This window comes from Clarias gariepinus, chromosome 11 (genome assembly GCF_024256425.1).
Source record: "Clarias gariepinus isolate MV-2021 ecotype Netherlands chromosome 11, CGAR_prim_01v2, whole genome shotgun sequence".
Taxonomy (NCBI): Eukaryota; Metazoa; Chordata; class Actinopteri; order Siluriformes; family Clariidae; genus Clarias; species Clarias gariepinus.
Genome location: NC_071110.1, coordinates 9,560,952 through 9,623,672, shown reverse-complemented (window position 1 = coordinate 9,623,672; position 62,721 = coordinate 9,560,952). Strand labels below are relative to the sequence as shown.

Below are 62,721 nucleotides of genomic sequence, written 5' to 3'. Positions count from 1 at the left end.
TTCTTAAGTTTTTTACATGTATTAATTTTGCAGATTAAACAGATTTGCACAGGTTTTTGCGCTGGTCCAATTCCAATCCAAAACAAAACAACGATTTACCTCATGTTAGCTAGCTTGCTTCTTCTTAGCTAGCTTACTACTACATTTTTTTCATTAACTTGTACTACTGCATATGAAAGGGTTCCCAATATCAGCTTGACAGTTTATTTTTTTACACAATACAATAGATATATATTAGATAGATATTATTTTAGTTAGCTTGATAACTAGCTGTTATTGCATTTATGTAGTTGCTAGTTGCTTAGCCTTAAGGATACTGTTTTATTGTGTAACTGTTTTGTTGGGTAACTAAACCAGTAAGTTTAATAAGCACTATAGCATTATTGGCGGAGCGAAGGGTCAGGGTTCGATCCCCACCACTGCTGAGGTGCCACTGTTGGGCCCTTGGGCAACAATCTTAACATGATGCCCATATAACTGCTGCACAGGGAAGTGGGAACTGCTGATGTAAAGGAGGATCTGTGAGTTGGTGTCGAGTGAAATGGCAGGTCAAGAACAGGGTGCCAGGAATGCTGATTGTTCAAACCTTTGTCCTCACTCAATGAGAACAGCCTTAAAAAAGGGAAATCATGCCATATAAGTTAAATAAAATAACAAGACCATCAGCAGTGATTAGTTTTTAACTCAAAAGCCCCCTTTCTAACTGAGATACACCTAACTTTAAATAAAATTATGACACAACTTCAGGAAGGCTATATTGTCTAAATCTTAAATGTATTAGTTGCAATCCATATCTGCAATATATACTAGGAATGAGCATTTAAACATACAGTATTCAAGCTGAACACACAAACAAACACACACATGGTAGGAACAGAAACTGAGCCGGTAAAAATGAAAGGCGCTGTTTGCGTGAGTAGCGGTTGGGCCACTAAGCATTTGCAAAGATTCTTCTCAAATTAGACTAAAGAATGTTAATGGACTGGATAGTGGACTATGATAAGATAGGCAGAGGGGTTCACGAAACACGAAGCACAGAGTCTGCACAGACTATACTGATGTGTCCAGATTAACCTTGCAAAATCACTTGGAGTCACAGTATCACTCACTGACTCAATACTCTATCACCATTATTCAGCATATATGTATTCACTTTCCCACATACAGTTCAACTAAAAATTTATAAGTACACCATTCCTTCCTTATGCCACGTATATTTGATCAGAAAAGTCTTAATTGTTGTCCATGATTTTCCTCTTTATTTTTCCACATGAACAAATTATCTTTCTAATTACTCATCCTATATAAAACTCTGCCCTCTGGACCATTTCTCCCTACCTGACTCTGATGCTTGTTTGGAACAACATCAAAGTACTGTATTTGCTGCGGTAAGACGTGATGAACTTTTAAAATTAAGCTACCTTTTTAAATATCTGCTACTATACAGTCTACTACTATATAGGCAGTACTCTATTCTGATGGCTTTGTGATAATTTGCATTTTACTAAACTATTTGGTGGCCATATGGTGAACTATAAGATTATTGACTTTATTATTCTTTTGAAGATAAAGAGCACTGATGCATAACTTTGTTTGTCAGGAATTAGTAATGTTATTATAGGCATTACTTTTAAATGTAAGGTTTTAAGATAAAAAAAATAGATACTTATTATTATTATTATTATTATTATTATTATTATTATTATTCATAAAAAAAATAATAAATAGAGGAGAAAGGCATAAGCCAAAGTGTGCGTAGATATACAGAGAACATTAGAAAGTAAGAGTGGGAGAGAAGGTGGGAGAAAGTGGGATAGTTGATTGACATCTTCTGTTAGCAGGACCATCTGGCTGTGCTGGAGAGACCAGGTGTGAGGTAGAGATCAATAGCAGAAACATTCTTGTCTACGTGGGTCAATAAGACTGTGATTAAAGCCCCTGAATGGATGATGCAGGCTGCAGCTGAACCCTGACACAAGTACTGAGATAATCACCCCTCATCCAGTGCTGTTCAATTAATAACACAGTTCACGCACTTTTTACACCCAGTCTGGTTACAGTATCTTATATTATTCCCTTACAACACCCCGTATCACCCCTCTCTCTTGATCTGCATGTGTCTCTTTGAATGTCTTTTTCATATTGACATTATTTACAAAACTTTTTTTATCTAACTTTATCTGAGATGATTATTATTATTATTATTATTATTATTATTATTATTATTATTATTATTATCCAGGGTCTGGGTTTGATGCCTGCCTTGGGTCTGTGTGCATGGAGTGCATGTTCTCCCTGTGTTTGGTGGGTGTGCTCTGGGTACTCTGGTTTTCTCCACAGTCCAAAGACATGCAGATTAGGTCAATTGGCGTTCCCAAATTGCCCATAGACTGTGAATTCATGTGTGTGTGTGTGTGTGTGTGTGTGTGTGTGTGTGAACGGAGATCCTTCCACGGATATAAATATGGAAATAAATACAATGGTCACCATGGGCCTCCACGGTTGGACTACAGAGATCTCTATATGGGTAGATGGAAAATATGGTACTCAAGAAATTACTCGTAGTGACCGCTAGAGGGGGACATTACATAATTTATGTGCATCAGTCTTTTTTGTACAAAATTAAGCCATTAATAATAATAATAATAATAATAATAATAATAATAAATACAAAGTCTTATTTTTCTTCTGTCCTATAATTCTGTTTCTCATCTTTCACTGTCATTCTCTCTGCCTCCCCCCCCATATTTTACATAAAACTAATTACGTTAGAAGCATATAGCAAGGCTTTGATAGCCGTATATGAAATGATTGTCATCTTTGATGAATGGCTTAGCGTGCACACTCATGAGCACAAGCATCATGTTAATGACCATGTCTGCCTGCTTTTCCTGGTAAATAATCACACACACACACACACACACACATATATATATATTTATTTATTTATTTTTTTTACATGGTACAATAGTACTTGTGTAAATTTAAGAGAAATTTTTTTTTGGGGGGGGGAATTTATAGTTCATAACTTATTAAATAAAATATAATATATGTTGTAGGGTTTAATAATATTAATAATATTATAATGCATATTGTAATATATTTTAGTATAACAGTCACTCTAATGAGGGTTATCTAAATATATTTATAAATGACTAAGTTAAATATATATATATATATAAACTTAGTCATTTCTATATAAACTAATGTACAATTCATGAAGATGAAATAAGTAAATACCTTTGATTATGTTGAATAACTTTTAATCTAAAGGTGCTTACTGGTAAGAAAACTTGCATCAATGTTTATTTTAAAAGATGTTTGGGATTAGTGGCTAAATAATGTAAAAAAAATGAAATAAAAATGTATATATATTTCTCAGTTTGATTGACAGCTGCGTCATCGTGTCTGACCACGCCCCCTCCCCTGTGTGCTCGGAGCGTAACTGAGTGTCCGCGCGCGCTCCGCTCAGTGCAGCGTTCCAACCGGGACAGACGCGATAACACGCACGTATAGAAATATACATATTACACACATACACACACACACACACGCACGCACGCGCGCACGCAGAGAGAGAGAGAGAGAGCGCGCGCGATTTTCTAACAAATAAACAAGAGATAAAACAGACAGAGAGAGAAGAAAGAAGAGAGAGAGAGAAACTGGACCGAGAACAGAAGAGGAGAGTTTTGCACATGGCCGGGATTATTTACTCCCTGACTTCAGTTTTATTTGGGATTTCCGCCGGTATCAGCACCCTGCAACGGACTTACCCTGCAAACGAAGGTAATCAAATAACTCTTGCACAGGAACCTGGGCAGCTACACTACATTACACAGAGTTAACACCTGCTGGGTTTAATTAATTAACATCTGCAACTTCAATTAAATATATAAAGATGTGTGTCCATCCACTTATCTAAAAACTTCTGTAGTCCAACTAGGGACTGAGCCACTGGTGATGACCAGTGTATTTATTCCTATTCTACAAGCATGGTAGGAGCTCCAGTCAAGAGTCACACACTATGGGCAATTTAGGAATTTGCCGAATCTGTATGTCTTTGGACTGTTGGAGGAAATCGGAGTACCCTCTGTGGAAACCCACCAAGCACAGTGAGAACATGCAAACTCCATGCACACAGACCCTAGGTGGGAATCGAACCCGGACCCTGGAGGTGCAAGGCGACAGTGCTAATTGCTACGCCACCATGCCACCAATAATAATAATAATAATAATAATAAATACTCCTAAGAGTTTTAAACTGCATGCATCAGCCAATAAATGCATTCAGCAGTACAGGATACAGTATAGTGTAGCAGCAAAACAGTGCTTATATTCATATTGTAGCTTGCAGGACAGCTCTAACAGTGGGATAAAGTAAAAAAAAAAATTAACTGTATCCCTTCTTCCTTGGAATAAACATGTGTAATCAATATTACTGTATTTTTTTATTATATAAATATTATTTATCCACTTCATTGTGCCAGTTTTGCATGAATGCTGCACTGGTTAATGCCACAGTTATCTGCGGCTGGCATCAGGTTAGTGCACATAATGAATCGCCTAACATGGTCTTACTTAAAAGAAAAAAGTGCTGTTTCAGTCTTTTTTCCTTTCTTTGTAGTAGCAGTAAGAGTGGCAGCCAGATGATATAATCTGTCCTTTCATGTTAAAGTGTTTCCTTTTTTAGGCAATATACAGTATGTAAAGAATATACGTCTTTTATATTAACATAATTGTCATTATGACAAACATCGAACCCTTGTCACTTAATATACTGTTAAGACAGTTCTTTTCACTCTTTTTTAATTGTGGTCACATTTAAAGGCTTTGTGTAACACCCGCCAATATAATATTTTGTGTAACAGCCCACAAACATAATAAACCACTAACATAATGCAATTCTGTGGCTCAATCTGCAGCTTTTTATGTAATAATCCCACAAATGTAATTGTCCTGCAAGTGAAATAGGCATTAAATTTGCAGGGATTTGTTACATTTGTGGAAAGTGTTGAGGGATTTTTTCATTAAAAGCTTCAGATTTGCATTTTGTTTGTGAGCCATTATTACAGTGACGGGTCTTACAGCATGTCAAAACATCCTTGTCGTTTAAATGAAATGCAAGAATTAACTGACTGAGAGATGTGAAAAAAATTCTAAAAAACATGACATGATATATATGATAAACACTAATTGCAAGACTACTGCATGTTGATTTAGGGTTTTTTTGTATAAAATGTTATTACCACTTACTATATTATGAAAAAATATCGTACCAGACACTTAATAGGGGAAATAGTTTTCCCAAAATGTTCTTTTTTTGTTTGTGTTTAATTTGGACCTCGCCAAACCTCACCCGGCACCCTAGCCTTGGTCTTCCGGTACATGAGACAGATCTATTCTCGGTTGTTCTTTCTGTACCCTCAGGCTTCTTACTGTAATACAGAGTCCTTAATACAACATACCAAATTCACGGGTAGATTTCTTCCTGTAATCTGTCTTTTAAGTGTTTTTTTTTTTTGTTTTTGTTTTTTTTAACTTTCTTATCTCAGTTACATTGCTGGATTCAAGATCCGTGCAGGGAGAACTGGCATGGGTGGCGAGTCCGACGGAAGGAGGGGTGAGTACTAAAGAACCAGTTCTCTCTCTGTCTCTCTCTCGTGCTCTCTCTCTCTCTCTCTCTCTCTCTCGCTCTCTTTGTCTGATGGGAATTCAGATAGCTAGGTTACTGCGACAAGCATCAGGTTTCCTAAATAGTGCAAGGAGACAGAAATGGCCTTTGTTGGGAAACTTTATCCCTCAACTTCCAAAAAGGGGGAGACTTGGCAACACTGAAACTGTGAGCGGTTCCGTGTGTGTCTCTGAAAGAACGGGGCTTCAGATCTCGGAGGTCACCGGGTTCTGTCTGATAGAGTATGCTTCCTCAGTCTTACTGCTTTCATGCCCACTTTTTATGCATACCTTCTTCCCGAGCCTTCAATTCCGATGGTGAAAGAAATGGTTGGCGTCTGTGCCAAATATTCTCTTGAGAAATAGCCCTCCTCCAAAGAAGGGCGATCAGACTCAAGGTTAAAATAAACCACAATAAGTTAACCTCTATTGCCATTAATACCGCTGCTAGCCATGGACATGTGATCCAGTTCTTATGGAAATGCTTTGTTGGCTATGCTCTGTGATCACCTGTGTGACTGACAGCTCTTTGGCAGCGATGGTGGGAGGGTATTCAGCTCCAAATACGGCCAATTAGCTTCTTTCTCTTCCTGGACCGCTATCTGTGGACAGGGGCACTTATCAGTAACTCGCTCCATTGGCCCTTAATGCACACAGGACAGGAGAGAGCTGCACACATTGAATTACTCGCTCAGATTGGTTTTCACGACCATTGTCTCTTCATTGCTCAATTTGCAACGTGATTTAGTGCATAATCTGCGGAGATTATTTATCATAGTACAATTTCAGGCTGGACACATGACCTCTGTGCTATATTAGTACAAAACCAGAGTGTAAAGCAGTCTCCTCTACAGTGCCTGGAAATAGCTAATTATCTGCTATGAATAAACCAGTGAAATAACCAAAATAGGCAGCATCTAATCAAACTTTCAAATATGTTAGTCAGGTTACCAAGAAACAAAATAACCCACCAACCAATAAAATAATTAATAGTCTGAACATCAAATAAAATCAAGCGAAAAAAAGCAAAAAACACTGCCATGGACTCCGAGTCCCAGCAAACATGTTCAAACTCACCTGATTACTGATTACAGCCATAGGATAAAAGAAACTTGTGCCACACACTCTCTGTAAAAATCTATAGTCTGTGTCAGTTTCTGGCAGATTGTTACCAAGTCTCATATTCCCTCATAATAAGTTTTTATGGTTTCCTGTCCTTTCCCAGTTCGTGTTGTCCGATCATTGCCTGTTTTCTGTTTCTAATTTAGATTCATGTCTTCGTTTTGTTTGATGTTTTTTAAGGTTTGTACTATCTGTGCTTGTGTCTTCACCTCTGCTGGTGAAAAAAAATCTACAGATAAAATAACCAGTTGAGAACCGAATCAACAGACAAAAACAGACAAAAGAAAGATTTGATCAACAAACTTGTCAACCAAACAAGAAATAAGAAAACCAATCAAAAAGACAACCAAGTCAAACAATCTACACCAATCTACAGATAAAACAACCTGTTGACGACCCATACAATAAACACAAACAGCTTTTTCACAAAACCAGTGAAAACCATTTAACCAGTTAACATAACAATCTAACCAGTTAACTATTGAGACAAACAAGAAACAAAATACCCAACTGACCAACTAACAACATAATCAACCAAAAACAAACTAAATCCAGCAGGTTAACAAAACGGTCAGGTTATCAACCCAAACAAATAAACAAAAAAAAAAAAAACAGGCAACCAGCCAGCAAAATAGTAAACGACAGACCAATAAACAAAACTGTGTGTCCATAAAAAGGATTTAATGATTTTATTATGGCTAAACTAGGTAACTCTCACCTGGAGAATTACAGGGCTGCACAATTAAAAATATAATTAAACTTGTGATTGTTTGAGAGGTATCATGATTGTAAATATAATTTGTTGGTAACAGTGATTATGGTAATTCACATGGGCTCGGTGTGGAAATGCCTGATTGATCAGACTGCATGAACACCTGCGACCTGCCAGAATGCTCACAGCATGCTCGGTTCACTTCCAGAGCCGAATAAAACAAGCCTGGCTTCATGATCAACCAGTAACATAGCAATGCACGTAGTTCACATTTCCTCTTTTTTTTTGTTTATGTAGTCTTGCGTGTAAGGGTTAGGTGGTGGTGCGGAAAATCTTTGTAAATGTCATATTGCTTTTGAAAGATTACAATATATTCTCTTGTCCATCAACTTATTTTTTTATGGGTTTTTTTCTAAAACTGTGATGGTCGACAGTACAGGATTGTTTGTATTAATTGAAATAACTGACCCCATTTTTTTAAAAAAAAACACACACACAAAAAACAAAAACACAAACAGCACCTTATAATAGGCCACAGTGTTACTCCGAGGCCTGTTTCACCTCCGACTGTGTCACACATTTATAAAGTCCCTTAGAAAACCTTGTAGAGGAGCTACTCTCATCTCTTAATTCTAGATAAACACTGCAGTGTGTAGGCATGGCAGGGAGTTGTATAATTTACATATTAGAAGAAAAGCAGATGCAGCAGATCCTGTGGGTTTAAGTAGTACTTTCAAAACGGTCTGTTGCCATTTTTTTTTTTTTATGATGTTTTATTAAAAAAATTAAAAAATCAAGCAATTGGTAAATATAGGATACTGACATAATGGAAAAATTTTACATGACCTACTTTCTGTTATATACTACGGTTGTGTATTGCCACCTACTGTTGTTTACAGGCTGTCTATAACAGGTCTATATCATGATAACTCACTTGTGATACTTTTACATTTTTGCTAAATCTATCAAAAAATCCCCAAATCTAGTGTTCGGTGACTTCTTATTATACATCCTGTATAGGAAAATCACTACTCTATTAAAACAGCTGAAATATATGCCTGCATTTTTGTTTTTGAAGGCTACAAATGAGCAATGTAAGATAGTTTATGTATTTGAAAATATTTTACAGACTAGAGGTTTATGCTTGTTTGCATTTACAAATCCTCACATTGGTTAAGTAAATTTACTGTACGCTTGTACTCTCCACTCAATGAAAGCATTGTCTGTACACTTTTCCGAACTTAAAGTAGAACTTTTATGTATGAGTGGTTACACTGCCAAAACTCGACAACATTAGTAAAGTAAAATATGTAATGTTTCGGGATACTTTTAGTACACACCCAAAGGGCGCACATACTGTAGGGCTGCAGGACGTTTTTAGGACTTGAAGGCTATTAGGGATGTCTTTAGGAACTATTAAAGCCCTAAAAATGTTACCACCCCAGGACAAACTTCCTGAAGCAGTCATACTAAAATGGTCTAAACATCATTTAAGGAGTCCTGGGTTTGAAAGACTTTCTAGAAAAACATATACAAGCCCACTGGACAGCTGTAAAGAGATCTACATACTATCGCACATATACACAAAAAATAATAGCTTGTAAGCCCATTAAATAAATGTATTAATAGTGGTATGAAATATATGTTTGTAACCGACTTGACCACATAATTCTTATTTTAAAATATTATTAAAATTTATAGTAACTCAAAGTAACTCAAAAAAAGAAAAAGAAAAAAAAAAAGTTGTATAAATAGCGTCCCTTCATATTGCAATTCTCTCACTTCTCTTCTTATATGATGCTGTTGCTTCCTCTTACATATTCTCTGTGTGATTCCCAGTGGGAGGAGGTGAGCATCATGGACGAGAAGAACGTCCCGATCCGGACGTACCAGGTGTGTAACGTGCTGGAGTCGAGTCAGAACAACTGGTTGCGCACGCACTGGATCGAGCGCGGCCCGGCTCAGCGCATCTACATAGAGATCAAGTTCACTTTGCGCGACTGCAACAGTCTACCCGGCGTCACGGGCGCATGCAAGGAGACCTTTAACCTGTACTACCTGGAGTCAGAATCAGGTGGAGAACATGGCGTACCGGAGCGGCGCTTTGCTAAGATCGACACCGTGGCGGCGGACGAGAGCTTCACGCAGGTGGACGTGGGGGACCGGGTCATGAAGCTCAACACGGAGGTGCGCACTGTGGGCGCGCTCAGCCGCAGGGGCTTCTATTTGGCCTTCCAGGATGTGGGTGCATGCGTGGCGCTTGTCTCCGTGCGAGTGTTCTATAAGAGATGTCCGCTGGTCATCAGGAACCTGGCAAGCTTCCCCGATACGGTAGCGGGTGCAGACGCTTCAGCGCTGGTGGAGGTGCGTGGGGCATGTGTGGAGCACACAGAGGAGCGACAAGAGCCCAAAATGTACTGCGGTGCCGATGGGGAATGGCTGGTGCCCATCGGGACATGTCTGTGTCAGCCTGGATATGAGGAGCGTGGTGGACAATGTCAAGGTAAGACGATTTGATATTAAAGTCTACTGATATTCAGGCTCTTTACTGTTTCTAGATGTTCATTCACCTTTTGTCATAGTCTCCACACTTGTTTCTTTGGGTAGTTGCCTTGTTTCTAGATTTCCATTCCTAACCTCTTTCCAGATATTTCTTTTCTACGTCCCTATCCTTTTCTAGATGCTCATCTTCTATTCCTCCACTAATATTTGAATATTTTCTGTATTAATCCTTTTATATACAGTGTTATATATCTTTTTGGTCTTTAGATGTTGATTCCTATTTTTGCTCTTCACCCCACAGCAGTCCCTAAATATCATCCCTTCCTCTTCATTATACATCACTTTTTTGTCTCTCCTGTAGCGTGCTCCTGTCTCAAATGATATAGCACTCTTCTTTTTTTTTCTCTAGATTCGTGTTCTGCATTCAGATATTCATCCTTTTTTGTGTCTCAGTATCTAATCAGTGGAGTCTCATTTAAACTCTCTATCATTTCCATCCATTAATTTTTGCTAACATCTACCTCTTGATCTATCCTTCCATCCATCCTTTTTTATTGCCTTAACCCACCCATCTGTCCTGCTCTTATCACTGAGGCAGCACCGTCTGCTGATAAATCTCTTGTCATGGTTATTGCAGTATCAGCCTACACTAAAGACATCATTAAAAACTGCCGTTATTTTATTTCATTTAGCTGTCAGGTTCAGTTTGTATTGATCCGAAGTATTTGTGGTTGCTAATTAACTGAGCACTTTGAGCGTGCTGTGAGCAGGCTGTTTCCTGCAGTAAGGTGTCACACATTCAGCGCTGGATACAGCAGTGGAGCTGTGCGTGTTAGCGTGCGTCGAAATGGGACTAAAAACGAGTAAAGCTTGTTTAGTTGTTCATGTTTTCATCTCCTCCGTGCTGATTGGTTATCTGTGGCATCATCTGCAGGCAGCTCATTGAGAGCGCTCGCTGAGATGTGATGACAAGAAGCACTGAATAGAGACGCACTCAAACGTAGAGAGAGATCGAGAGAGAGAGAATGTACAGTAGAAGGCAATCAGATGTGATACAGCAGACAAGTAAAGACGAGCTTGTGGGGTCTCTTTTTTTTTCCTCTTTTGAAGGTCTGCTATAAAAGTTTTGCTCACAATATAACAATTCCTGAGCACACAGCAATGCTTTAGAAAACAGGGCATACAAAAAACATCATATAACAATATAATGTAGTATAATATGGCAATCCTGTTATAATAGATAAATCAATAATGTAATGGTGCCAAACTTGAATTTTTTTCCACACCATGTCTCGCCGTGTGCTTTTATACTGGAGCAGCAATTATTTATTTATTAAGAAATGTTATCATGCTTTTATCCATTTATAGTTACAGTCAATGTTGTGTAACGTCAGTGAAAAGAGATTATCGCTTATCTTTTTAAGACGAAAATGCAGCTTGTCTTGTTCCAGGGATATTGCCAAGGTCTCCTTCTCAAAAAAACATTAATGGAACATGACGTGTTTGCGTTGAAAACTACCAAACTTTAAAAAGACTAAAAGCTCTAAAATTTCAACAATTCCACATAGTTTTATTCTATTTTACATAGAGCGTTCAGCATTCAAGTCCCTGTGTGTACCGTCAAAACAATAGCGTATCAGAATGAGAACATGTGCCAGAGCTATCACTTTTCCCAACTGACTGATCGAGTTGAAGAATTGAACAGTGCTTTGGTATACTATCCTATCCTGTATTATACGACTCCATACTATACTATACTATACTATACTATACTATACTACACTGTACTGTACCGTACTGTACTGTGATGTACTGGACTACACTGCACTACTCTGTATGATACTGTGATATGCCATACTGATGCACTATGATACTTGGGACTGCTGTTGTGCTGGTATTCAGTGTGTGATGTGATGTGGTCAGCAGAATGAGGGTGCACCCTGAGTACCGAGGGCATCCCATCCGCGCTGATAACCAGCACCGCACCGCAACCTCAAGTGTGATATTGCTTTTATCCGACAGCACCACAAACACAATTTTTTTATCAACAGATTTTGTTTCGTTTTTTTATTTATCTAGTTATTTTACACCGCCAACAGGTATCATACCACATATACTGTAGCAGGACTAATTAACCTCGACTGCTGGAGCTGGCGACTGACTTGGTGAAACAGGGAAGAAAGTAATAGTACAGTAAACCATGAAGGTGGTTAACATTTCTGTAAATCACTTAAGTTTCTCTTTATATTTTCGCTTATTCTGCTTCAGAATGTCAGCTACATTAACTTTCGGGTTCCGGGGTCAAATCCTAAATAACGTTAAAGCACACCAAGTAGTGCGCTTGATTAGGGGCAAAAGTGGGATTCATGACTTGTCCAATGCCTCAGGTCTAATTAGATTGCTTGGTCGGAAATAACGGGTGACATACTATACTTTACTGTACTGTTCTATATTATACTGGACTATTCTCTACTGTACTATGCTCTATCATACTATATAAAGATGCATAACCAGTGGCCGACCTATCAGTCTCAGACATATCTGATTCTGTGCAGAGTAGGCATGGGCTTCCCAGTGGTGCAGCTGAAAAGTGTTGACCCTATCATCTGGAGATCATGAGTTTGAATTTCTGCTGAGTCTAGGGAGAAGATGGGTGGAGTGGCATAGTTGCATTCTCACATCAATTATAGCAACACTGACATAGTCTTAATCATAGGTGTCGGCGAGCTCATGCATAGTTCCTTCCTCACGTTGCCTAATGGTGAGCAGCAGATCGAAAAGATGTGTTTGTCTAGAGTCACATGTCTAAGAGGAAACATGTGATAGTTTAGCTTTCTCTGGGTGGTTGCTGTCGCTTAGTTTTCATTATTCTTATTTCTACAAAAAGGTTCTGTCCAGCAACCTGGATGTTTAAATGTAATATCAGGGTAATGTGGCATAACTACAGAATAATAACATTTTGCATGAACACAACTAATATAATAAAAAATAATCTCTAGTTTAGAAGTAAAGGCATTAAAACTGTCCTGTTTTGCCAACACTTTTTGGGATGTTTCCACATGCTGAATATTTGTGGCTGTTATTTGTGGGGTTTTAACAATATTTTTCTGCCTGGTTTTGGCTTGATCAGGTTTGACGATGAATTCCTTCCTAGACATCAACATTAAAATTGTACAGTATTTATCTTAGAAGATAAAATGCCAAAAGATCAAATTGCCTTTAAGACATTAAATAATGAGTTGAAACTAACTATAGAGGTGCTAATGCAATAAAGCGACTTGGATTCCTTGTCAACATAAGAGACGTCTTTGCCTATTAACCCTAAAATCTAGACTCCTATGGTGAAACAGTCACATTTACACTCACTTTCTTCAGGCTCCAAGGTTTCCATGGCTGTTATTGGGGTTATGGTAGCCACCCTTGACATCTGATCTTTGGGGTCAAAGGCTAAAGGTTACATTCCCCCCTCCGCTCTCAAGTGCAGTTGCCCTGACCTGTTTGATGTTCTTTTGGTGTGTTTGTGCATGTTGGTATGTGTGCATTTTGAAGATTGTGTGTCCACCAGAATGACCAGTAATGAACGGTAATATGGATGATCTCAGGAAAGTTGTAATTTAGTAAATAGGGTTTGTGGTTGAAATCTGCAGCACTAAAACTTGGATTCGGACCATGCAAATCCACTAATCCTTCCCTGGCTGAGGTGTTGTGGGGGGTGGGTAGAAGAAACTCAGCTTTCAGCCCAATGGGAGGCTCAGGTTTGGGGTGATGAGGGTGTTTGTTGGGAAATGGTGCGGGTTTGGGGGTGTAAAAGGGGCAGAGTGTAAGGTTGAAGGTCACTAGCTCTTCCATCCATCTCCAGCTTTGTAGCTGACAGCGCAAGAGGAGAAATTTATTAAGACATCAAAACTCTGACAGCTGAGAGTTGACATGACACCATGGAGGTGCTCTCATGGGAAAGATAAAGAGAGAGAAAGAGAGAGAGAGAGAGAGAGAAGGAGAGAGAGAAGGAGGACCAAAGTATTTAAGTTTTAGGTTCCATATTCATGGAATTTTTTATTTTTCTAAAATTCTTTACAACTTTTTCTAACTTCCTTCCTTAATCTTCAAGGCGCTACGGTTTATCTGACGCATGAAATTGTATTTTTATTAATCACAAAGCCATAGTCCAATTTAAAGCTGTGATTATGACTGTAGTTTAATAACTGGTGAATATCTGGTGTTCTGTTCTGGGTGTATTTCCACCTCATACCCAGCCTCACTGTCCTCCTGGCCAGGATAAAGTATTTACTGGAGACGAATGAAAGACTGGCCACGCTGTGTAGCTGTTTTGGCTGTTTTGTCATTAGCATATTTTAAAATTTAAGTAACAACTAAACAAAAATTGTCTCTAATGCAGCGAGCTGTACCAGGTAAACTGAAGTAATATTACTTTAAACCTTTTTTTGTCACATATGCATTACTGCACAGTGAAGTTCTTTCTTGGGGGCTGGGGTCAGAGCGCGGGGAACAATACAATACAATACAATACAATACAATACAGCGATGCAGCGCTCCTGGAGCAGACAGGGTTAAAAGCCTTGCTCAAGGTCCCGGAATAGCAGCCTGGTAGAGCTGGGCTTTGAACCAGCAAACCTTCTGATCAGCCTTAACACACTGAGTTTACTCAGCCCGAGTTTAACAGCGTGTCACATCCAAATGAAACCATGGTTAAAGCGACATTGGTCTACTGGGGCCCAAGGCAAAAATCTAGCTGGGAGCCTCTCTAACCAGATTTCATCATCGTCTTATAGGCTAAATAATAAGTTTGTCAGCCCTCAGGGACCCCCTACAGTGCTGTTGGCCCAAGCAGTTGTCTGCCTTGCATGCTGAAACGCAGCACCCCTTCAGGTAACTTATATAAAGCATCTGTAGGGACTCATAACGCTACCTCGAAACACTTTTTTATTTTCTTATTTATGTTTAAACCAAACATTTATGTCTGTATAAGACAAGGAGTTTAACTGCAATAGCTAGTGATATCTGGATTTCCAACAAAACATTAACCAAATAAGATATTGCAGTGGATTTTATACATGGAGGACAGAGTGCCTTATTAAAGTGTGAATTCATATAAAGTGTGTGTGTGTGTGTGTGTGTGTGTGTGTGTGTGTGTGTGTGTGCAAGTGTGTGTGTGTGTGTGCAAGTGTGCGTGTGGTTCGTAATTGCTAACTTGTGCACCACCCACAAGCCCACATCCAGGCTTAAGGGACTTTTTATTTTTGACAGGAGGGTTTTCCTGGATGCATTATTACCATCAGTCAAAAGATTTTTTTTCGGCATGAAAGTCTGGGCCTGATGTTTTTTGCTTGAATGATTTGGAAACACGCAAATGAACACACACATCATATTTTTTTTTCATGAAAAAGGATCATACTTGTACAGTATATCACTATGTTATTTTACAGTATATCACTATGTAATCTTGCTGTTATTTATTAATGTTTAGTCCGAAACCATGCCTGAAACTGTAGTGCTGATATTTTTTTGGGCACCAGCAAACAATCAGAACCAGCCGGGGGCCAGGAACGATAAGGCTTCCTCACACGTCAGTTAAGTCAATAGTCTGTTCATTCTGGCACTGTTCTTAGATTTTTATTAATATTTTGATTAATGATTGAATAATATTTTGTATAATTTACTTGATGAAAACAAGCCTGTATTTTGTCAAAAAGTGGCAGTGAAAATAAATTATGCTTTTAGACTTGGAATGGAAATACGCATGGAATACGATTAAGCAAAATGTTCTGTTTGACTGGACACCAGTCTAGGTGTAATAGGGAATTGTAAACTTGTAACACAAATTTTATTTCCCTCCAAGTGCAGTTATTTACAGACAGCTGAGAGCTGTTGGTTAGTAAATATAAAAGTTTACAATTCACTCAAGAAATATCACGTTATTTTTTAAAAAAAATTTTTAAGTGAAAAAAAAATCGGTACAAAAAAAGAAGTGTTTTTTTGTGTTTAAAGGTGATTGCAAGATTTATAAATAATAATAATAATGATAACCACAATAACAATAACAACATTAAAAACAATAATAGTAATAATAATAATAATAATAATAATAATAATGTTCACTTGTTTTATTACATCGTTGGAAAAAATACTGGATTTTTTATTTATTATTTTTTTACTACATTTTATTTCCTTATTTTTGCGTAAAGAAGTGTGCACTGAAACTACAGAAACCTCAAGGGAAAAAAAGATTTAGTTTTTTTGTCTTTTACATATTGATGCAATGTCTATTTTAGTACTTTAGTACTAGTAACAAAAAACATTTGTTAATGTACTTAAATATATTTAAAGGGTTTAACATACACATATCAATTCAAATATTTTTTGGGGGTAAAAATGATGCCCTTAATTTAAATATGTTCTTACATAATATTACTATTTTTTCCATGCATTATAGTTTTATATTAATTACAAGTTAGAGTGCCGGCCCATTGAAGGTGTATCACAGGCGTCAAAGTGTCAGTTATAATGTCAGCATAAAACCTGAAAGCCAACACAGAAATTAAATATATAGAGTACGAGGTTCATTTATGTCATTTCTGCTTGCAAATTTAGTGTGTGTGTGTGTGTGTCTGAGTGTGTGCGCGTGTGTGTATGTGTGTTACTAAGACCCCATTAAGCGAGTGCTGAGAGTACTGGAGCTCAAAAGCATTCTGCTTTCGTTTCTCTCTCATCGGCAGCTGTCATTACTGGTGGATCTCGGCCTAATCGTTGACGTGAGGCTGAGCTAACACTTGGCTAACGTTTCTGCGCAGGGAAATCATTTCTTCAATGTCAGCACTCATTAAGACTCTATGGAGAGTTAGAACGGCAGACACATTTGAAAGCTCGACATACAGAACGCATACGGCTCTGCTGCCCCCTCCACATCCCTCTCACTCTTTTTCTGTGTGTCTGTGTGTGTGTGCGCGCGTGTGTGTGTGTGAAGTGGGAGACGATGGATGGCTGAAAAGCGGGAGACTGAGTGGATTAGCATGTCAAAAGCTTCTGAATTAATAGCCTCTTTCTCTCTCTCCTGCTTTGGTCTTTCTTTGCCTCTCTCCATCTTTATTTCATACAGAGAGGAAAAAAAGAGTGGGAACGTCATAAGCAGACAGAGGGGGAGAGATAAAAAAAAACAGAAACAGGGAGAGAAAATAAAAGGACGAGACAGAAAGAGACAGGTGGATGGAGTGAAGCTGTAAGAGAAATTACACACTTGTCTGCTTGGGGAAAAAATCAATATGCATGTCATAGGAAATTTGGTTGTATAAGTCACATTAATGCACTCAGCATTTAAGTTACATAAGGTTTGTACTGCATCTAACAAAATAGTGTGCTGATCACAATCGGTGCAGACGACTTACCCGAATTCTTTGTTCCTTAATGCTTCTTGCTTTGTATGGTCTTTATTTTCCCCTCATTTGAAGCCATGACTTGTCTTCTTGAAATACAGCGTATGTTCTGTATGTGTAAAAAATGTTGGCCCTTCTGTGGTCGAGCTTCTTTCTAAATCGCAGAATATTGGATATAAAATGTTTGAATCAAAATGAAAGAATCTTTCAAATCGATAATAACAATATTGTTTTTTTTATTATTCATTTAAATTGATTATTAATTTAATCTTAAACTGCACTAAATTCCCAGTACTGTATATTGTCCCATAATTTTTTTATAAAATGATTACTTAGAAATTGCTGGCTTCCATTTATATTTGAATATGAATATGAGTTTGACACACTTTCCTATGGAAGCCTCTCTCTCCCTGAATCGTAAAGAAACCAAAGTACAGTAATGACCAAAACTATTGAGACAAAAGTGAAATAAAATGTTTTAATGCCGTTCCTAATTTTTTTAAATGAATAAAAAACAAGATAATATGAATCATTTGTTATTTTTGTTATGCAATAAAATGCAGCTGGGCGTAGAGTCAGAAAGACGTCTGCAGAATTCTGGTGTCACCCGCTCAGTCCATGCCTGCTTGATTGCTTCCTGAAGATCATCCAGACTCCCCGGCTTCAGGAAGTAAAAGCCATATATTTGTTCCATCCGTTAACTAAACCAGCTGATTATAATTATAACAACTCTTCAACCCCTTGGCGAGAACCAATTAGTGACATCACCTGTTTTGTGTACAGGGAGTAAGTGTAATACATGGCATAAAGTGACATGTTAATACTTTTGGCCACCGCTCTATGCTGGATTGAGAGGTCACTAAAATATATATTTTTTTAAAAACATTCATGAGAAAATGGGCAAACCACTGAAAATACTGGAATAGCATGCCTAGCATACCTAGCATGCCAAAAAAAAAAATCCCAAGACCACTCAAGACAAAAGGAAATAAAAGGAGAAAATACACTATCCATTTGTCAAAACAATGATCTGGTCAGAGTGAAAGAAGAAATTCAGAGAAGAGAGAGATGATGGGGAGAGTCTCTAAAGTTGTTCTGCACTTTCCACCAACTCGTGTGCTGCCTTTGATCTGACAGACAGCATTAATGTGTGCACTCTATTGCTTTCTCTTTCTCTGCTTCCCAACAATAGGTCTTGATGATCCTCTATCGCTTAGATGTCTATCTTAGGTTTTTAAACTCAGGACGTAGGTGGTCTTTTATTCCATCTTTCCCCCCGTCCGTAACGCTGCAAGGGATCAGCGCGCTACAAAAGACTGGAATTCTCAACATGTCTTTTCTCTGTGTCTTACACTCCGACAAAACACAGCTGGATTTGGTATTTGACTAGACATGTACTGGTTTTAAACCTTTCGCATCACAATGATTGCCTTGCTGATTGTGAGGGTTTGTGGGGATCAGCTGAAATGTTTTTTTAATAGGATTGATTTTAAGGGATTTAAAAAATGTTTTAGAACATTGTTTTTAATATTTGCTCATTTAGATAATGAAAATAGCAATTATCATAGAATTATAGGATTTAGTGTATTAAAAAGAAATATATATATATATATATATATATATATATATATATATATATATATATATATATATATATACACAGTATACTTTGTTCCATTAATTTTTGTGCAGTTTTATTCCCATGGTACAGAAGTGTCACCTCATTTCAATTCTCTAACAGCAGGAAAAGCAGCACAGCTGGATGGGGAAGGTGGCATGAACTGTTTTTAAGTCCTAGAGAACAACATGACGTCTGAGTTTGATGGGAAACAACAGCTCATTAATAGGTTGTTTTTTGTGATCAGACCCACATATTAAGATTTCGCTTGCTGTGTACTGTAGCTTGTCTGAGATGGGATAATAGTAAGAAATTGGACAATGTTACACAGTGGCTTGTAAATCCGTACTTTCTATTTTTGCCCCAGGCATCAGGGGATATATTAGAGTCCAGGAAGCCAACGAAATGCACATAATTTGAGATAAATGTAAATTTGTTGATGCAAAAGACAAAAAAAAAAAAGAAAATAACTGGAAATCTGTTTATCCCTTTGCTTAAGCATGATGTTGAGAGAAACTCACTAACCTTATTAAATGAGAATGATTTCATGGATGTTGAAGCAGACTATAGCAAAGTTAATATAGCTACACAAATAAAGTTTACATGGCATATACACATGGGATGTGTGTGTATAGGGTTGCCATGTGCTGCCTTCTTCTAAATCGGACCCCATCAACCCACCGATCGAATTACACACATAAATACAGGAGAACACACGCAGACATGCCCCGAATGCTCTCTATTTAACACCCCTCCTCGGGTATGTCGTTGATATTTTTATTACGCACAATTATACACATGCATACACACAAATGTGGCAAAAATATATCACTGAGTAGATTTGCTGCAAAGTTAAAATTGAAGATGAAACGGGAGAAAAATGCTTTTAAAAAAAAATTCCCAGCACTGGAGGTTGATGTATATTGTGATATAATATATCAGAATAATGGTATGGTCCCACCCCAAAGCAAACATTAGTGTGTATTAGTAGGAAACAGCAGTGATATGGACTGTATGTTATAATTTGCCGCGAACAAATTATGTACATATAATTGGACAATTCCATTATCCTGATACACAATTTTTACAAAATGTGTTCTTTTTTCTTTTTATAACAAGGGAAATATATGTATTTATACAGTATATACAGTGTGTATATATATATATATATATATATATATACACACACACACACACAACACAAGTGTGTGTTGTGGTTCCAGTGAAGGGATGATAAATTGATATTATATATTTTAGACATGTACTCTATTGTACTGTATTTATTTATTTTTTGTTTGTTCAGTTAGTTAGTTAAATCAAGGTTTCTATTATTATAACAAGTTTGTTACTGACTTTTAACTCAGAATGCCAAGTATTTTTAACCTTCATGGAATACTCATATGATGAGCAGGATTATGGGGTTGACATCTTTAAGGACATTCAATGCTCCTGTGTCTGAAATAAGGAGCTATAGATGACAGCTGTGCTGGTGCTAAATGGGATAGACTTTATCTCAGAGCCCAGAACACTGCACAAACACGCTGCATATTCAGCATCCTGCCAAATGGAACAAATATACAGTGGCAATAAGCTGGAGTGTCGACTAAAAGGATATTGTTGAATTTTAGAATATGCACCGATCAACCATAACATGAAAACCACTGACGTGTTATTTAATGAGGTGAATAACACTGGTTATTTCAGTACAGGGGAACTTGTTAGAGGGACGTACTAGGCAGCAAGGGAACAGTCAGTTCTCTAAGTTTATGTGTTAGAAATGGGGAAAAAGGGAAAGCCTAAATATCTAAGTGACTGTAGCAAATTGTGACTCCAAAGTCTTCAAACAATAAACTAGCAACAGGGTCATGGGTTACCAATGTTCATTGATGCACACAGGGAAGGAAAGCTGAGTCATTAAAAAAAAAAAAAAAAAGGAAATGCTGGCTATAATAGAAAGCTGTCAGAACACACAAGTTAATTTTAGCTTGTTGTGTATGGGGCCGTGTAACCTCAGACCCATAAGAGCGTCCCATGCTGACACCTGTCCACTGGTGAAAGCATCTAACTTGTTTTCTTTTACAACATCTGGATGGCCAGGATTGTGTGTCAGGTACCAATAGAAGAGATGGCACCAGGAAGCACTATGGGAAGAAGACAAGCCGATGGAGGCAATGTGATGCTCTAGGCAATGTTCTGCTGGACAACCATGGATCCTGGGATTCATGTGTATGTTAGTTTGACACGTACCACCTACCTAAAACATTGTTGTAGGCCAAGTTACACTCCTTCATGGCAATGGAATTCCCTAATGGCAGTTGTGTCTTTCAGCGGGATAATGCACCCTGACACACTGCAAAAATGGTTTGAGGAACATAAAGTGTTCAGGGTGTTGGCTTGGTCTCTAAATTCCTTAGATCTCAATCAGATCCCATGTCTCCAATATGCATGTACAAACAAAACGTGAGGAACATCCATTCAGTCTTTTTGTCCCATTGTGACCTTATAAAAAGAGATACCCTTCTCTAGATTGTTCTCTACATACACACTAAAACTATGCATTTGGCAGAAGAGTAAAATAAAGAGAGTTCGATGTACAGTATAAAAAATGTGTTATCTGAGAGGTCTCTCAGCTGTAGCATTAAAATACACACTTTGGAGGAGCTTTGAGACCTGTGTTAACTTGTTAAAGAAATGGAAGAAATATGAGAGATTTAAAGTCCATACCACTTTTTAGCAGAATAACTGCGACGTGCACAATGTTAGACTTGGAGGTTATTTAATATGCTGGCTGATCTGAAACTAGCCTGTGTATAGGAATATACAGTATAATAATATTATTGTACTATACAGTATAGTAATGTGTGATTATGGATTTAAATGTTAAAGGTTTAAAGGACAAACATGTTCACCTGTAGCATGTGTGTGCCTGTGCGTAAGGTTTGGAAAGGTGTATTGTATGTGTGTGTGTTTGGGTGTGTGTGTTTGGAGGTGGGGATAAATTTAACAATGGGTGTACTTGGATTGAGTTGTTTTTTTGTACCAACTTTCACCAACATCCGCCACTACCACACTTAATTCCTTTCTCTCGCTCACACACACACACACACTCACACATATACACACACACAGAAACAATAGAAGGTGGTTGCCTGCAGTTCATGCATTTCCCATAGATTACATAAACAAAAATTCTAAATATATATCCATTTCCCACTATAATAACCTCTTTCTGTGATTCCAGGTAGAAAACACAAGGGTGTATTAATGTGATAGTTTATGGCTTCCCGGTGCTACTTAGAAACTCTAATTTTAGTGTTAACACAGTAACTTGGTTAAGTATATACAGATCGGTCCATCCTGCTCTATTTTCCCAGCCTGCATGCAACGATAATAATATTTTGCTCTTAATAATATATTATACTGTACATAGTATATACATTATATTTTGAAATGTCAGTGATACAGAATGTTTGATGCTTAATGCATTGGTTATTGTGTATTTATGTGTAGACTTGTCTGTGTGTGTGTGTGTGTGTGTGTGTGTGTGTGTGTACTGTAAGTTATTAAGTTAGAACAGTAGCTTGGGTCTTTCACTTTTAATACCGTTAGCTTATCCAGCCAGAAACACACCCAGCCACACACACACACACACACACATACCTAAATATTTTAACTACATACTAGGGAAAATTAACATTTTAGATGTACTTACAAAAAGACCACCAATACAGTATGTCCTCAGTGAGGTCTATCAAATCGGGGTCTTCGAAAATGTATTAGAAAGAATATCAGGATATGAGAAGGTCCCTACAAAGACAGCATCCATCAAAATGTCACCACAGAGTCAGCCTAAAGATCTCCAAAATGTTCTCAAAAGTCACATTTCGAGCCAGAAATAACAAAATGTCTCCATAAAGGCACCATGAAAACAGGGTCCATCAAAATGTCACTTTGAAGTCACACCAAGAACTAGCACCAGTGAATTGTTCCCATGAAGTCACACTGAAAACTGGGACAAAAATATGTCTTTGCAACGATACCCTCAAAAAGGATGCGATGAAAATGTTCCCTTAATGTCACAATGAAAATGGGAACCAAAAACAAATCCCCAGGGAAAAACAATCACAGACGAGAACGTTAATATGTTGTTATAAAAAGACCATTTAATTGGGGCTTATCACAATCTATGCAGAATCTATTGAGGTAGATTCATGAGCACCTTTCATCCCCACAAAGGACGCAAAGAAACTACAGACACACAGGCCTCTGTTGTGGTTTAGCCACTTCATTCTTTTTCTATCTGGCAGCAAATATAAAAAAACGTTCATCTGATATGATGCCTTTCCAGGGTGTAGTAGATTCTGCCAGAGATAAACTCATTGTATCTTTATGGCCGGGAAATGGGCCTACGTGTTGACAGGAACGTGAAGTGCGTTTAATTTCAGGAAGTCTTACAACAATGATTCGGTTGGTTACATAAAGAGCTACTTGGTGCACCAATGCCAAAACAACACCAAGAGTATCAGTGCAGACAGCACCGGCTAAGGAGGAATGCTGTTACACCTACTGTACTTGAGCTCACTCCAGGAAAACGTCTGGTGGTATTGGTGGTCAGTGTTAATAATTGTCAGCCTCAGGTGAACAGAATAAGGTCATGTAATATAATATCCCAGAGAATAAATAGTAATATAAATCAGTGGAAATTATGAATGTTTGGAAAAAATACAGAAGAAATTATTGCAAGATGAAAAGTAACAAGGACCTTTGAAAATATCCTGACAAATACATCATGAAAATATGGACCATAAAATGTTCTTAAAAGTAGATCATCAGGACTGAAATCATCGCTACATTTCAGCAAAGAAACTGCAAAAAAAAAAAAAAAAACAGAAACTGTTAAATATCCTTAAAAACAGGCCATGATAAAGATGGTCAAGATGTACCCACAAAGAGACCATGAAAACAGAATCTATGAAAATGTCCATAAAAACAAGACTATAAAAAGTGGTGATGATCAGAATGTCCCTACAAAGAGACCATAAAAAATTTAAACTATTAAATCCTCCCTAAAAGGAAATCATAAGAAGAGAAACATGTCCCTTCAAAGCAGTCAAAAATGAAGGCTATAAAAATATTTCTTTTAAGATACTGTGAAACGTTGACCTCATTGTGTATATACAGTATATAATTATTATTATTATTTTTATTATTATTAATATTGTGGACCAAAAACTTGCCCATCCAGTTTAATCCCCAGAAAAGCCAAAAAAAAAAAAAGAAAAACCAGCAGACTGTGACGTACCCTGAGTTCTGATCCCTTTCTATCGTGGCCAGCACAGGTTGCTGAAAAAAATAATTCTGTGCTGTCCACGATAGAAATGGATCAGAACTCAGGGTACGTCACAGTCTGCTGTTTATGGAGCAAAGACTTCAAGGGTGTTGATCTGGATATAGGATTCCTCAGATCTTAATATTAATTGAGCATCTATACAATGCAACAGACGATCAAGTCCCAAATTTTATTGTTCTAACTATTCGGTGAATGTATACTCTCTTTCTCGCTCTCTCTTTCTCTAGTAATAGCCAAAAGTTTGGACACATTTTCTAATTCAATGTTCTTTCCTTTTGTAATTTATTCTACAACAGTAGTGGAGATTTCAAAATTAAGACGTAACACATCTTATGATAATTAAGTAACGAAAGCAACAACAAAAGTCAATTCTTTTTTTTGAGACAGCTGTTCGTCGTGGAGCAGTTCTTGCAAGAACAGGATTTGTCAAGTGTATTAGCAAAACCCATCAAGTACCATGATAAAACTGGCTCTTATGAAGCCCATCCCAGGAAAGCAAGACCAAAACTCACCTCTGCTGCAGAAGAGAAGTTCATTTAGAGTTACCAGCCTCAGAAATTAACAATTAACCCGCACCAATGTTTAGAGCCTTTATGAAGGCTTCATGGAGCATCAGTAGCAGACACACAGGAATATTAACGGTTCAAAGGATTCACAGTTTTGCATATTTTGGATGCCTTCAGCATTGTTTTACATCGTTTCTTTTGTAGAACGAAATAAAAATACATGCATGCCTGTAAAGTAAGTAACACATGACAGACCAGTTTTCAGATGGAAACAAAAAACCTAATGTAGGCTCCGGGGTTTTGCATGAAATCAGGCATATTTGCTTACGGCATTTTTTTTTTTTTTTGTATGTGCCCATAACTTATGCCCAAAAACTGTAAATAAAACTACCATTAGGTTTTACTGAGTGTGCTGGAGAATATAAGTTCATCTGGAAACCTTGTCACACTCGCGCCTTTCTACATTTTAAGGTATGTTTGATAATAGTTCATGGTTTTGTACATAAAAATGTAGACATGATAAACACGTAACAACATTTATATTAAAGACTTTTGCACGTATACACATATAAGAGGAGATTGTTAATTGAATCGATGCACGTAGCATTGATATTTAACTAGCTTTCATGATATAGTTAGTGGTTCTGCCGTAGATGGAGGTCAAGGTTAACGCGAGGTCTGAGAGACTCATCAATCAGAAAGATGGGACTCGCTGGCCGCATGTTCCTCATCAATCACACTCATACTCACTTCCCCTGAGCCTGGGCTAATCGTTAATCAGATGCTAAAGCCTGGTAGAACAGCTGTCACGCACAGGAAGCCGCTCGATGTCTCACTTAAACTCGGTGTGTGAAATAGGCTTCCTTGTACTAGCATGAGTTCAAAGCCTTTTCATACAACCCCACCGGAAGCAATCTTTTCATCTGCCATTTTTTAAAAATCTATTCCAGAGAACCTTTGATCAGATTTCTATATTTTTATATCATTAGAAAGGATGTGCACTGGCCTGCTTTAAACCGGTTCCTAATTAAGAAACATCAGTGACGACTTTCTTTATATTGTGTTCAGAATATTTGTTCCTATTTGAGCATCATGTATAGTGACACAACAGGTATGTAAACAGAATATTCTGATACAAAACAAAATGTGGAGACGTTTAAAAAAATGCAGCCACTGAAGAAATTTCCCATGAAGAGACCATTTAAAGTAAATAATGGAAACTTAGAGACATTGCAGATGAGACAGTGCATCCAGAGAGTGCAAAGGGAACATCACGGAGTGTGTGTGTGTGTGTGTGTGTCGAAATTCACGGTATACTGAATATCCAATTATCATCACATCTCATGTGAATTGCTGGAAATCAAGTATCATAGTTTTTTTTCCCTAGAAGTAGAGAGAGAGCGAGATTATAGGTTATTTAAGGGTAAATGCCAGAGATCTTCCTTACCCTTAGGAGAGGAAACTGATCTGTGTGTTTTTGTCTAAACTCCGCAGAGCAGAGTCTTGCTCACATTAACGCACTCTAGGATCTATGCAACAAATAAGCGTCTGAATGTCTGTCTTTCAATAAAGAGAAACCACTTGGTGACAGAAGGATAAAATAAAGAATGGAGGATAAAAGAGCAAGATGTCTCACAGCGATGTTTTATTTTGGAAAGTTTCGCTCCGAATGTGTTTCTGTTTTCAACCTGATGTTGCGCCTGTCCCCCAGTCTAGGATTTCTCCTAGAGCTGTTTCAATCCAAAGTTTTTATGTACACTATATAAAACACACTGTTGCGAGTGAGTATTGTGTGGGGATTAAATAAGGACAGACATGCACAGGAGCCACACCTCCAGGAGGACGGAATCGTGTTCCATGATTGCACTGTAGTTGGTTATAATATTACTTAAAAGTAGTTTAAAAAAAAAAAAAAAATATATATATATATACTGTCTCCCAGGAGCTTAGAATTGCACCCTGCGTGGACATCCTGCTCTTGACAAAAACAGGAATGAAGTAGTGTAGTAGTAGGGGATATTTGTGCATCCATGATCCACAGTACGGTCCCTTTTAAAGCAGAGATGGAGAGAGAGCAGAGGAAAAGGGTGTATAAAGGAAAGAGGCTTTAGCGTTGGAGATTAAAGGCGTGAAAGAGCGGATGAGTGGATGGAGTGCACTGGGTTCCAGCATAAGAGCATCTCCAGTTAAAGACACACTGCAGGAGGACAGAAAGCAGACAGGACGCCTTTGTCTGCTGGAGGGCCACTATAGTGAACATTTGATAAGCTTTCGAAAGTACTCTGAGCATGTGTGTGTGTGTGTGTGTGTGTGTGACAGTGATGGCAGGAATGTGAGAGGAGGGAGACATAAAGCAGAGCAATGTTAAATAGACAAAAAGAAGAGGATCTGGCATTTGTTACATACCTCAAACACACACACACACTTCTACACACAAACACACTCAAAGTAAGTGACCTACACTGACATTAAAGTGATTAAGCAGGTTAAATGTTTAATTCTGTCCTGAATATTTGCACAGTCGAGTAAGCGTTTGTGAAACCATGTGTGTGTGTGTGATTTAAGACCCTGTTATGTGAAAAATTCCCAGGATTCCATAGGCATCACCTGTAACAGTACCCCCACCTCATCTTCCCCCTCCATCTTATCTCCTCCACCTGATTCGTCTAATGCAAAGTCTCCCCAAATGACTGAAAGGCAAAGAAGATGAGTGTGTGGTGTGAACCTGCCTTCTTTAATGCAAAAAAAACCTCTTGTAAAAGTAATATGTATTGCTTTGTATTCTTAAACCTCTTTCTTTCGCTCTTTCAGTCTGTAAGGTGGGATATTACCGGTCTTTGGCTACAGATGGATCCTGCACTAAGTGTCCTCCACACAGTTACTCCATGAGGGAAGGCTCCACCGCATGTGAGTGTGATAAAGGCTACTACAGAGCAGAGACTGACTCCCCGGCCATGGCCTGCACACGTGAGTGATATAAAACGCACACCCGCATTCGCACACATCACACACACACACACAAAAACAGTGCAACAGAGCACACAGGTAGATGTGTGATTTCAAAGACTGTTACAATTGGCTCGTTTTCATTATGAATATTAATTAATATTTCAATCAGTGACTCAGTCAGTTTCTGAGTGAGGTTGTGAGCCAATGTTTGAGACAGTGAGTCAGTGAGCGAGTCAGTGAGTTAGTAAAGGAGTGGGTAATTGAGTCAGTGAGACAAGAATGAGTTCCTGAGTGATACTGCGAGTGATGGTGCCAATGAGTTTTTAAGTGAGTCTGTGAGCCACTACTCGAGCCAGGAAGTCAGTAATTAGTGTTCAGTCAGTGAACCAATAATAAGTTTCTAAGTGAGTCAGTAAGTGAAGGATTGAGTCAGTGAGACAGTAAGTGAGTTTCTGAATAAGTCAGTGAGTAAGTGATTAAGTCATTGAGTCAGTAAATGAGTTCCTGAATGAGTCAGTGAGTGAGTGAGTGATTGAGTCAGTAAGTGACTTTCTGAATAAGTCATTGAATATGTCAGTGAGTTAGTAAGTGAGTTTCTGAATGAGTCAGTGAGTGAGTGAGTGATTGAGTCAGTAAGTGAGTTTCTGAATAAGTCAGTGAGTAAGTGATTAAGTCATTGAGTCAGTAAATGAGTTCCTGAATGAGTCAGTGAGTGAGTGAGTGATTGAGTCAGTAAGTGACTTTCTGAATAAGTCATTGAATATGTCAGTGAGTTAGTAAGTGAGTTTCTGAATGAGTCAGTGAGTGAGTGAGTGATTGAGTCAGTAAGTGAGTTTCTGAATAAGTCAGTGAGTAAGTGATTAAGTCATTGAGTCAGTAAATGAGTTTCTGAATGAGTCAGTGAGTAAGTAAGTGATTGAGTCAGTAAGTGACTTTCTGAATAAGTCATTGAATATGTCAGTTAGTTAGTAAATGAGTTTCTGATTTGGTCTGCGAGCATGTTATTGAGTCAGTAAGTCAAGTGAGTTTCTAAGTGAGAATTTAGTCAGTAACCAAGTTTTTGAATAAGGAAGTTAGTGAGTGATTGTGTCAGTGCATCAGTAAATGGTTCTCTGAGTGAGTCAGTGTGTGAGGGATTGATTTATTGAGTCAGTGAGTTTCTAAATGAGTCAGTACAGTAAGTGAGTTTCTGAATAAGTCATTGAGTGTGTCAGTAAGTTAGTAAATGAGTTTCTGATAAGTCAGTTAATGAGGGATTGTGTCAGTGAGTGAGTTTCTGAATAAGGCAGTGAGTGAGGGATTAAATTGGTGACTCAGTAAGTAAGTTTCTGAAAACTGTAAGTCGCTGTGTGAATGATTGGGGGGGGGGTTGAGTCAGTAAATGAGTTTCTGAGTGAGTCAGTAAATGAAGGGTTGAGTCAGTGAGACATTAAGTAAGTTTCTGAATAAATCAGGGAGTGTAGGATTGAGTCAGTGGGTCAGTAGGAACGTTTTTGAGTGAGATGGTGAATAAGTGAGTCAGTGAGTGAATGCTGGATTCAGTGTTTCTTATAACTTGTAATGCTCTAGTAAGTCATAGGGTCAGTGTATGGGCTACTATAGAATTTATACCCTGACTTAGGGAACTTAGGTTCAACTGGTGCAAATGGCTGCAGCTCAGTGGGAGGGTGTTAATTCACTGTGTGGAATGCAGCCCAAGACAGGTGTGTGTGTGTGTGTGTGTGTGTGTGTGTGTGTGTGTGTGTGTGTGTGTGTGTGTTCCAATAACTGTATGGAATTTCTCCTTATTAAATTGCTCTGTTGTAAACCCAGTAGGTCTCAACCTCACTGTTGCATAAAAAAATGAAAAAAAAAAATGAAGTCTGTTGCACCAGTGGAATGTGTGTGTGTGTGTGTGTGTGTGTGTGTGTGTGTGTGTGTGTGTGTGTGCTGTATTTCCAGGTTATTTAGATCTTTATTAAACGGTCAGATTGGATCATACAGTCATGTAAAGTAGTGTCAAGATTTTTACATGAAGACCTTGACTTATATAGAAACAAGGACACTGTGTGTGTGTAGTTAGTTTATATATAACTGCTTACCTGTTTAAAAGATATGACTTTATTGTATGACCCTTTCTTCCTCTCTCTCTTTTTCTCTCTCTTACACACACACACACACACACACACACTTTAACCCGATCTCCTGTCTCTCAGGTCCTCCCTCGGCTCCTCAGCATCTGATCTCCAGTGTAAACGAGACGTCGGTTTTGTTGGAGTGGAGCTCTCCACTGTCCACTGGTGGCCGCCGCGACCTCACCTATAGCGTGGTGTGTGAACGGTGTGTGTGGACGTCGACACGGTGCATGCCATGCGGTGACGGCGTGCGCTACTCTCCCCAGAGACTTAATCTCAACGGCACTCGGTTGTCAGTGCACCAACTGCAGGCTCACACAAACTACACCTTCCACATCTGGGCTGTGAACGGAGTGTCCAAACACAACCCGAAACCCGAGCAGGCGGCCTCCATCACGCTTACAACCAACCAGGCTGGTGAGACACAACGTGGGATTGTGTGTGTGTGTGTGTGTGTGTGTATGTCTCTGTGCGTAATTATGTGTGTGCTCACAAGTTTTAGAAAAAGAGTCCCAAAACCAAAATGCGAGGCTATTTTTCCATCTTCTGTGACTGCTTTGTCCTGGTCAGGGTTTGCTGTGTTTTAAATTAGACTACTTATATCTGTTTATATTTCAGAAAATAGCACCCATCATTTAATCAGACGATAATGCCGGAAGATTAAAAAAGTGTGGGAGTGGGATTCATACTGTACTGTATACTGCGTAAAATGAAAGTCAGTTGATTCATCAAGCAAATAAAACTGTAAAAATACTGGAATTGGGTTCAAAGCTGTCCAACACATTATTCAAACCTGGAAGGAAAATGCAGAATCATCAAGTAGTAAACAGAAAAAATGTGTTCAGAAAAGAAAATCATGAACTACTATGATCAGATATCACTTTAACACTCCGACAGAAGTCGCAGCTATTTTTAATAGTAAGAGTAAGAGCATTTGCACATGCTCATTATGATGGGAACTCACAGGATCTGGATTAAACAGCTGTATGGCCAAAGGAAAACCATTTCTTTCTGAGTCAGAGACTCAGACTCAAATCTGCTAAGATGCCTAAAGACTGGACTTTGGAGCAATGGAAAAAGGACGTGGGTCTGATGAGTTCAGACTTACCCGATTCCAGATCCAGGGGCGGATCAGGGTAGGAAGGGAAGCGCATAAAAAGATGCACCTATCATGCGTAGTGGACACCGTACAAACATCTGGAGGTAGTTTTATAATCTGGGGGTTGCTTTAGTTGGTCAGGTCGAGGCTCAGCAACGTTATGTGGCAATAAACTGAAATCAGCTGATGACCTCTTTGTACTGAATTACCAGGTTATCCACATGAAGGGATTTATTCTTCCCGGATGGCACGGGCAGAAAAGTGGTTTTGGAAGCATGAGGAATTATTTTCACACATGAACTGGCCACCGCATTGTTCACTGAGAATCAATACTAAAGCTGATCAAATAAATATTTAGTCCTGGCAAGCGTTTGACTCTGTAAATTCTTGTCTGAAACCACGTTTCTGAAGGCACTGGCAGACTCTCCATGTAATCTTAGACTATCAAGATATATTGTTCTTTAAGAAAGAAAATGTACAATCATTTATAAATGACTACAAATGATCTGGTGGAGCTTTCTCTAAGGTGAGGTTTATTTATTATTTATTATTTATGGAAGGAGATCTTCAGGACAGAAGGCTTTGCACTGTCTTGATTTATATCTCTTAAAATGAAAGTGATAAGAGACGGTAACTCTTTTAAAGAGGTTCTACAAAAGTTGCATGTATGTAAATCTAAACAGATGGATAAAAAAATTAGTAACCTCATTTATTAAAAATTATTTGGTAAAATATATTAGTACTCGATAAATCATAACATAAGTACTGGACTCAGGTTCAGGTGAGTTGTTTTTTCTTTCATTCATCTTAAAAGAAGATTAGTTTCACCTGTAGAGAGCTTTTGAATAGTGTTTGCCCTATTAAAACACACATACAATAGCGCACACACACATACCCACTTACACACACACGCGCGCGTGCACACTTGCAAGCTCAGTATCTCACATCTTGTTCCAGATTTCCTTCATTTTAGATTTACTTTAGCCTTTTGTGTTATTGTAAGTGCACTACATTGTGTGTTTGAGTGTGTGTCAGGCTGCACTCTTGATGCCGTGTTGGGTTGCCGGTGCGGGGTGCGAGACGGAAATCCGGAACTTTCTGTGACAATCGACGCTCATAAATCACCCTCGGGCCTAACAGTGATGGTTTAGAGTATAAGGTGTTAGGCTTGAAGTTTTTTTTTTTTTTTTTTTCGTATCAGCTTCATTAAGCTTCAGCTCGAGTAGCTAAATGTCCCAAAAGGATCTTTCAAGGCATGCATTTGTAAGCATGAGTGTGTGTAAGTGTGTGTCTTATTCGCCGCTTCAATCACATGCATGAAGGAGAAAGAGAATATTAAAAGACTGGCATGCTCCATGGATGAGGTTCAAAGAACGAACAAAAGAGACAAGTCGTGTAGTGGGAGTCGGCAAGTGGGTGGGCTGCTCTCCTGCTTATTCATGAACGAGATTTGAATATTCATGACTCCTGTTCTGCATATGCTTTGTACACTCTCCTGCCTGCCATCTCTGGAGATTGGAAAGAAAATATGTGGCAGCTGTGTGAGACATCCAGCCTACACACGCTCAATTTTATTTACACAGCTTGATTTTTCTCAACAGGTGGGAGTGTACACTGTGTGTGTTTGCATATGCATATGCTGTGTCTTTTGGATTTTTTTTTACAGTTTCGCTTTTACGGTAAAGAAATGTCAACATTTAAAGATTGCATTAGACTCATTTTTGCTACACCCGCTGCTCTGTGTATTTACAGTACACATGCTCCCTCGGTAGTTATTGTAGTCTGACACTCCGTATGATAAACTAACATTGAACACATGTTGTTAGCATATGCGCTGCCCCAAAAGGCATAGTTGTGGTCTTATGGTTCTTGTTTGCCCATGCCCATGAGGTCCATGAGGCTGTAGCCTGTCCTGTTTCTCATTTTGAGTTTCAAAGTTTGCTCTCTTCCCTTTATGCACCCTTTTGAACCTCACGTCAGTGCAGATTCAACAGCAACTCCCCATTTCCCCATTTCAACCAAATTCTAGAGAGACCAATTGAGGAGGAAGACAGAAATATCAGGGGAAAAAAAAACTTCTAATTAAGTGTCTTTTATTGTTTAATAAAAGTATAAGGTGTTAGGGTTAAAACTGCTGTGGGTGCCACTATAAAATAAAGCTGTATTCTGTCCTTTAGTAACTGTGGACCAGACCGTAGTCTTTCTCTGGTCATTATGCACACATATAATCACTGTTTATAATTAGGAGTAAATAAGGCAGAGTAGGCAAGCTTTCTACAAGCATGTTTTTGGGGTAACCCATGAGAACTTTAAGTAATCTCAGATAGCAGAATTCACCAAGCTGTCTATTTCTAGATGTATTTTTAATGTATTTAACTATTTATTTCGAGCCAGTGCTTTGGTGAATGCCATGTGATAATTAAATCTATCAACATAATCCATTAAAACCAGTGGGCTGAAACTAACATCAGACTGGAACTGCTAGACCACAGTTACAACTAATCGATAGTAAGCTTCTTGAAACGGGCGAGTGTCAGTAATCCTGGCTGAAGCAGTTTACAGCATTGAAACCTGATTTGATTTTAGTCTGATGCATGCTTTCATCTAAAGAGGAAACCAGAGTGCCTTTAGTCACTTTCTGAAACCGGAGCATCCAAATTGTTAGCTCACCTCTGCACTTATTGCTCGTTAGTGACGTGAGGAATGGTGGGGTGCAGGAAAGCTCTCCCCTTGTGATCAACTTCAGTGAGGAACCTCTCGAAGTAATGGTATAAAACTGGCTAAAAGGTTATATCGCATGGAAACATGTCATGTGAGCATTTGTTTCTTTTTTCCCATTTCAACCAAGCCACCGCATGCATCGCTGGTACCAAGCCCAGTTAGAAAATGGGAGTGTTGTGACAGAAAGCGCATACAGCGAAAAAAACCTGTGCCAGATTATACTGATCAAATAATATAAGGTGGTATCTATGATGTCGGAGAGGAACAACTCATTACAGTCGTCATAACTAAAGATTAAACTGAACTTAATAGACAAATAGATGTTAAGTATTATCTTGAAAAGAAAAGCTTGAAAGTATCAATACTGCTTATAGAACAAATTAAATGAATATGTCTCCGCCATACTTTGGGGCCTATTGTCCAGCAAATGTCTGGTGTGTTTGTTGTTAAGGTCTCTTTCACAGGTTACTCGACCAAACCCAGAATCACTCATCTTAACTTTCATATTATCTCAGTCTCCCTCACACACACACAACTCGATTACAGAGACATATCTGTGAGAGCAGGCTGAATGATGGATGTGTATTACAGCAGTGTGTGCACTGGGGGTTGAGGAGGGCGTTGACCCCTGGGTTTGGGGCTCATCTGAGTCCCTGTGGGGAGACGCCAAAGTCGTGTTTAGTCTGTCGGCCTCGACAGAGGAAGATGGATGTGCTTAGCTGAAAAATAACCGCCACACTGCTGTCACTACTGGGAGAGAGGGGCCGAGTGTTTCAATAAACACAACACTTAAAACTGAAAAGAAAGAGCTGTTTTAACCGCACACAGTCTCACACACACAGATCCTGAGGCCCAGAGAAACATGTGAACGTGGTATGGGATTGAAACACTTGGGTCCACATGAGCGATTGAATAGTAGCCGTGCCACCTGAAGCACCTGTGTGAACACATACTGTAGAAAAACAAATAGCTGACAGAACCTTAAAAGTATATATTGTAGGTCTCGTAGGATCCAGAGGTCTGTGTATTCTAACAAAGATCTTCATGACACAACTACAGCTAATATCACTCTATGAACACTTACAGCACAGACAGGTTGTAATATTTGTGTACCACTTTTGCATTTTCTTATTAACTGTATATAGAATATGATTATTATTCCACTCTTCCACTTTGGATTATTCATACACATACAGTATTTGCAGAAAACATACATAATATGTTTTAAGGAATAACTAACACATTACATTAACAAACACAAAAATATTATTATTATTATTATTATTATCATTATTATTTGGGGGGCGCACAGTGGTGACTCAGTGGTGACTTGAGGGTCTGCGTTGCTGATCTGGGCTCGGGGTTCAAGCCCTACTACTGCCAGGTTGCCACTGTTGGCTCACCAGTTTTGGCAAGACCCTTACCCTATGCCCCATTTCAACCAAGCCACTGCATGCATCGCTGGTACCAATTCCAGTTAGGAAATGGGAGGGTTGCGACAGAAAAGGCATCCCGCAAAAAAAACCTGTGCCAGATTATACCGATCATAAATATAAATAGTTATACCTGTAACTATTGGCCTTCATGAGTATGTACTTGACAGACCGGGGTAATGTTTTTGCTACTCACTTGTATTTGCTGTGTGTTTGTGTACATGGATCCCTGCCCTCTGTGTCGTCTTGCAGTCTAAAGCTGAGACTGTTCTCACTAAGTCTAATGTTTGACTTTCTCACCCTAAACAAAACAGGGTTTAGCAGAATGACAAAAGTGGGTTTAGCATTTAAATTCACAGTTAAGCAGATGGAGATGTAAGAACCTCTCTTTTCTGTCTGTGTTTAGACAGAAAGCAGTAACATCTTCCTGCCTTTCTGTCTCTCCATGCAGCTCCGTCAACAGTGATGTCCGTGCAGAGTAAGGACGTCACCCGCGACACTCTTACACTCTTCTGGCAGGAGCCTGAGAAACCCAATGGAGTCATACTGGAGTATGAGGTCAAATACTACGAAAAGGTTAGAGGACTAATGGGAGATGTAGACACTGCTTCATAGTAATCAGAATCTAAAACCTTTAGCTTAGCGTTTAGCTGCTAGCTGGTTCAGTTTGCTCTTAAAACACCTTCTGTGTCAATAATTAAGCTGTCTAGGTAAAGTTTTCTCAGGTGCTAAATATTAACTGCCTAATTTAGGTAATTTACAAAGGACGAACACAGAGAACACTCATAAGGGTTTGAGGCATGGTGTGTATTTGCCTAGATTTAGTGCTAGTTAGCAATTTATTTTTAGCAAAATTAACCATAAGAGGCTCTTTAGATAGAATCAAAATTGTTGAATTTAGCTGTAATATAATAACCTCTAGTTATCAGGATAGCTAATGTTACCCGAGGAGGTTATTGCTAACTAGATAACTTTGCTAATCAAGAAGACTTGTTGTGATTCTATTTTCTTAAGCATTGCTTTTACTGAATGCAAAGCAAATAATTAAAAAAGGCCTGATTCTTAACAATTTTTTTATGCAGTCTCTAGTAACTGTTATATAAGCACCCTGAAAACTTGCTGAGTCACTTCTTATGCCTTAATGTTTGTGAAGCATCAAAAAGACATTAAGAATAGCAAATGCATACAAGGACAATTCGAGTTAAATATAGTGTGTATTGCAAAACACTGCTTGTCTCCTGAGGACACATATTTGGGTTAAACAGGAAATGAGTGTTGACAAGCCTGGAAGTAGCTATCAGACTTCCTTATTTGTGAACTCATAACCTTCCTTTTTCCTTCCTTTACCCTTGGTTTGTGTCTCCCCCTTGTCTCTCTCTCTCTCTCCCTCTCTCAGGAGCAGAATGAGAGAAGTTATCGTATTGTAAAGACCACGTCTCGAAACGTTAACATAAAGGACCTGACACCATTGACCTCCTATGTGTTTCATGTGCGCGCCCGCACTGCAGCCGGTTACGGAGATTTTAGCGCGCCACTGGATGTCATGACTAACTCAGGTTATTGTTAAGAACAGATGAAAATCACTGTTTGATATTTTATTATTAACCTTTAAAAAACGGCTTAAATAATGGTACTTCGTCCTGTAAAAGTCAATATGATTAATGATTCATAATCCAATTACCAATCAGACATCTCTATAATTGTGGTAATGAAACTGAAAATCTAACTATAAGTTAATTAACTAGCTATGTATTTTTTGGGAATACTAAAGCAACAGAATACATATAAATAACATAACTAATATAATTACAATTACTCTAAATGACTGTAATATAATAATTATCAACACTGAAATTGTTAAATATTATTATATAATTATATTTTAAACTACTTCTTGTTATTAGTATTATTGTTCAGGATTTTTAGAAATATTTCTGTTATTTCTGTCAATATTTCAACTTTCACTGTATCTTTGTTCCTTTCTTCTTCCTCATCTTTCTCTTTATTTCTGTACCAATATTTTATCTATAGATATTTAGTGTAATAATAATAATAAATATTATTATTATATTAAGTTTAAACAGTCACTTGTAAATGCATTAACGCTATGTAATGTGCACTAATATACTAGCATAAATATTTAAATAATAGTTGAAGGACAGGTGATGAAATGAGAACGTCTCTGTCTCTCTGTCAGTTCCGTCTCCTGTGGTGGGAGAAGGCATGAACCCCACCATCCTTCTGGTGTGTGCTTGTAGCAGCGTTGTTCTGCTCCTCATCCTTGCCTGTGCCTTCCTCATCAGAAAGAGGTGTGTGGCTATAATCCTACTGTGTGTCCTCTGTCTCTGTGTCCTTTGTGTGTATCATGTGTATTGTGTGTGTGTTGTGTGCAACAACCGTTAAATTAGCTGTTTCTTTTCAGAAGGGCCAAATACAGCAAAGCCAAGCAAGATGAAGAGAAACACCAACCAGGTAGAAATCACTGCATACAAATCATTTAAGCTACCCAAGGACAGGCAAAAGCTTTATTTTTATGCTTTTATAGATTTAATATATCTGGCAATAGAATTCATCTGGTTCATTGGTTTGTCTTGTTTGAGACTTGATTCCAAGCTTTATCTGGTTCCAGATTTTATATTCCTTAAGGTTTTACTAGCTTCTTGACTTTCTGGCTTTTATTTATTTGTCTTTTCTATATACAGTATGGAAAGGATTCTTTTTTTTTACTTTGTCTGATTCTTGTTTTAGACAGCCTGAGTTCATCTGGTTTATAGTTTTTTAGGTTATGGATGTATATGGTTCTGTAGGAAAAAGAATTAAGGCCACAATAAACAATTTATTTGAGTTTGTCATTGTTCTTAGAATTATCTTAGAATAATCTTAGAATAATCTTAGAATTCTGACTTTTCTTTTATCCCCAGAATTCTGAAATGAAAGTTCCGAAATTAAAGCTTAAACAACTCAAGTAACATTTTCCAGTGGTATCCCTAATCCTGCTCCGTAGGTTCCATGACTTGTCTGGTTCTGGGGTTCATTTGGTTTGCTGTTTATCTGGGGCTTTTTTTTTTTTTTCTCTCCTGTTTTCCTTGTTTTGTTCGATTATTTAGACACTGATTTATTTGATTCTGTGGCTCAGGTCCTGTGATTAAGATGATTCTATTTTCATCTGGTTCTGTGTATATCCAGGTGCTGGGTTTATCCTGTCTCTAAATCTACATGACTTTATATTTATTCAAAGTGTCAATTCCACATTTAACATGTTTGTGATATTAAAAACAACCTCACCTCAACCTCATGCAGGGGTACTGCATGTAATTTTATGTATCCTGGGTAGTTTGTTATTATATTACTATGTTGATTAAGGCTTGACTCTGATTTAGTTTTTTTCCTGTAGCTCTATTTGTAGAGGTAAATTAAATGTTTACATTCATACCAAATGAGGAGAATGTTTAGTCGAGTCCGGTACAGATCCAACACACTTTTAAAACCTTTATTATGAACTGCTGAACTGGAATATCATCAGTTTTTACTGGACTGAGTTAAAAGTAAAGGACTACATATGGGTTCTGGCAGTGTGATCATAAAGCTCAGCGGGGTCACACAGACACACATAGTAATCAGATAGCTAATATGAGACGAAGCTAGATCGCATAAGTGAATAGCAGGATTTAGCATGTGTTTAAGCAAATGAAACAGGACCTACTGAAAGGAAATGAATGTACTTAACATAATTAAATTCCTAGTGTTGATTTAACACTTTCTAACTGGATCCATATAAACATTGTAAAGTGTTAATATAACACTCTAAGTGTTAATTCCTGCTGTGTACTGAATGCATGTGCATTAACGTGTGATTGGATGTGTGCCTGGTGTAGGAGTGAGGGTGTATGTGGATCCGTTTACTTACGAGGACCCGAACCAAGCCATCCGAGAGTTCGCCAAGGAGATTGATGCCTCCTGCATCAAGATCGAGAAAGTCATCGGCATCGGTAAGAGCCGGTCATCAGCTTTAATGGTGACTCAGCGAGAGTTTCTGTTTGTGTCAGTGTGTTAGAGCACTCAATTACTGAAATGTAAATGAGATTTACTGCACTCAAAGATTAGTGAGGTTGTAATTCTGTACCAGTCCAGACAGAAAGAAGCAGAGGGCTGTACAGTATTAAGTAAATATTCCAAACAATTCATTAAGTTTAAATACATACATTTCATGATTCAGATGAATTTAATTCACTAAACTAAGCCTTCAAATGAATAATAAATGTATTAACATTTAAGTAGTTTTAAAATTAAAGGTTATTCTGACAGCCTAATTGTGTTGGTGTAGGTGAATTCGGTGAGGTTTGCTGTGGTCGTCTGAAGTTCCCTACGAAGCGTGAGGTGTGTGTGGCAATTAAGACTCTAAAGGCTGGGTTTACCGAGCAGCAGAGGCGGGACTTCCTGAGCGAGGCGAGCATCATGGGCCAATTTGATCATCCCAATATTATCCATCTGGAGGGCGTGGTCACCCTGTGTGAGTCTCCAATTCCCTCTACATTTATTCTATTACATAAGTATACTTTCATACATTTAAAAGAAGAAAAACTCGTTCTTTTTACATTGTTGTCATTTATTTTTTTACTATTTATCCACACAATATTTTGATACATACTGTACTTACTGTTAGATTTGCTATTATTATATCGTTACCAAAATCTTTTTCATCTACAAAAACACAGGTCAAACAGCAAATGGTTGCATATTTTTTATACTATACCGAATCCTCACTACATGTTATACTTGATGTGAGAATTTTATTTTACACTACAGTTCCATTCAAAAGTATAGACACAGCTTCTAATTCAATTTTCATTGTTTAAGTGATTTATTTTCTACATTCTCGAACAATACTAGAGATTTTAAAATTATTGAATAACACGCATGGAATTACGTAGTAAAGTACACAATAAACAATTGTTATTTAAAGACAAAAATCACCAATTAACAAACAGCACCTTAGATTAGAGCCGTTGTAAAGGCTTTACAGAGCAGAAGCAGAATACATTATAATAACAACTGTTCAAAAAGAATATTGCATATTTTTAATTTCAAATATAATATTTTCCAGATTTTTTAATTAGGAACGACCACTGAATTAGAAGGTGTGTCCAAACTTTTGTCTGGTGCTGTACATGTGCAGAATTCAGTGATTTCTGAGTTTGTGATTCAGTCACCGAAAGGGCACACGTTTCTTTTAATAATTATTAAATAATTGAATGTGAAAAAATATTTAACATTATTTTTATAAAATATTTTACATAAAAAGTTACATTTTAAGAATGAAGCATAATTTTAAAGACATGTAGTATAATGTAAAGCCTAGTAAGCTAACACCTTTTTTCTCAAGTTCTTCTCAAGTAACACAAAGTCAGTAAATGAGTAGATAGTTTTATTATATTAATAATTCTAAATGAATGAATCTAGTGTGTGTTTGTGTGTGTACAAAATCTTTACTCTTACTTTCTCTCCAGATCAGACATAGACACACATGTCGACGCATAATTGCGCACACATTCTGTATACACACACACACACACACACACACAGAGCGCATGTTAGTGACAGATGCTGTAGGTGTTGTAAAAAGCCCAAAAGATCCGGTAGCATTTCAGAGCCATTAATCAAAGTGTCACATCTAAATGTGTTTGACTGTCACCCTATAGCTTTTCCCTATAGCCTCCAACACCGCATGTGTGTGAGAGAGTGTGTTTCTGTGTGTGTGTGTGTGTGTGTGTGTGTGTGTGTGTGTGTGTGTGTGTGTGAGTGAGAGAGAAAGAGAGAGCGCAACAAGTGGAGTGACTCTTAATGTATTGGGGGTGGGGTGGCTTGGAGCATTGAGTGTCACTCCATATGTGTGTCTCTATATCTTTCAGCCCTGCGTCTATGTGTGTGTGTAACAGGGGCTCTTAATGTGTTTAGGGTTTGAGGTCAGTCTGTTACCTAATATCTACCACTTAACACCCCACACCTCGATGTCTATCTCACGCTGAGCCTCTTAGCCGCTGCGTGAACTCATTAACACGTTTAGAACTGACTATGGTATAATATATTTTCTCATCCCTTGTTTGTACATTTGTGTAGCAGAAACGATGCTTTTCCAGTAAGCGTCGTCATGCTGGAGTTTTGTCATGTGTCCGATCTTTCAGCCTGTGAAAAAAACGTATGCTTCTGCTCATGGTACATAATTTAACCTTTTGTTTTTTTCACATTTCTGTATTAAGGCAGCTATAGAAAAGCATACAAGATAATAATTTTGTCAGCTAACTTATCGACTGGAAAAAAAAACAATGGATCATTTGTTATTAAAGCTGTAGGTTTAAACTTCAAAAAGTACCTGTAGACAGCTGCAGCACCGACAGACAGTTCTTAGTTTAAGGGAGATTCTCAAGACTGAGGTTTGTGAACTATTCACAAAAATACTCTTCACACAATTGCAACTAAGATAACCCTTCATATAATAGTTTTGTAAAAGAAGTAATTATAATTAAGTAACATAGACACAATATGGCTTAATGTCACATTAGTTTATTTTCACTAGTCCAAACGTACAGTACCATGAAACAGACCTGAGCCGCCACTTATTTCTTCAAATTTTGCTTTCAAAGAGCAAAGTATTTTTATGTAGTCTTGAGGAGTAGTTCACCAGGCCTCTTATTGAACTTTTTCAGTCCAGTTCCTGTACCTGATCCTATTTTAGACAACCGTTTGTTTGTTTGTTTATTTGTTTGTTTGTTAAGGTACACAGTGTCCTATGAATCATTCAAGCATAAAAAAACATCTCACTTAAGGCCTGAACCAGTGAGGAATAGGTGCAGATGTTGACAGATGATCAGGCCAGTGATTATTGTTGTATACCAGCGATACAAAATGTTGAGTGTTTGGAATAGACGAGAGGGGAAATGAGGTTGCTGCTGAGGCCAGCACATAAACAACCGATTTTTATTTATTATATATAACCGATTAATTTTATCTTCATGCACATTGTAGAATGTCACAGTTAAAACATTTGTTCCCATTTATTTAATTAAATATACAGCATTTAAATATTCTAATCAGAAGAAATAAGGAATGACTTAAGACTTGCACAACTGTAGATTCCAAAGAAACCACATTCACTCTATACCATGTCAGCTAGCTGGCGAGCCGGATAGATACAGTAGTTCAGGTTGACTCTTGGACTCCCATTCAGCCAATCAGCTAATTGGCCTGCAACTGTTGCTAAAATGTCTGTGAGAAAGACTTTTTTTTTCATGATTGCAATTTTGACTAATGCTTTCACTTTGATCAGTTATCTTTAATCTTTTGAATGTGATTGGCGGCAAAAAAAGCCTGCTTAATAAGGTGCATATTTCTTTTTAACTTACGCTGATGAAATATATTTAGTTTTAATTTGTCTTTGATAAAGAAATTTTTGAGTGTTTGGTTTGATTCCCTGAAATACATCATTGAGTCCACATCTGGACCAGACGACTGCTTTTGATCTAAAGGGGAAAAACGGGAAATTTGTTGACATGCTAAATAGAAACACTTATTTTCTAAAAGTATAGAAATGCTAACACAAAAGATTCTGTGTGCTGGTATGATGTATGAGGACAGCATGGTGGTTAGCATTGTCGCTTCACACCTCAAGGTCTGAAGTTTGAATGTTGCCTCTGCTCTGTGTGTGGAGTTTGCATCTTCTCCTTGGTTGGTTTCTTCTAGGTTCTATGAGTCCCGGGTGTGCCCTGCCTTGCTCCCTACACTATGTTCCCAGAGATAGTTCCCCATGACCCTACTGTACACATGATAAGAACATTGTATGAGCTGATGGCATGTGTTAGAAAAACAGGAGGAACTTTATTTCAGTTACTTACTTAGTGACTGATCGAATACATTATTAAACATTTGGTTATGTTCTCTGTTAGCTGAAAATTTGTTAGTATTAGTAATTTGTTGGTAAAAAGAACAGGATAGCCATTTTAAGCTCTAAATTTATTCTGTAGTGTCTGGCATACTACAAACAGCTGGCCCCATGTTGATAAAAGTGGTGATGTTTTATTTATAAGCTATTTGTAGCCCTGAACATTTGGCAAGAGGTTAAAACTAGCAGACACTTAATGAAAACAATCAATGCTTTTTATTTTCCACTCCTTTCATGCCTTTTAAAAACCTGAAACGCCTCCTGTAAGTCTGCTGCTCTTTGTGGCAGGAGTAACGAATCTGAATACTTTTGCATTTGCATAATGTAAATATCTGCAAATTAAATCATAACATGCAAAGGAGACCACAGCTGGAACTCAGCCCACACTTCTGCTCTTTCTTTCGTTTTTTTTGTTGGTGTTTTCTTTTATATATTGTTTTAGTGTTTTCGATTCTCAAAGCTCATTTATCCTTCGCTAACAACGAGTCCACTGTGGAGCTCATGGACAAATTCAGCCTCTCTCTCACACACACATGGCAAATATTGAATTTGTCTTTTAATGTGGATAAAAGAGGGCGTGTCTGGGAAATCCAAGCAGGGAGGAGACGGCAGGTTCAAAGGTTAGCTGCTCCCCTGGCCCTCACGATGAGCTGTCAATCAAATCCGCCTGGAGGTCACATGAGAGGCCAGCGGCAACAAAGATGGCTGACAATGTGTCTGTCTGGGCCTTCTTAGCTACACTTCCTCCTCACGGACGCACCATTAAGCAGCTGTCAGTCAGAGAGGCCGCAGCAAGTGTGTGTTTTTGTATGAGCGTGTGTATCTAGTGTCGATTTGCCCTCAAGGAACAAAAAGGAATTTGTCGATTTGTGTGGGTTTGGATAATTCTCATTTGGGGATAACATAAAGGTTGTTATCCAGCTACTGAATCGTCTACAGGGTATACTTGTACATAAGGCTCAAAGCAACATCTTTCATTTATTTTCCTTAGTTTTTATTATTTTTATTATTATTATTATTATTTTATTATTATAGAGTAAGCGCATTTTACCTAAACACCCACACTTTTATTAGGACAATTACAGCTATGTTACAATTCTTTAAACAATATTTCAGCTCTTTGTATACAAAATCTTTGCAAATAATATTCGGTTGCTTTTTTGCATTCTACAGGTAAGCCGATTATGATCATCACTGAATACATGGAGAACGGCTCCCTGGACGTGTTTCTCAGAGTAAGTGTGACTCTGGGTCAATATAAGTTATTTTAGAGAAAATAGTTCTTTAATACTTGAAATAGGGGAAGGTTGTTGGACAGAGAGTCCCCGGTTCATCCCCAGCACCGCCTGGCTTGCCACTATTGCATCCTTTAACAAAGTCCCTCACCCTCAACAGCTCAGATACCATTGGGCATCAAGCTGGCAACCCAGCCCCATAAGAAACCTGCTAGAGAAACCATGTGGTCTAAAAATAAATAAAATCACGTGAAAAGAATGTGTGTGATGTTAACTGTTCATTTTAAATCTAAGCATAAGATATTGTGACGATTCTGCAATGTGGATATCAGGTGCTACACTTTAAATAAAAATTAAGGAGTAATTAGCTATTATTATTATTATAATAGTTCCTTATTATGTACTTAACAGTATAATTAGCTCACTTGTTGTGACTGGGTATCTTTATCGTCATTATGTTTATCCCAATTAATTACTCAGTGGATGCTAATGGAAAGAAGAATAATATAGTAGAGAAACCAGTGCCACTGTGGTGATTTTCTTTTAATTAGGAAGTTAATGCCAGTGTGGCCAAAAGTATTAAGACAACATATGCCATGTATTACAGTTCTCCCTGTGCACAGAACAGATGATGTCACTCATTAGTTCTAGCCTAACTGGTTGGAGACTTGTGCTAATTAACCAAAAAAACTAGTGGATCAAGCAGGTTTTCAACAATAAAGGGACCTCTTGCTAAATATTGATAGTTGTTTAGCAATTTCATTTCTTAACAGATTGTTTTAGTTTTTTTTTATTGTGATTATTGGAAAAATAAAAAAGAATGTCATTGAATTTAACTTTTATCTCAATATTTTTTGGGCCATCACTAAAATAATTTTTAATTTCTAAAAACTTTTTTTTATATACACATTTTTTATGACTCGCAAGTTCCATATAAAATGGATTGTAAGTGAAATATTCAGAAATGAAAAGAATGATACAGACACTTTCCTAGTAGTATTTACCTACATACAAAATTAGTTTAGTTTTAAATTTGCCACATAGTTAAGGCGAAGCCCAAGTCCAAGTGGCTTTGCCTAGAATACAAAAAAGTCCAGTCGCTCTAACAGGTTTTTTCCCAAATTCATGCATTATGAGAAATTCTTCTGAGCTCCACCTGAAAACAAACATCTAAAATCCAGGAACAGATGTGACTATCGAAAATTAAATTTTGGTTCATATTTTACAGACTTTTACATTTTTCTGAATTAGCTGTTCAAATTGGATCCAGTGAATTATGCTGGCACATGGTTTAGTTTCATGGTCTTTTTTTGTCTTTTTTTACATTTCACAGAAGAACGATGGGCGTTTCACAGTTATTCAGCTGGTTGGTATCCTGCGTGGCATCGCTTCAGGGATGAAATATTTATCAGACATGAGTTATGTCCACAGAGACCTGGCAGCACGAAACATCCTTGTCAACAGTAACCTGGTGTGCAAAGTGTCTGATTTCGGCATGTCCAGAGTGCTCGAGGACAAACCTGAAGGAGCTTATACAACACGGGTGAGAGAGAGAGAGAGAATTGTATTGATGAATTCTTGTTTCCATTTTCTAGCATCTGAAACTACTTTCGTCTGAAAACCTGTTTCTGTTTCATTTGTCAAAAAAAACCTTCTTGCTATTCAGATATGAATTATTAAAAACTGAGAAGAAATTTTTATATATACAGAGACCTCATAAATCTAGTTCAAAACTAAACTTCAGTCATGCAACATGTCTAGGCTGAATAAATACTTTTGAGTTAAGAGGAGAATTGTTGAACATTTATAACAATTAAGACCTGATGTTGATTAATGACTTGAATGAAGTAATCTTGCTGGAAAAAAAATTTAACTTCAAAAGATTGCCTTGGCAGATTGTCAACTCAGACTGTTGAGCCCTTAGAGGATGTCTCTTTCACTTGTTGCCTCTTTCTATTTTTCATGCCTATTTGTCATCACCATAACATGTAATGTTCTTCTCAATAACATACCATTTAATTAAGCAAAAATATATTCAGAAAAAGAACAGATCAAGCATGTCTCTTTGTGTGCGAAACAGAAACAGAGTATGTGTTTCACGTTAAACATTTTACAGACTAGTGTGGATCTTTAGATAATCAGTACCAGTGTATCAGTGTGAACGTATCTGTAAATCATAGGGAGGAAAGATTCCGATTCGCTGGACAGCCCCAGAAGCCATCGCGTACAGGAAGTTCACGTCAGCCAGTGACGTGTGGAGTTATGGCATCGTCATGTGGGAGGTGATGTCATATGGAGAGCGGCCTTACTGGGACATGAGTAACCAGGATGTGAGTACTCTAATACCAGTTTCACAATTCTGTAATGGTAATAACTGCAGAGTAACTGCAAATTCATAATGCCTTATTTTTCTTTAATGCACATTAAATGATTTGCTTTATAAATGTTTTTTTGCACTCTGGATTATCCAAAAAGCTCAACTAATTTTATATATTTTTTATAAATATAAATTTAATAAACTAATCAGTGTATCTTTAGTTGGTTGGTTTGGTTTGACACATCACTTTTCTTTAATTGAAGACAAAATTAAATAGAAATCTCAACATTTAAAAAAAAATCCGCAATGTGAAAGGTGCTTTTTTTCCTTTTTTTTGGGCATAATGTAAGAGGGGACTTTGGTTTCCATCTATCGTACTTTGATTGGAGTCAGATTTAGATGCTAGCCTGCAATCAATCAAGGGGGACTGTTCACCTCCCGAACACCACAGCTACTTAGATTTGTGAGTGCATGGCAAAAATCAGAGCCTGTTTAGAGAGGCAGGCAAAAGTCTCCGCACTGTACTGAAAAGATTTTGTTTTAAGTGATTGATACAAATAAGGTGACCATGTTAAAAAATTATTATTATTTTATTTTTTTTACTTAAATGTAAAAAATGGAAAACACGTGTTTCACATCCTTAAAAAATGGACATGATAAATAAAATAATGATATAGGTTAATGAAACAGATTTATGTACTGTATAGAAAACGCACTGACCTCTGCTTCTCATTTCCTAGGTTATAAAGGCAATAGAGGAAGGGTACAGGTTACCAGCACCGATGGAGTGTCCTGTAGCACTGCATCAGCTCATGTTGGAGTGCTGGCAGAGAGAGCGTAACGAGCGGCCCAAATTCAGCCAGATCGTCAACATGCTGGACAAACTGATCCGCAACCCGAACACGCTCAAGAGGATGGGAGGAGAGACGAGCAAGTCACACACACAAAAGTACATAAGGGCTGTTTTTTTTTTTTTTTTTAACTATTTATTGATTGGTTGATTATTTGAAAGAGCTGACAAACAAACCCAGTCATGGGAAGTTAACTATTTCTGTCTAGTATGTTAATATAATTTGGCACCAACCGTTGTCATATTTCCTAGATATCATCATCATTCTGAATAATTCTACCTCAACACAGTATTTAGATTCAAAATATTCTGACAGCTCTTTTTAGGTATAATACAACGTTGATGCTTTTCATTATGTCAGAACCTTTGGAAGATCAGTTTGTGATTGATGTTAAATAAAATTGTACCATAATTTTATATATACTGTATTTGGCATCTTTTCATAGTATTTAGTAACATTTCTGAGTGACATGTTGATAATAAAAATGGCTTTGTTTCATTTCTACTGTCAACTTGCATTTACTTTGTCTTTATGAAATACAACAGCCAGCTAGTTCAACCTTAAGCCTCAAGCATTCTGTGAAATATAAACAAAAACCATGTCAAAGGTGGTCTAGGCTCATATTTAAAATTTGTGCCATCTTATGGTTGCATAAATCTTAAGAAACCCTGCACTTTGCTTCTAAAGTAAACACAATACTGGTCTGTTGATCCTCAGGTCCCACCCATCGGCACTAAACCACACCCCTTCCATTGAGCCATCTCCTTCATTCAGTTCAGCAGACGAGTGGCTGCAAGTTATCGGGCTGGAGAAGTATAGAGAAAACTTTACTAAGGCTGGACACAGCAGCCTGGAAAGTATAATTCATATGAATCAAGAGTAAGTATTTGTACACACATATCAGAAAAATTACAGGATTTTTTTTTTTTTACTTGCGCTAATAGACATTGATTTTTACATTTATATCATACATTCATATACAGTACAACTCTGGATTTGGAGTTGTACTGTTTATGAATATATGTGGCATCTGCTATTTCCACCCTTATTCCTAACATAGAAATACACTATATGGACAAAGGTATTTGGCCAAACTTGTTAATTCAGGTGTTTTAATCAGGCCCCTTATCCCCAGTAAAGGGGCAATCTTAATGCTTTAGCATACCAAGACATCTTGGACAATGCTACTGTATGCTTCCAACTTTGTGGCAACAGTTTGGGGAAGGCCCTTTTCTATTCTGACATACATGACTGTGGCCCAGTGCAGAAAGAAAGCACTATAAAGACATAGTTTGATGAGTTTGGTGTGGAAAAACTTGACTGGCCCGCACACAGAGCCCTGACCTCAACCCCACCTCCCCATCACCTTTGGGATGAACTGGAACGGAGATTGTGAGCCAGGCGTTCTTGTCTAACATCAGTACCTGATCTCATAAATGCTCTACAGAATGATTGGGAATGAATTGCCACAGAAACAATCCAAAGTCTTGTGGACAGCCTTCCAAGAAGAGAGGAAACTGATATAGCTGCAAAAGGGGGACAAACTCCATATCGAAATATACAGTATGTACTTGAATCCAGTGACATTGCAGGTTCGGCCAGATACTTTTGTCCATATAATGGATTTTGATTTAAGTTTACCACAGCATCTGATTAATTATACAAGCTTACTACATAGGGTATAGTCCACTAATTTGAGATTCAGACCCAAGAAGAGCAACCTAAACAAATCTCTGTTGAAAAACTCGTAATTGTTTACATGATATATTATTTTGTGACTTTTCAGTTTTAAATTTAGATCTAGAAAATAGATCTAATTTTTGATACACTTTAAAAATATGTAAAAAAATAATAATGTTATCTATAAATGGCATGCATTTTCTCAGAGCGACATCAAGCACCACAAGGGTAATTTAGCAAATTTTAAGAAGTTTAGGCTTAAGGTAAGATGTTAGACCATAGAATGTGATTTATTGTTCAAACTTTAAAATTGCAACAGTACTAACTCATGTTTGCTTTCCCCAACCATTTTTACAGAGATTTGGCCAAAATCGGAATCTCCTCAAGTGCACATCAGAAGAAAATTCTGAGCAGTCTTCAGGAAATCATGTCCGGAATACAGCAAGTAGAAGAGATAAAGCTTCCTGTCTGATCTGTGACTGCGCAACTAACCCAGCATGAATGGCAAAATGGAACCGAGACGGATATAATATTTTAACTACTCACGCACTTTAATTGTATTCGGACAGTAGAAGACAGTGGAATAGCTGCACTTTTGATGGACTAGCCTTCATCTCATGGTCTTCCTGACTGAGGATTTCTAAGAGGAAACACTAAAAACTGTTGATCCTCTGCAAAATAATACTGATCACTAGATTCAGGATTTCGTATCGGAGTCCACTTTTAAACAGACTGTTTAAGTGACACTTGAATGAGCAGTGAGAATATTTTTTGCTGTTTTTTTTTTTTTTGTTTGTCTTTTTTGATGGAAGGGAAACAACTGTCCCCTTCAGGTCATTTTTTGACCAGCGATCTTCTTGATGACAACTTTTCTTGGTCCTCATAATACAGTTTTTGTTTTTTTTTTCAACTCAGATATGTATTTCAGGAACTGTTCAATTCAAGTTGCCTGTGACTTTTGATCTTTGGTGGGAAAAAAAAAATTACTATCTAAATGGAACAAAGGTCCAAAGTTCAGAAACATTTCAATGAGGACTAGGAGCAGATATGCAGTGTACAGTGAACATGTGAACCCAGGTATGATATGACTTTTGAGGTTACTTGTTCCTCTAAAAGGTCAGTTATCTGTAAAATACAGCATATTTTTCAAACTGTATTTTTTTTTTTCAGTTAAAAATTTGCATTACCTTCCCTATTTTCATCAGCACTATAAACAACATTAAGCTAAAGTGAAAACTCTGACATATACTTTGCATCCCTGTACATATAAATATTAAATGAAACACTTTTGAATGTCCAGAATTACAGCAACTGTACTTTGTAGCTTATTTGCTTTAAATGCTTTTTCTGATTTAACCTAGTTCTGTACTGTATGTTTTTTTCTTAATCTACGACCAAGTCCATGTTTTCATGGACATTTGACAGATTAATGTAGCTTCCCTAAATGATCTAAACAATCAGTTTTCTATTGTACATAAAGCAATACTGTAAAAATATTGGTTGTGAAGTGCCAGTTTAAAATCTGTTAAAATGTATGCTGAGCTGAGAGGTGAATGTATTATAAACATGGTGCATTTTCTAATAAAATGGACAACACCTAACCAGCGTCTCTTTCTTTCTTCAATTCTTTCCATGCAGCATCATGTCTTTAATGAGGATTCCTTCTGCCTGAATATAGAGAGACTGCAACGAGACTTCCTGAGAAACTCATCATTGTGTTACATCAATCAACCATGTATGTCTGTGTAGAATATGACATTGGTTTGCCAAACATATCTTAAAGTCAACCCTTAAAGAGGGGATGCTAAATAAATGTGTGTCATCGGGTTGACCTTCATTACACGTTTGCTACTCTTTGTTAGTGCTCCTCCAGAAGCTAATGACATTATGCATAGCAGGGATCAAAACAAAGAGTAATACAAAGTCCATATTTTAAACTCAAAAACATGTAGAAAAAGAGCAAAAATGTTTGTTACGCTCAGGCCAGGAAGTAGGAAAAAAATATACTGTATAAGGAGAAGAAATAAAAATATAAATTATGTGGTTTCATCAATTTGGAATTACAAAAATACAATATGGAAATTTTATTAAGGCTATATTCTAAGCTTGTATTTTTTCACATTTGGAGACAAGACAAAAAAAAATATCTATTGATGCCTATGATATCTGGAAGTTAGTCAAACCATATTGCAACTGATTGTAATTAGGATATTTTCCTATTGTTAAATATTTATAAGAGATGGGGAAAAATCTACTTAGTTACATATTGCTATGTTTTTGTGTATGCCAATTCATGTATCATCACACTGCTTAAATGTTTTTATTATTATTATTATTAATTTATATGCGGTGGTAAAATAGTGCCATTTCTCTAATCCTACACAGTAAACACATTTATAAGCTTGTTTAGAGTTGTAACAATAACTAATATAAAATCGAGGCATTTACAGTACAAAGTCTTGATACTTATAGAGTCACAATACAATACAATCAAGTTGCCATCTCGGTATCGTGATAATATTGTAATGACTGGTCCCTGGTGATTCCCCTCCTTATTACAGTATTTCAATACTAAACCACAACAGGCTACTACAGGACAATAATCAATAATGAGTTAGTGTGATGCATTACACTCTGAAATGTAATGCTCTGAAACTATTTTATTTTAAGTGCTGTTTTGTGGTGAATTATGCTGACATCCAAACTTCCTGACTCTTTTTAACTAAAACAAAACCTCACAATATTCATGCTTATTTTGTCTTTTGTTGATTACAATATTTTTAATCAGTTTAGCATATTATATAGATCATTCATCATACAAGTCCCTGTGCATGAGCTGCTATTATATAACTGATGAAAAAAATATTGATGTACAGTAAACATGTGATTTGCTTCACAGCTGTAATTTGCAGAATAATCAGAGCTGCTCTTATAGAAAAATACTCAACACTCTAACACCCGATCAGATTCACGCATATCAAGTCTGGGATTTCAGAATATTCATTTTTCATCTGTAAAAAATACATTGATGCTTTTTGAATGCAAGTAACTGAGGTAATAATGACATTACATAAACACATATCCCTGACAGTTACACTGTAATAATCTACTGGATAATACTACAAGAGCTCCAGAAATGTACCGTATACTCCATAATTGAGACAGACAGACAGAGACACAAACACATAAAAATCATTTTAAAAGCCAAGACTGTCCAAATATGTTTGGAAAACAGTCTTTAATCATGTCAGCCATCTCACCAAGCATAAAATCATAAACCTTGGTTTCACAGACCAGGCCCCAGACTCCTAGACATGGACTGTTGTTTTTTACATCTGTGTCGTTCCTTCATCTCTATCCAAGAAGCCAACTCGCATTTTGGGGACATTTCACAGATTAATGTCCATGCCGCCATACTAAACCTGTTACACAGTGCATTTTTTTTATGTGTACATAAATTGTTATATTGTTTCACTATAATATAAACATAGCCATTAATGCCCTTATTAAATTTATTTTAACCATATGCAAATAATAAAATAAAATCATGATCGAAATGTTCTACATGATGTGACATTTGTATTATACTCTTACAATATGTGATTTAATCATCCAGCTTGTCATATTTCTTCCTTATGTGTTTTGATTAATTTAGACACATGTGCTTAACTTATGGGTTTTATTTATGGAATTTTCTATGTAGTTTGTAAAATAAAGATGAAAATAAAGAGTTTTGTCATTCCCTAAGAATTTTAAATCTGTAATGTTACACCTTTAGAGGTTAAAGAGGTCCTATTATGTTTTTTCAAATATAATCTTTCATGCAGTGTGTCATGTAGCTGTATGTGAGCATAAACTATCTGCACTATCTGTGACGCTGACAGTGCGCAATAAATTAGTTTTTGTCTATTAAAAAAAAGAATCTGCTCACATTCGCCTAAACGAGTCGTTAGCAAATCTATTTTTACTCTGTTTATAATTATTCTAAGTCGCGAACAACTTGCCTGCCATATTACAATTAACGTTACCCCACTCTTGTTAATGTGACCGAGCATTCATGCTGGGTTCGCTTAAGCACTTTGTAACATAAAAAAAAAAACAATAAAAACGAGAGCACACGAAATCCTTTTCAACTGTTTATTCTCCACCATTCACCAAAACTTAACTTAACACTTGCAAAGTGGCAAGGCGCATGCGCACTTTGCGTGTGAGGATGCATTTTTCCCTCGGGGCTTGCCGTAGAAGCTACGAAAAAATGCATCCTCTCACCAGCGCTGCTTCTCACCCTCCGTCATCGGCCTCCCGGACTTCATTAACCCCGGTGAGACCGAACCATACTCAGTATACTCGGATAACACACATACAATAAACACGGACATTTTCCACTTACTCGCACACATACACATACCGTTTATTATATGTAGTTTGTAAATATTGTTTATATCTTTGTTTGGTTGTGGTGCACCTTTTTCGTTTACTTTATTTAGTTTTGTATAATACATGTTTGCTTCATCTACTTGATTGTGTTTGTCCTTTTTGCTCACAGACCTTTTAGCGAAACACTGATACAAAGATAAAAGACCACTTGATTTTTGTAGCCACAGTTAATATAAAATTAGCTGGTCGTTACACGGTAAAACCGACCGATCTTTTCTATGTATTGACGGGTCTCCAGAGCCGTCGTTCAGTTATGGTCATGACGTTTCGTTTTCCGACACACGCTGTAGCGTTAGACCAATCATAAATCACAACGCCATCTGTCCAATAACAGCAGTGAGGGCTCACGGAAAGGAGCGGTTTAGACAGACTGAATCTTCGAACTGCCTCACACAAGTCGTTTACGAATCATTTAGAAATGGGGTAAAATGTATTGCATACATGTAAACCTGTTTTAAAAGACTCATTAAGCAATATTAGCAACCTTAAAATGGCATAATAGGACCTCTTTAAATGTGTAAACATTTGCAGTTACTTGATTATGGCTTTAATTACAATTATCATTTACTAAATCCTACTATACAATATTAAACTATACTATACAAAATATTACAGTAAGGAACAGTATAAGGTGTGCAATACAGGCTGTTGTATCAGTATACAGCATGTACAGAACAAATGCTATTTCAAACTCATTATAATGGCAATATCAGTAGTTATGTTTTTTATTATATAATTTATATATTTTTTAATATTATATTATTATATTATATTATTATAATATATTATTATTATATGATATTATATTATTATATTAATTTATATATTTATATTTGTGTATAATTTAATATATCTGGTGTCAGTTTTTTATTAACACAATACAAATAAAGTACAAAACACATTACTTACATTTAACAATAACAACAACAACAGCAATAGCAACAAAAAACATTAAATACAAAAAATCATACAAATCAAAGGATCGATATATTGTATAAACAGTGAAAAAGGTGTAGCAAGAGACACAATACTTTCACTTAAAAATATTGTCATAATAATATAGAAGTCTATTATTTTTTTATTAAGTTGAATTAATTTAAGAGAGTGCTGTGTGCTGTGGTGGTTAGCACTGTCGCCCTTCAGACCCACCAGGGTCCAGGTTCGATTCCCGGGCAGGTTCGATTCCCAGCTCTGTGTGCATGGAGCTTGCATGTTTTCCCCCCGTGCTTGGTGGGTTTCCTCCGGGTTCTCCGGTTTCCTTCCACAGTCCAAAGATATGCAGGTTAGGCATTCCCAATTGGCGTTCCCAAATTGCCTGTAGTGTGTGAATGGGAGTGTGAGTGTGTTTATGTGTGTGTGACCTGCGATAGATTGGCACCCTGTCCATGGTGTACCCTGTCTCGTGCTCATGTGTGTGTGTGTGTGTGCGTGTGTGTGTGTGTGCGTGTGTGTGTGTGCGTGTGTGTGTGTTTGTGTGTTCTGTTCATGCTGGCATCGTTATCGGAATTGGAACACACTGGATAGGCTCCAGGTCCCCGCGACCCTGAATACAGGATAAAGCGGTATAGCAGATGAGTGAGTGGGAGAGTGAGTAGTTTAAGAGAATTACACTTGTTCCCTTTTAATTCTCTTTATGTATAAAGTACTTTGCTTGAAAAAAAATTAATTACAATTTCAAGCGGCTTATTTTTCAATTTCTCATAATAAAAAATTCTATCCTCAATATTAAAGGAGTGAGACACACTGAGGTGGTCCAAGAGGTGGTCCTTTAAGAGAATTAAGAATTTCTTGTTTTCCCACACTCAAAGATCAAATGAATGAAGTCACCACAGAAAAAACATTTATTCTCTACCTCCAAATACCTAGATAAAACTGAATTCACCAGGTAAATCTTGTGGAGACTCTTAAAATGAACATATTTTATTTTGTTAGAGATTCAGTATTTATGAGGCATAAGCCAGGCTTTATGCCAGTTAATATCTTTAATAAAGGATCTCCAATAATACTTCCCTCTTGGACTAATTCTTCTTTGAGTTTAAAAACATCTGGCAAAAGTGTTTATTATTGCATTTTTTTTTATCAGTTATATCAATACCATCTAACATTAATTTAAATTTGTCTGATCTCATATGAACCAAAGGCTAGGTGGCTCTTAATGAGAACAATTAAACCGGAGGTGTCAGTTTTTATACAAAACCAATTTGTTAGAGAATGTGTCAAATTTTCAACATTTTAAAAAATGTTTTTTTTCCATTTGTTAATCTGCATTATGTTCTGAGTCTGTCCTCCGGAGGTGTTTCATGATGCTGCTAAACAAGACAAAACATCCACCTTTAACTGTAATATTACTGCTATTCATGTGGCAGAGAGAACAAATGCGCAGACTTAATTTTAAGTTTCTCTACACATACTGTCTAAAAACTTCATTTCGATGCCTGAAAACATTAGTAGCCTGTGAACAAACTGCATCCAATCATAATTGCTATACAGGGGGCACGGTATAAATAGTGATTTAATAGATAGTTTGTGTATATTGTGAAATTTATGTAATAAAGAATGAAAAGTAAAAAAAATAAAGATTGATGCCTTTTCATAATGTTTTAAAAGTTTTATAAAATTTAATATTACTATTTACAAATCAAGTCTTCACATATTTTTTTTTTCGAATTTGCTAGTTTACTAAATCAATTGTAAAATAAAAAAAATTAAATTAAACATCTTTCCAAATTGTGCAAAATTGTGTAAAACAACTGAACAACATAAAAAACCTGCCACATCATATTTTTTTCATATACATTTTTTCTATATTGTTTAATAATTGTTGTTGTTTTTTTCTAAATCATGTGCAAGATTTAGTAAAATTAGTAAATAAAACAACAGCAAGATAATAATAAAAAAAAAATAATAATAATAGCAACAAAAACAACAAAACAAAATAATAATAATAATGTGGCTCTGGGTCTCTATTATAATTATAAAGAAATTAATAATCAAAATATTAATCAAACACCTCAATTGTTTATTCAATTCTGTAGAGATCAAATTTAACATTTTCAGACCAAAGTCTTACCAACCTTTCAACATTATCAAAAAAATGAAGGATGCAATATTATTTCTTTGTGTAAGTTTTCACTTTATATAAAATAGATCTGTTCCATAATCGTACCAGTAAGGTCAAATCCAGAACACTATTAAATTGAACAAAGGGGTATACTGTACTGTAGGTATAGCTGGCAGTGGGATTAGACTAATCACTGTTGTGCATGTTAGAATTAAATTTTGAATTCATTTTGTCTTGTTTCCTCCAGTATGGCAATGACTTTAACATGACACAATGCAATAGTTTACAGTTCATTTTAACCAACTACATAAACATGAATACTAATGAATTTGAATGTCCAAACCGGCCCAAAATAAACAAAGAAGCTTGAGTTTACTGTACATTCTCAATGTCAATAGTCCAGGTCTCGTATATATAAAACTATGTTAAATGGTAAAGCACTGACATTGACAACTTTTTTCCCCACCTACCTATATTATAACCTTAACTAGTTTTACACATGGCGATAATAATCTGCAAGGCGTAATGATCCAGTGTTAGGAAGCCTGACATAATAATTGCATACCTATTTGCCACTGCAGTGTTTAGACTTCTGTAGAAATTATTTCGGAATTTTAAAGAGACGTTTAATATTTCATGGTATTTGGCCAGTTCTGTGTCAAAGCTATTTAAATTTTTAATGAAATGGTTCAGCTGTATTATAAAAAAGGCACAAAATGTTTCTCTCAGCTAAATTGTAATGAATTAGCCAAAAATGTTTTTCTTAATGTTTTGCATCTGCACAGCAAAAGTATTATTGTAATTGAGTGTATACATTTTGATTCGTCTATGTTATTAGCAGGTATATAACTAATATTATATATAAAGTATGCCCTGCTGATCAAAGACCTGTTGATTGACTGGCTCCAGAAGGAAATAGGCACAAACATTATTAGCCTGTTTTATAATAGTAACATACTGATTAACATCGGGCCAACAGTCGTCCTCTCCTCATTCTCCACTCTCCACATTCAGCTCTATACACTGTGTGTGCGTGTGTGTGTGTGCGCGCGTGTGTGTGTGCATGTGTGTGTGTGTTTGTGTGTTCTGTTCATGCTGGCATCTTTCTCGGAATTGGAACAGATGTGTTGGGTATAAAGAAAAACAGAAAGAAAACTTAAATAAAGCCTGAAAATGTGTCAAAAATTTGAAGAAAAGCCTGGCCAAAGATCTCAAACAAAGAGCAAGACATTCACTGTTTTGAGAGTTCATTATAAGTGCACAGTGCAGGCATACACACTCATTTATCAGCCCCCATTTATAATGTCTATCAATGGAAACTATTATAAATCTACTGCTGAATTCTCAGAATAGAAATAAAACGAAAGAAAGAAAAAAGAAAGAAAGAAAGAAAGAAAGAAAGAAAGAAAGAAAAAAAGAAAGAAAAAAAGAAAAGCTCATTGATCAGCTGTCACCAGAAAGAAGTTAAAATGTAAAATGTAATTTAAAAAAAAAACCATAATAATAGTTACATCCTAAGGCTGGACTTTCTGGGTATAGTTTTGCATGTTTTTCACATATTTTTGTTTTTTACCTAACAACTACTGTAGTAGATGGATTGGCAAGACAACATTACTCTACTTGTCTTTAGGAGTATTCATGTCTCAGGCCCTGTGTTTCTGGCATCTAAACCAAGATATAACTTTAAATAATTTGCAGAAAAAGTTTCGGTAAATAGTCCAAAAAAAAAAAAAAAAAAAATCCCAGTTGACATGTCATGAAGCACAATGCATTCCTGGTTTTATTAAACAAAGAACCATGCAATACTCAAAAACATGAGTCAGGTAAATGGTCAAATGATTAGCAAACAATTAAATTAGACAAGATATGAGGTAATGGATATGAAACAAGGAACAGTCAAACACTAATCAAAGCAGGCAGAGAATAAAGGCTTGGAATCATCACAACAATGCGCAACGATGGAGCTAGTCTTTACAAAGTAACTCTGACAGTCCAGATTACAGTATATGAAGGGGGGACTGTGATTGAGTTCAAACATGAGTTCTACATTAGTAATCAGGTGACTGAGAGTGGAGACAGGACCTTGACTGGAAGTCAGGTGATGAGTTTGAGGACCGAGAATCATGGGAGTTATAATTTGTGACTTCGTACATTTGTGGACAGGGAGGTGTGTATTCTCTGGGCTTATCCCTGTTTTGTAGGGCTGGATGGTCAAAGCCAAGACATACTCTGTGGGAAACAAATGAGGTATTTAAGCTGCACTTGGGCAAGGATGGTCCTAGCAGGTGTTTCTTCAATGTCTGGAAGCAGAGGGGGGTTTATTGGAAGTGGCGTCATTCAGGGAAAGGTGGATCTGCACTGCAAAGATGTGAGCCACTGAGAGTCTGGGTATATTTAGGCCATAAAAATATAACCATATAACCAAAAAATATGATCATTCCTTCAGTGACTTATCGCACAAGGTGAAGAGGAATTGACTTGTCTGTTAGCTTGGGAGGAACTAAAAGATCCCCATTTTTTTTTTTTCCAGGAATGCCTTTTATCTTTGCAATGCAAATGGTGACCTCTAAAAATAGAGGAATGGGCCCAAGGTTATCACAGCGTCATGCCTGGGTCAGAGTTCACAATCAGCCATGATATGGCATTCCTGGAGCAGATTGGGTTAAGGACCTTGCTCAAGTGTCCAAAAATGGCAGCTTGGCAGAGCTGGGGCTTGAACCGCTGGCCTTCTGATCAGTAACCCAGAGCCTTAAGCATTAAAAGACTTGCTTAGGGATATTCAATATGTAATCGGATTGGTTATTTCATAAGTAGTTTTCTTAAACAGTTGGATGAGTGGGATTGCAATGATGCTTAAATTTCAGGTATTGTTTTGGTAAAAAAAAAAAAAAAAAATTACAAATCCAATAGCTTTTTGGTGGTTTTGGGGAATGGTCACTTTGCTGCTCAAACCATAGCTTTGTCCATGACATCCCAAAAGGACATGCTTAGGACTTGTGTAATTTGCATTTTTCAGGTTTGGCAAGTTCCTGTGGGCTGTTTGTCATGTTTCATGTGTTAGGTGTGCTCTGTTGGTAAGTTCAAGTAACATGTCCTCACTAAAAACATGCATGTCCAAGTAAAACATGTCCAGTCCATACACCGAAGCATTCCCAAATATTCAAAGTGAGTTGTATTAAAAGCTGTTATGTATTTATCACACTCTCTGACTTGACCTACAGTAGATCGTAAGCAATGTGAAAGTCAAGCTTGGAGCAGATGGTGGTTGTTTTGAGCTGTTCCAGGAGTGAGTGCACAAGACACAGTAGGTCAATATATCTCACTGTGATTTGGTTCAGGCTAAAGTAATCTGTGAATGAATGAAGACCTCTCCGACTTCAGCGAAAAGACGTACCCTGCTGTGCCCATGTTTTTTAGCAAAGTCTTCTGTCATGAATTGGACAGACAGATGCAAGTTCAGGTTTCAGGTTTTATTAAACCTGGGTGGCATGAAAATAAAAGGGATAGGCAATAATCAGAAATCTGAAGCAGGAAAATGGTCAGACAGTCAGAACAACAGGCACCAACTAAACAAGACTAAATCATCATGTGGAGCATGCAATGATCAAAACGTTAATCAAAACAGGCAGAGAACAAAGACTTGGAATCATCACCAACACAAAGCAATAATGTCAGTCTGGATCGTTGAAAATGAGTTGTCCAATTACAACCAGCTGTGTGTCATAAGCAATCAGACGACTGTAAGCTACACTAGAGGTCACCTGATGAAGTTGCAGTCTACAAATTCAGAAGTCGAAATGATGATTAAAGTTAATCTGTGATCAATTCAGCTGATTGAACATGATGTACCAAGGCACACCTCTGTCTATAGAAAGCTCCTGAGCTGATAGAGCACATCAGAGCTCTATTACGCCATTATGTCCAATAAATTGCCTGCAGACTTTCAAGCGAAAATTGTGACTGTGCAAAGATCTTGGCAAAGGCACTTAAAAGGGAAACAATCGACAATTTGAGAGGTCGCGACAAATCCATTATGTTTATTTATTATGTAATATTTGTAATCATTTAGAAAAATGTAAAGGAAAACAAAAACATATTTAAATTAGATTTTTTTTAAAACATAATAGGGAAGGGGAAACAGGATTGTGTGACAGTGTATGTGTGCATGTGTACACGTGTGGTTATATCACAGGTGTAAATTGTGCATGTGGCCAAAAGCTGAAATAATCATAACAGAAGAAAATGAGATCAGCACATGGAATGAGAGCAACTCACACGGTTCCTCGAATGACAGATGACAAAACCTCTGGTTCATCAAGTTATTTATTGACAATGTGTATGTGTGTGTGTCACTGAATACGGTACAATAAATAAACTGTGAATAAGAAAGAAATGTGTATTATTCATCTACTTCACTCTTCACTCTCTCTCTCTCTCGCTCCCTCTAAATGATGTAGGTGTCATCACCTCATCACTATGCTCTCCGTGGCTCATTTCAGACATTGAAAACCTTGGCCTGAACTTGAAAAACAAATCTTGTTTCCATGCAGAATTTTGTAAGACCCACAGAAGCTCGTCAATCGTTCAAATACTCGACACATCTAATATAGAACTTAATTTAAGAAACGGAATCAGGTTTTATTTGTCTAACAGCATGTTAAGCAATTAAAGGATTTTTTGGTCCATCCACGTGCCTTCCTGCACATCGGCAATGGATACTCCTCACCCTGGTGTTACAGTATATACATCCTTTACTCCTTAATTAAGGAGTCATGATGCCAGCATGATTCATTCCCACACTTTGAGCACCTTAAATCCACCAAGCACATACAAACTGCATGTACACAGACCCGAGGCAGGAATCAAACTCTGACCCTAGAGGTGCAAAGCGACAGTGATAAACACTAAGCCACTGTGCAGCCTTAAAGGGAATTACATTAACACAATGTTATCCCCTTACACCAAATGTAGTAGAAACTTAGGGCACGGAGTACACCCTGGACAGGGTGCTAACCCATTGCGGGACACAACCAGAGTTACCCAAGGAAACCAACCAAGCACGGAGAGAACATGCAAATTCTATGCATGCAGAGGCGAGAATCGAACCTGAACGCTGGAGGTCCAAGGTGACAGTGCTAACCACTAAACCACCTGATTTCAGAATTATTTAAAAACAATAGAACGATAGGCGGCACAGTTGTGTAGTGGTTAGCGCTGTCGCCTTGCACCTCCAGGGTCCGGGTTCGATTCCCGGCCAGGCTCGATTCCCATCTGTGAGTGCATGGAATTTGCATGTTCTCCCTGCGCTTTGTGGGTTTCCCTCGGGTACTCCGGTTTCATCCCACAGGTTAGGTTAACTGGCATTCCCAAATTGACTATAGTGTGTGTGTGCCCTGCGATGGATTGGCACCCTGTCCAGGGTGTACCCTGCCTTGTGCCCTTAGGCTCCAGGTCCCTGCGACCCTGAATACAGGATAAAGTGGTAAAGTTGAGTGAGTGAATGGGAACTATAGTATTATTTGTACCTTCAAATTAATCAATCCCTCCTTTCTGTTTGGCCCCACAACATTTTAATGTCCCGCTACACCTTCAAGTTTTGATCATGCTTATAGATTACACTAACATACATTGAGGTTTAAATCACCTCACAGATCACTGAAGAATTAGACGCAATTTAAGGCACAAAATTACAGACAATTTGTTTTTGTGTTTGTGTGAGAGTGACAGGCTTTTATTAATTGTTAGCCTCATACCTACAATTCAAGCTGAAAGAAGCAAATGTTCAACAGCAAACATGTCTTGTCTAATCATGCTTTTGGGGAAAGAAAATAAGACACAGCTCTATGCCTGGACTGTACACTGTGTCTCTTGAGATAAAAGCATCTGCCGCCTAAACAAATGAAAGTGCATTAAAAATATTCATCCAAACAAATATATTTTATCAATAAATGTCCCAGTTATGTAGATTTATGCAACCTATTCCTGTGTGTTTGAGAACATCAGTCCATTCTCTCCGTGCC

General features: G+C 37.3%; 1 protein-coding gene across 3 annotated transcripts; it reads left to right on the top strand.

Annotated features, from left to right (window-relative positions):
• The first annotated feature begins 3,587 nt into the window (after positions 1 to 3,587).
• epha4l (eph receptor A4, like) lies at positions 3,588 to 52,790 on the top strand. 3 transcript variants are annotated; one of them, XR_008361330.1, is made up of 18 exons: positions 3,588 to 3,786; positions 5,553 to 5,620; positions 9,344 to 10,007; positions 27,680 to 27,835; positions 30,013 to 30,348; positions 35,636 to 35,760; positions 36,581 to 36,740; positions 37,382 to 37,493; positions 37,607 to 37,656; positions 39,060 to 39,173; positions 39,509 to 39,694; positions 44,294 to 44,355; positions 45,689 to 45,898; positions 46,536 to 46,685; positions 47,413 to 47,621; positions 48,241 to 48,402; positions 49,561 to 50,280; positions 50,842 to 52,790. XR_008361330.1 is itself a non-coding variant. In XM_053507063.1 (17 exons), the coding sequence occupies exons 1-17, from the start codon at positions 3,696 to 3,698 to the stop codon at positions 49,673 to 49,675; spliced, it is 2,970 nt and encodes a 989-aa protein (XP_053363038.1). In that variant the 5' UTR covers positions 3,588 to 3,695; the 3' UTR covers positions 49,676 to 50,784. The 3 variants fall into 3 exon arrangements, 2 of the variants coding, with proteins under 2 accessions (XP_053363038.1, XP_053363039.1); XM_053507063.1 differs by lacking the exon at positions 50,842 to 52,790 and having other exon boundaries at positions 49,561 to 50,784; XM_053507064.1 differs by lacking the exons at positions 27,680 to 27,835; positions 30,013 to 30,348; positions 35,636 to 35,760; ... (10 more) ...; positions 49,561 to 50,280; positions 50,842 to 52,790 and adding an exon at positions 19,136 to 19,203.
• The last annotated feature ends 9,931 nt before the right edge of the window (positions 52,791 to 62,721 follow it).

Coding starts and splice junctions, on each gene's coding strand:
- epha4l (XM_053507063.1), top strand. CDS start 3,696: ATGGCCGGGATTATTTACTCCCTGACTTCAGTTTTATTTGGGATTTCC. Junction 5,621..9,343: donor CGAGTCCGACGGAAGGAGGG/GTGAGTACTAAA, acceptor TGTGATTCCCAG/TGGGAGGAGGTGAGCATCAT. Junction 44,356..45,688: donor CCCTGGACGTGTTTCTCAGA/GTAAGTGTGACT, acceptor TACATTTCACAG/AAGAACGATGGGCGTTTCAC.